At 36.9% G+C, this 71,492-nt stretch overlaps 4 protein-coding genes and 1 pseudogene across 5 annotated transcripts in view; all 5 read left to right on the top strand.

Annotated features, from left to right (window-relative positions):
* The first annotated feature begins 13,800 nt into the window (after nt 1–13,800).
* Nucleotides 13,801–18,526, top strand: LOC120134652 (potassium transporter 6-like). The gene is made up of 8 exons (XM_039151092.1): nt 13,801–14,042; nt 14,155–14,644; nt 14,733–14,786; nt 15,883–16,143; nt 16,225–16,277; nt 16,519–16,642; nt 16,735–16,989; nt 17,356–18,526. Exons 1-8 carry the CDS (start codon nt 14,004–14,006, stop codon nt 18,417–18,419), a joined length of 2,340 nt encoding a protein of 779 aa, XP_039007023.1. The 5' UTR covers nt 13,801–14,003; the 3' UTR covers nt 18,420–18,526.
* A 4,728-nt stretch (nt 18,527–23,254) lies between these two features.
* On the top strand, nt 23,255–52,566 carry LOC120134547 (AP-1 complex subunit gamma-2-like). 2 transcript variants are annotated; one of them, XM_039150977.1, is made up of 18 exons: nt 23,255–23,493; nt 24,711–25,013; nt 25,193–25,334; nt 26,175–26,348; nt 27,888–28,067; nt 43,410–43,564; nt 43,922–44,012; nt 44,449–44,612; nt 44,812–44,866; nt 46,710–46,832; nt 46,923–47,018; nt 48,960–49,087; nt 49,553–49,657; nt 49,767–50,023; nt 50,622–50,873; nt 50,954–51,129; nt 51,521–51,619; nt 52,403–52,566. In XM_039150977.1, the coding sequence occupies exons 1-18, from the start codon at nt 23,462–23,464 to the stop codon at nt 52,496–52,498; spliced, it is 2,628 nt and encodes an 875-aa protein (XP_039006908.1). In that variant the 5' UTR covers nt 23,255–23,461; the 3' UTR covers nt 52,499–52,566. The 2 variants fall into 2 exon arrangements, with proteins under 2 accessions (XP_039006908.1, XP_039006909.1); XM_039150978.1 differs by lacking the exons at nt 23,255–23,493; nt 24,711–25,013 and having other exon boundaries at nt 25,240–25,434.
* A 6,377-nt stretch (nt 52,567–58,943) lies between these two features.
* On the top strand, nt 58,944–66,165 carry LOC120134632 (annotated as a pseudogene).
* Nucleotides 66,166–66,756: 591 nt separating this feature from the next.
* On the top strand, nt 66,757–68,439 carry LOC120133990 (WAT1-related protein At5g40240-like). Its single transcript, XM_039150475.1, has 7 exons — nt 66,757–66,994; nt 67,087–67,152; nt 67,270–67,383; nt 67,474–67,690; nt 67,790–67,948; nt 68,018–68,169; nt 68,296–68,439. Exons 1-7 carry the CDS (start codon nt 66,822–66,824, stop codon nt 68,432–68,434), a joined length of 1,020 nt encoding a protein of 339 aa, XP_039006406.1. The 5' UTR covers nt 66,757–66,821; the 3' UTR covers nt 68,435–68,439.
* A 2,686-nt stretch (nt 68,440–71,125) lies between these two features.
* LOC120134281 (WAT1-related protein At1g70260-like) overlaps nt 71,126–71,492 on the top strand; it is a 2,133-nt gene continuing 1,766 nt past the window's right edge. Inside the window, exons 1-2 of the mRNA XM_039150734.1 lie at nt 71,126–71,364; nt 71,451–71,492. The exon at nt 71,451–71,492 is cut by the window's right edge and continues 21 nt beyond it. Coding sequence (XP_039006665.1) covers nt 71,162–71,364; nt 71,451–71,492 — 245 coding nt within the window. The 5' untranslated portion in view covers nt 71,126–71,161. The remainder of the gene's footprint in view (nt 71,365–71,450) is intronic.

The following is a 71,492-nucleotide window of genomic DNA, read 5'->3' as shown; positions in this document are numbered from 1 at the left end:
TGCTTCATGAAAGTCTCAGAAGAAATGTTTCATTTGTGGAACTCTTGCTATAGTCAGAACTATGACTTTGATGCCCCATTTTGTCTTGGATAAAACCAACTTTCTTTGCTTGGACTTGTGTAGAAATCCAATAAAGCTTTCATCTTTGAAAAGAGAATCTATCATATTTAAAAAGAGAATCTATCATCTTTGAAGAGAGAATCTATCATCTTTGAAAAGAATGTAGATGTAGATATGCCAAATTCAACAGGGAAACATATGTTCTCATTTGATTCTTGAAACACATCATAAGGATAATTTGTCCTAATTTCTTTCATGTCTCCACATCTAATCAGATCTCGAACAAGGCAACTTGGACCATATCATATCGAGATGCTTAACAACAACCTGTCGTTCAATCATAGTTGGCTCCACTAGTTTCTTGTTGTTAAAATTTCAGCTCTCCTTCTGTGGAAAGAAATCTTCATTATATCTCACTTCTAATCTTGGGGTTGAAGAAGACAGACTTCATCTTGTATCAATAAAGGAAAACCATATGATAACAACATTGGTTCAACACCATAATCACTGGTTCATAAAACATTTGACAACACATTCTTCATCTCCTATGGCTTATGCTTGGATTGTTGGTCAATGAAGCTTTTGTATGATGTCACAAGACCACTTGAGAACAAAATTCAATGAGGATTCAAGTGTGATGTTGGTATGACCAAAAAGTTGGTCAAATCCACAAGATATGCTAGTGTCAAATTGAATAGGAGATACTAACTGATCTTGATATCATTTCTGGGAAAAGCAAATGTGATACTGATCATGCTTTTTTTTCATAATGATCGTTGTAGGAAGTAGAAACACATCAACTGTATGAACCATGTACAGAAAGAGGTCTAGAGAATTCTTACTGCTGGGGATGAAACACACATGATAAAACCAAAATAGATGAAAACTCCGTTCAACCTGGCTGGCAATGATAACCCCAGTAACAGCGGGAATAACAGTAATGTAAGTGAGTCGAGTCTCCCTTTCCAATGTCATTGATTAAGAGAAAACTATTGTGAAAAACAGCTTCATAATCCCAATAGTAAAGAAATATTTCTAATCATCACCGACACACATAATACAAAATTCAAAGTTGAGATCTTGAGGAACTAAAACCTGGATCGAGTAATTTGCCTAGGGACCATCTTTATCTCTGTTGTAACTGCTTGATGAATGAAGCAATTATGTATAGTCAGCTCGACTGTCATTGTTTCACCATTTTCATTCTTCATACCTTTCTGTCTTATTGAAAATATTTGCTTAAAGTAATAATCTTGACACATGATGATGTGGGCCTTCAGCATGCCCCAACATGGGCTAATACAAGCGTGCAGAATGCATCAACATTCCTGATTCTGATTGAAATGGGCTTTCAGCATGCCCCAACATTTGCTTCTTGTTAATATGAGCCTTCAAAATACCCCACATGGATCTGTCTGAATGAACCTTTAAAATGCCCCAATATTTGCTGATACAGATGTTAAAAGTGTGATCAACATTATTTCTTGCTGAGATGAGCCTCCAAGAATGCCCAAATATTCATACTGACAGGGGCCTTCAGAATGCCCCAATATTCTATTTCTGGTTGAAATGAGATTTCAAGATGTTCTACATGGATCTGTCTGAATTGGGCCTTCAAAATACCCCCGACCTTCTAAACTATAAGGCTTACTCTCAACGTCTATTTGACTTGAATATCATGATCCCCACGAGGTCCAATTTTGATAAGGCACTGTGGTGGGTACTTGTGGCTTTATTCGTGCCCCAAATCTGTTTATCTTGAATACTCTCATTCTGGTGTCACTAAACAGTAGTATTATCAAGTAACTGGAATTCTCTTCATGTTGTCACAGAATTAAGAAGTAATCAATCATTCTGACAGAAATATCTGAGATATGTGTCTTTTCTGGAGGAGTCTAGTCGGACAGAGCGGTATAAATCGCTTGGTAATCCATTCCAGGCTGACACAGTGGCTTACCATCTTTCAGTGAAGGCTATCTCTAAAATATACTTTTAAGTGGGAAAGAAACCAATTTCGACGAACAGTAATCTGATGCAATAGCAAGACTACATATACAGTGGTACCGGCTCTTCAAAAATCCGCACCCATGCAACATGTTGATTCTGATAATTACTCATCTAATTATGAAGTGATCTTTCAGGATGATTTCACAGATATTGATAGTTCTTCTGATACCGAGGAAATCCTGAATTCTGACTCTGATGAGGAGAAAAAACTGTTATTCTTGACAAAAATGGAATACTCAGAGGTTGAGGCTTTAATAGCCATGAAGAGATATAGTCCGAATTAATCAATGGTAGAATTGACAGATTTTATATGTGCTGCTCAAATGTCTAAGGCTGCTGACGCACTTCTTCTGGTAGAAGATAGGAAGCCATTTATGCAATGATCCCAATTACAAGTAAAACTCGGGCTATGATTTTTTTTTTGAAAAAGAAGAAGCAGAAGAAGCTTGAAAAAAATCTTCTTAATGAAGACTATCATGCAGTTCATCTTTCAAATCCAATGATTGGTTTTGAGGTTCTTCCCGAAATAGATCAGATAACTCAAAGAACACTTCCAGAAGATGCTATTGGACCTCCTTATTTCTATTATGAGAAAGTGGCACTTGTTCCAGTTGGTGCTTGGACTGAAATGTCACAGTACTGATGTAGAGCCAGAATTTGTAGATTCGAAGTATTTTCATACTGCTGTACGAAAAATGGGCTATGTTCATAATCTACCAATTGAGAACAGATTTCCTCTTATTCTGCTTCCTCCATGTGCCATACATGATGCTTTTCCATTGACTAAACATGGTGGCCTACCTGGGCTTCAAGAACAAAGTTGAAATGTTTACAAACATGTACAAGAAGTGCCAAATTGATAGAAAGGATACGTAAGGCTCTTGAAGCTTTTGATGATGAGCCACCTTCGAGTGTCCAGAAGTATATTCTTTATGAGTGCCGAAAATAGAATCTGGTATGAGTTGGAAGGCATAAAGTTGTTCCACTTAAATCTGATGAGGTAGAAATGCTTCTAGGTTTCTCTAAAAACTATACACGAGGAGTAGAATCTGCTAGAGACATATTCCCCGGTAGTATCAATGTCCTGTCTCTTTTCTCTAGGATCAGTGATGCAGAGGTTGTCTTCTACTTTCTTGGCATACCTTTAAAAATAGATGCGTAAGAACTGAGTAGTGATCAGTTGTAGCAATTGATGAGTAGATTTGGCGGATTAGACCTTGTTGTCGATGGCATACCTTGTAACAACCTTACTGGAAGAAATAAACATCATCAGGCCTCAGCATGAGATAAACGATAATCTTTTTTTGATGAGCTGCTAATAATGTCATAGAAGAGTGTCACAAGTTCAATTCTCCAAACTTTCTGGCTTCTTGGACCACTTGCCTTAAAAAATGTGAAGTGCTTCATTATTCTGGCCTCGTTCATTCTTTTTCTACAATAGAGGTAGAATAAGCAACAATTGCTTCAAGGACCTTCCTCATTTGAGATTGTCCTGTTTGAAAATGTTTTTTCTCCTTTCTTTATTGAAGAATGAAAGAATTTTTAAAATATTGCCCCTCTCAGGTTCACAATAGAATCAAATCATAAACAATGAATTTAATGAATATCAAATAAATCAAATACACTTTTAAATCATTCAAAAACCATAGTCCTATGGCAAGTGTCAAAATTATTGACTGATTTAAGGTGTATGTTAACTCTGGTAAAGTAGGTTCTTTCAAGTTGGTTCAGTATGTTGCTTTGAGCTTCCACTAACTTGAAGAAATGGTTCTTATGCTCATCTTGTAGAGATACTTCTTGATTCCAGAATCTCAGGAACATCTTTGGGATGTGTGGTGCTTCATTAAGAGCTTAAGATCATCTCTTATGTCGTTGTTGCACCATTCAATATTCGAGCTGCCTTTTCAGGTTTTCAACTCGAATCCTCCTTTGGTTTCAAGATGTTATTTAAAAATTTACATCTTGAACCCCCCTTTATCATTTTTCATATCATACATTAAAGATTTTAAAAACCAATTTTTGTAAATAAAAATCAATCTTGAGAGGCGGAATGAATTCTGAAGATATTTTCTTTTAATTAGATGCCTTCAATCTTGCTTTGCTTGACTTGGATCTGCCTTACTGGGGATTTTTCCATCATTTGGATCTCTCTAGATTGCCAAATTTTGGGTTCATTTCCATTTTCTCATATCTCCAGTATTTCTTCCTCTTCTTGTTTGTACTTGATCAACCTTGTAACTTGAGGGTCCATGAGTCACCTATCTTGATTCAATTTCTCCCTTTTTTCCCTTTTCTTTTCTTTATCTTTTTTCTCATTTTTCTTTTTCATCTTTTTTTTCTTTTTACTTCTTCTTTCTTTGCTGGATGAGTATAAGACTTCAATTTATTTGAGCGTCTCCTTTTCCTTTTATCCTTTTTCTCTCAAGCATAATATCTCTTGACAGAATCCGAGTTTATTTGGTTTCTCAGAACTTTCCCATCCATTTTTGTCAAGATCAACGCTTCTTGGGAAAAAGCCCCTTTTTACAACATAGGTCCCTTCACAATTAGGCATTTTTTTTCACAGAAATCTTTATGTAAGGCAATACTAGATCATACTCTTAGAACTCTCTCGGATGTACTTTATGTTCGTGACCTTTCATCATCCATTTCTTATGCATTTGCTCATGGTAAATACTTCAATGGTTCTCATCAATAAGGTTTAATTGATCAAATTAAAATTGGATACATTCAGTCTTCTCCAATTTTTCCTCCTTTAGGATACAAAATAATGGGATCTCAACTTCAATTGGTAATACGCTTCCATCCCATAGACTAAACAATAAGGTGTTGCCCCAGTAGATGTTCGCACAGTAATTCGATATGCGTATAAGGCAAAAGGTAGCTTCTCGTGCCAACCCTTATAAGCTTTAGTGGTATTTGTAATGATCCTCTTAAGGTTCTTATTTGCTCATGCAACTGCCCCATTCATCTTTGGGCGATATGACACTGAGTTGGCATGCTTGATCTGTACGCAAAGTTTAGTCATCTCATACACTAACCTTTGTAAAAAGAGGTATCTCCAGGGGGAGGAATATTCAAGATTAACTTTACTTACATGAAAACAATATAATTAATGCATGATATATTTGTATCAATCAATCACTTTTTCCTTCTTCTTTGAGTATGCCCTAATCACTCAAAATCATCTTCAACAAGTTGGTCCATGATGCCCCATCTCGTCTCTTCTTGCAGTAAGATTCACGGATAATTGAAAGTTTGGTTCTTTTGAGGTTCTTTTGGTTTAGGATGGTTTTGTATTTGGAAAGACAAATGTGTGACTTTTGAAGTCATGTACATGGTGGAAGGTAGTATAATGAATCGATCAACTCTACCTGAAAAAGTAAACATCTAGAGTTGGTGTCTCAAAAACATATAGAGATATTTCTTCAGAGTCTCAGATGAATGTAGTGTCAGGATTTGGTTTTGATAAGGGTTAAGTAATTGGCGTTAAATGGGATATGGAAGATATAATTTTACCACTTGCCAAAGATCTGTAACTCTTGAAAATTTAAAAGAATATTTAATGTACTTGATACTCAATAATATCAAGATTAAAACTTGATTCTTGTTCATAACCATAAAAGCAACACAAATTTATTTATTGCACAAAAAGTGGAGAAAGGAACAAAAAACAAGTTCATACAAGATGCTGAAAATGAAAGGTACTACAGTGGTAGATAACACTTCCACTTATTTATGCATCATTACTTCTCTAATGTCGGGTGTGTAATAGGATCAGGGTCATTGTCTTCAATTGCCCCCTATTTCTTGATCATTTCTTGTGTCAAAACTCCTTTGTCAACAAGCATCTCTATTTCTTTTAACAGATGCCTACAATTGCCCGTGGAATGCCCAAATACTCCCAAGTGGAAATCACAAACACTACTTTGATAGCTGAGCAGAAGGGTTTGGTGACATTTTCATTGGTCTTGGTGTGATGTACTGACCTTTAACCAAATGAGGGTATAAGTCTGAAATGGAAGTTTGGAACACTTCCAAAGTTTTTCTTGATCGTGTGACTTTCTTTGGTCGATCCGAACAATTACTTCCTCTTTTTCTTTTGCAATTGCGGGAACTCTGGATACGACACTCATTTACATCATCCGCTTTCGCTTTTTGATCCGTCGGGCTCTTGGATGTGACTTTTGAGTTTTCTTCACTGATTACATTCTCAATTAAATCTCCACTTGTCACAAGATTCTCGAATTCCTTCGTAGGATTTACCTGCATTAACTCGAACAAAGGCGCTGGAAGGGAATCACGAAACATACGTGATATCTCTTTTTCTAACATAGGAGGTTGAACTTGTGCTGTCACTCCTCTCCATCTTAAGGCATATTCTTGAAATCTTTCATTAGCTTTCTTCTTTATTCTTCGAAGATTCATACGTGTTGGAGCTAGGCCTTTAACATACCGATATTATCCTAAAAATACATCAGCTAAATCAACCCATCTCTTGATCTATTCTTGTGTCAACTGATTGTACCAGACTACTGCTGGGCCAACAAGGCTATCATGGAAAGAGTGAATTAACAGATCATCATAACTTAAATATCCTTCCATTTTTCTGCAAAACATTCTCAAATGGATTAAGGGACAACTGGTGCCATCATATTTCTCAACATCAGGCATTTTGAAATCATGGGGAATAACCAAATCTGGAACCAAGCTGAGCTCTCGTGCTTTTAATTCTTTGTGGTGGGCACTAACATCTTTCATGTTTCTGATTGTTTTCTCCGCCCTCTTAACTCTCTCCTCATATTGTGAATAATTAATGAGGCTATTCTTTGGGTTTGAGTGGGATGCCCCAGGGTATGTTATCTTTCTTGACTCCTCAATCTGATAACACGATTTCTCTTTGGCAATTATCTCTTCTTTATCATTATATTCCCTGAATAATTCGATTTAATCCATCTGGTACTGAATCTGATGCTTCTTTCCTTATATCCTGAGGTAACTCTGTCAATTGTTCTGCCCCCTGATCTTGTAGTATTTCATAAGATTGCTCCATTGTTTTCATGATGATGGTACAGTAAAATGAATGAATGATCTTGGTTTTACTGTTACAGAAACCTTTCATGAATTATTTACATGTTTTTAATTAATGTATATAATAATACTTAAAATAACAAATGTAATGTAAATGTGAAAAATGCATAAATGCAAAAATAAGAATGCAAAATGTGCAATGCAAAGATGTAAACATAAAAGTATAAATGCAAAGATGTGAAATCCAAATGCATGTATGAAAAGGTGTTACTCAAGAGTGATCATCTTAGAACATATTTCATTGAACACAAAAGCTTCGGTACATAAAACAAAACTTTTACATGTAGGGGATAGCTTTCACTCCTAACTTCTCTATTTCCCTTAAAAGTCAAACTAACTTCCACTCATACTCAGGTGTGGAGTTATCCATCTGCTTTAATTCTCTCACGAAGCCAGCTATGTCCACCAGCTTATGAGCCACATTGTTTGCTTGAGCAGCAACTCCATTCATGATATTGTCTTTTTCCTTCATCCTTTGTGTCAACTCTCTAAGTTGTAAACAATGTTGTTCATTTTCTATTGTGAGAGAATCTTTATGTTCAAGAAGTTCTCGTACAAGATCCCCATAATCATCTAAACATTTCTTCAATGTCTTGTTTTTGGTTTTAGTGACTTTTAATTCAGTATCGATTTCAAGCTGATGAATCTGATATGATGCTTCCATGTTGGTCATAGAACTATTCAACATTTGATTTTTTGCTTGACATTTTCCCAATTCGATGACAGTTGTATTGCATCTTTTTTCTGCAACTCGTGAATTATGATAAAACTTCTTGGCTCGACTTTCATGTATGTTACAATTCTTTTTCATTTTGGTGACCCCTGTTATCCACTTTTCTGGGGTATTCCCTATACCAGCATTTTGAAAGGCTTGGCTGACCTTCTGGAAATCTTCCTGTATGTTTTCCATTTCGGTGCTCAATTTATCGTTTTGATCATTCAAATGACGTATTTGAGCTTCGAACCTCAGCAAATCTTCTTTTTTCTAGACGTCCTTACTGATGCTCTTACCTTTGAATACATTTGGTGTTAATCTGGCAGGATCTTCAGTTACCAAACTAGGTTGATCATTTATCATAAACTGCAAGATTCCCTGATCCAAAAGTCTTTGGACTTCGATGTTTGAAAGCTAGACAATTATCGATGGTATGTCCTTGAGCTCTGACATGATATTCACAATAAACGTTGATGTCATACCAATTCAGATACGGAGGTTGGAACGGTTTTATGCAGTATGGAACCACTTCTCGCGCTTCAAGTAGCTTCTCATATAACTCTTTATATGATATATGGATAACATCAAAATGAGAACCGCCTTTTGTCTTAGATTGAACCTGAGTTTTAGACGTCGGGAGCAGACCAAACTTCGATAATTTCAGATTACATGATTTCTTCTTATCTCTAGAAGCTTTTACAGTGGTCATCATTTCTTTGGTATCTCCAGACGATTTGTGAATACGAATGATGATTGTTTGTAATTTCTCAAACTGGTTAAGATCAGAAGTCCCTTGTGTATCTGACATTGCAGGGTTAGGTTCATTGAGCTCTCTCTCTTTCTGTGCAGGAATCTCTTTTCCTTTGTCCAAAGCAGATATTCTATCCATCATCCTGGTCATTTGCTCTCTTATTTCTCGTATCTCCTTTTGCTCTTCAATGGGCATACAATCTTTGGGTGTATAGCTCTTGTCTATCTTCGGAGTTCCCTCAGGATGTCTTTTCTTGGCCGCGTCATATTTTGTTTGATAATAAAACTTTTTGTCCATTTATGAAGTCTTTCCAATTTGATGAACAGTCTTTCAAGTAAACACCTTTTGGTTATGCCATGATCATGCAATGCAAACAAAAGAAAGCAATATAAATAAATTAGAGCAAAAATAAATAAATAAGAAAGTAAGAAAATAAGAAAAAAATTAAAATAGTTAGTACCAACAAATAGAAAAAATCTATCTATCAAGGTATAAATCCTAACCTCATGATTTCTAATTCCATGCTTGGTTTGAAAAATTAACATAACTGCATGATTTCTAGTTCGCATGCATGAAATCAAATAAATTAAATGCTAGAACTTATTTCTACTTTGTGTACACCTATGGACAGAGGTTCAGTACAGTCTTAGATCCTTTCTAGGGTCTATTATATGCAGGGTTTCAGTTCTAGGAGTAAAGGTACTCGAATTGTCCTTGTTGATGCCCCCTTGGGCTGTCAAACCTTCAATCCTAGTCCATTACAGACTTAAGCGGATCGAGTTCAATTCGAGGGGACACATTTCTCTATGCCTGACACGGAGAATAAATTCTCATGAAGACATAGAGCATATGAACCCCGAAAGTTACTTGCTAGGTCTAACACGGAGAATAAATTCTCACGAAGACGTCGCTTTCACTCCCACTTAAAAGGGATAAGCTTGATTAGAAAGCTTATGTTATACAATGCAGGTGTTGAGTGTGAGGAGAAATATTCAAACATCTGACAAACAAATAAAAAATGAAATTTAATACCTTTAAATAAAAAAACAATCATAAAGAAGAATATATAAAATATTATAAAATAATAAGTATAAAAATTTTAAAAGAAAAGAATTATAAATTAAATATATGAATTTTTAATTTCTAATTAATAGAGACAATTTATAATTCATTTAAAAGCTTGAGTAGTCCCCAGCGGAGTCGCCAAGCTGTCGTAACCGGTTTTCACCCGGGCACGAAATTTTTATTTGGCGGGAAAAGTGGTGTGAATGAATATTTTTTAAAATGTTTTGGGAGTCTCCATCGGCCTTTTGGGTCAGGTAGGTTGAATACCTAAAAATTATCTTTTAAAAGAGTTTTTAAGAAAATATCAGTTAAAAGATGAACTGATCTGCGTTTATAACCAAAAATTCATTCTTTTTATTAATAAAAAGGGATTCGTGGTCGGTTACGTTTGGGGAAGGATTATCACCCCCAAAACGCCCAAAATTGGTACTTTTTAATTATAAATTGTCTCTATTATTAGAATTTAAAAATTCAAATATATATTTAATTTATAATTCTTGTTATTTCAAATTTATTACTATAATTTTTAAGAAAATCTATTAATTTATATATATTTATAAATAAAATATTTATTTATTTAGAAATATCAGAAAATGACTTCTAGGTACCTTAAGACAGCTCTTTTCTTCGATATTAAAAACTAAATAAATGACTAAAACATTTTCTTTAAAAATAAAAATTCATTTTAATATAATAAGATATTTATTTATTTGAAAATATCAGAAAAGAGTTTCTAGGTGCCTTAAGACAGCTCTTTCCTTCGATATTAATAAATAAATAAATAACTAAAAATGTAATAATTTTTCTTAAAAACAAAAATAATAAAACTAAATTATAATTTATAATATTTAAACCAATATATGTATATATATTTATAATAAAATAATAATAATAATTTAAACATATTGAAAGCAAACAAGTAAAAATATAAATTGCAAATAAATAATAATAAAAGAAATTTAAATTTATAAAATTAAATTGTAAAGTATATTAAATAAAAATTATCGAACTATTTAGGGATTAAAATATAAAACATATAAATTAATGGCCTAATTCAATTTATAAAAAATAATAATTACTAATACTATAATTATCCCTTAATTATTAATCAGTGATTAAAAAATTAATTTAAATTATAAGGGACTAAGTTAGTTATTTACCCTAAATATATAAACCTATACTGGAAAGGACCAAAATAAAATACAATAAACTTACGAGACCAAATTAAAAAGTTCAGAAGTTAGTTTCAGTGACTAAAATAAATAATTACAAAACTAGGATGCTGACGGAAAGGGTTTGCCCATAAGCAAAACTACAGAAACACCCTCCCTCAAAATGGCGTCGTTTGGGAGAGGGTTTTTAAACCCATAAATGGCCGGCCCTAGGCCATCTTTCTTCATTTTTCTTTTTTCACTTCTCTCTCTAGGAGAGAGAAGTTTAATTTTTCTCTTCACTCTCTCTTCAATTCCCTCACCGGAGGGAAAAGAGTTCCGGCCGGCAGCCGCACTCCGGCACCGACCACCACCTCCGGCTACCGTTCACGGTGGCCGACAAATTACAAATATACTCCCCGATTATCCTAAAGCTAAATCTGGGGTTATTTTAGCCTAAAACGCTATAAAAACTCGTAGATCTAATATTCTTTACCTTCGACCTTTCAGTTCTAACGACGTATGGAGGCTCCGGCGAGGTAAGTCTCTAGGCTTTTCTCTTTCTTTTGAGTTTGTAGCTGTAGATTGCTTGTTGTTGGTGGTTTCTTGCTTTTTCTCTCTTTGCTCGTGTCGATATGTGTTCCTCTTCTTTCTTGTCGTCGATCTCTGTTACTCTCTTTCTTTTCTCTTTTTTTTTTCCTCTCTTTAGTAGGATTTGATGGCTTTTTATAACCACCACGGAGCCTTGCTCGTACCGGTCACAAGGGAAAAGTTTGGTGAGTCACCGAACTTCCAGTGGTGACTCACCGTTGGGGGCGATGTGTGCGGCTATGGCTGGGCCTTCTAGAGCCTTCGGTTGGCATTGTGGCAGCATGGAGCGTCGGCAACGGCTGGAGGTAGCATTTGGCATAGGCGGCGACGCGTGTTTGTCATAGGGTATCATAACCCTAGGGTTTTGTCTGGAAGTATCAGGACCGTTGGATCAGATTAGATCTAACGGTTGAGGATCTGTGACGGCTGGGGCTGGTAGAAACCCTAATATGGTTTTAGGGTTTAGTTGGGCTTCTGGATCTGGGTTGTAAACGATTGGGCCAGAATTGGGCCTCCTCTTGGGCTTCGGGATTAATAATAGAGAAAATAACCTCAGTGACAAAAAATGCCTTATAATATATGATTTTAACCAACTTTTTTTGGATTTGCCAAAATGACCAACTAAATCGCAATGCGATCTATAATTCGTTGTGATTTATTCCAAATTCGTTACGATAGTCGAAGTTCGTTGTGATAGTCGAAGTTCGCGTTGCGATTTATTCCAAATTCGTTGCGATAGTCCAAGTTCGCGTTGCGATTTATTCCAAATTCGTTGCAATAATCCAAATTCGCGTTGCGATTTATTCCAAGTTCGTTGCGATAGTCGAAGTTCGTGTTGCGATTTATTCCAAATTCGTTGCGATAGTCCAAAATCGCAACGACTGGTGGTATTGCATTTGTTTATTAAGAATTTTCTCTAAAAAGATAGTATTCGCGCGGACGTGTCGAAGACACGTATTACCACGACCATGACCACGACCACGACCACGACCACGACCACGACCACGACCACGACCACGACCATGACCCGACCCGAGACGGACGGCGGCGGCGGCGGCGCGCGAGAGTCCCCCTTGTTCTCTATCACTCAACAAGGAAGTGGGAAAGCCAAGCCTTAAATACCATTCCCAATAGTGTTTCCAATACTATGTGGTATTGAGCATTACCAACACTTGTTCCCAATACTATGTGGATTGAGCCTTAAATAGTGATATTATTTTTGAATGTTTTGCTTAAAATTGCAATAATCGCGATTGATTGTAGATTGACTTTTAATTATAACATATTTAATCGTATAATACTAATGCAATTGGTTGTTGATTCAGTTGTTTTAAAGTGCATGATTGTTAATTGTTTCCTGAATAATCACATAGTATTGGAAACAAGTGTTGGTAATTCTCAATCTCACATAGTATTGGAAACACTATTGGGAATGGTATTTAAGGCTTGGCTTTCCCAATTCCTTATTGAGTGATAGAGAACAAGGGGGACTCTCGCGTGCCGCCGCCGTCCGTCTCGTCTCGTCTTGGGTCGGGTCGGGTCGTGGTCGTGGTCGTGTTCGTGGTCGTGGTCGTGGTAATACGTGTCTTCAACACGTCCGCGTGAATACTATCTTTTTAGAGAAAATTCTTAAGAAACAAATGCAATACCACCAAATCGCAACGAATTTGAAATAAATCGCAATGCGAACTTCGACTATCGCAACGAATTTGGAATAAATCGCAACGCGAACTTCGACTATCGCAACGAATTTGGAAAATCGTAACACGAACTTGGACTATCGCAATGCGAATATGTAAATCGCAATGCGATAGTCCAAGTTCGCGTTGCGAATCTGGAAACTGATTTGCGATACCGGAGATCGCGTTGCGAATTATCGATCGCATTGCGATTTAGTTGATCATTTTGGCAAATCCAAAAAAAATTGGTTAAAATCGTATATTATAAGGCATTTTTTGTCACTGAGGTTATTTTCTCTTAATAATATGGGATCCATATTATAATTTGTAATGTGTATTTTATTTAATAATAATAATAATAATAAAATTAAAAAATTAGTGTCTACACAATGTATGATTCAAAATAATGAAATTTCAAGACGAGTACAAAAGTATTTTCTGAATTATTTAAATAGCAGTTACTTATCAATAAAACTGAAATCCATATAAAACTTTCCCCACCAACAACACAACAAACACAAACAAGCTTCTCTCTCTCTCTGTCTTCTTTCTCCAGAAGCCTCACAAGTCACACGCAAAAGAAGAATCATAGCACACCTAGTCCCTTATTTTTCATGTTTTTAACCACTACAGGTTTTTTATTTTTACTATAAAGTATTATACTTGTTATTCACTACTGGTTTTCTGTGTCTTGGAAGTTCTTCTTTGTTTTTGCTGTTTCCATTGGTTAATGCTCAACTGCTCTCTACATACATACAACTCTGTCACTAAAGAATAAAAAAAAGGAAAAAAAAAGCTTTGGTCTTGAATTTTGAATTTTTTATCTTTATCCCTTGTGTATGTTCTGGAGAAGGCTTATTTAGCAAATGGGAATTCGTTGAATCTCCTCGATCATGGATCTGGAAACTGGTGTTTACCAAAATTATGTTAAGGTAAGATGGATTTGTTTGACTAATTTGTATTACTTCTTTTGTACTGAAACCAAATTTCTGTTTTGGGTTTTGGATCTCAGGTTCTAATTGGAAGTTTTTTTTTTTCTTGCAGAAGGAATCATGGAGAACTGTATTGACTTTAGCATACCAAAGCCTTGGTGTAGTCTATGGGGATTTAAGCACTTCCCCTTTGTATGTTTACAAGAACACATTTGAGGAAGATATTCGACACTCGGAGACAAATGAGGAAATCTTTGGGGTTTTGTCTTTTGTTTTCTGGACTCTAACTTTGGTGCCTTTGCTCAAATATGTGTTCATTGTGCTTAGAGCTGATGATAATGGTGAAGGAGGGACTTTTGCCTTGTATTCATTGCTGTGTCGACACGCCCGTGTTAACTCTCTCCCCAATTGTCAATTGGCTGATGAAGAGCTGTTTGAGTACAAGAAGGAAAGTATTGGTTTGGCACCAAAATCGAGTTTCGGGTCAAGCGTGAAATCCACTTTAGAGAAGCACAGGGTGTTGCAAAGGTTCTTGCTTGTTCTTGCTTTGATTGGGACCTGTATGGTGATTGGTGATGGTATCCTCACACCAGCTATTTCTGGTAATTAGACTTCTCTTTCCCTGAATTGATTTATTTGTGCTAATTGTGCCATAAACTGAATTTCTTGATTGTCTGCGTTGTCGTGCAGTATTCTCAGCCGTGTCCGGTCTCGAGCTTTCGATGTCCAAAGAACATCACAAATGTAAGATACTTCCTCCCTTCACTTTGTTTGGCTGTACATAAACTGTAGCTTCTAAATATCCTTTTGGTGAGAGCCAGAGAAGACAAATCACTGTTGATAGTAAAAACTCGGCCTTTAGGAAAAGTTTTCGGGTACTTTTTTTTTTATATAAATGGGCTACGATGCAAATCCCTGTTGGTGTTGCTGTATTTTAGTAAAAATGAGAATTTTTTATCCTTTTGAATCTTTGATTACTTCAGTAATTCTCCAGTTTTAGGATGGTTGTTTAGGCTTTTTCTAAGTTTCTATTATTTGCCTTTTGGCCTTTTGTTCTTCAACAACCTAAATGATAAGGTGCATGATTTCAATGATTGTCTTCAGTCTTTAATCTCGGTCCCCCAAACCCAAAACATATGTATTGTGGAACCCATGGTTCTACCTTTCACCTCAAGTTGGTTAGACTTTCAATCAATATGCTAAACTGGGGCACAGTTGTATAGTCCGCCCAAACTAGTAGATTGAATATCTTAAGCGACATTTCTGCTTGTGTACTCTGCTTTCGTTTGAAACTTTCTGTTTAAATCAAAACTACTGCCCCACCTTGGGATAGAGTTGTTATGAGTGCATACTTTGGCACCTAGTTTCGTAAGAAGGCGTTACTTCATAAGTTATAGTTTCTATAAGAAATGATATACCTAATAATTTGAGTTTTCAAATTAGACAACTTATTTGAACCGTGTACGATGTGAACTCATGTGCTGCTGGGGACCCTGGTTTCACATTGACTCTAATGTTTAATAGTATACTTTTCTTTCTGCCCGAATTATAGTAATCGTGCTTCAGATAAGCTATTACTATGCCCCTCTGAACGCTAGCATGACTAATGCTCCTATGAAATGCTATAAATAAAGACTACATTGAAATGTTTTCGGAAGTTTCTTAGCAGAAGTTTCCACGAGTACTAACTGTATTTTTACTCTTACGTGCACGGCTTCTATTCAAGTTGTTCTTTATTTTATACATGAGTATTTGTACCACCTTATTCTCTTCGTATGTCATTCATAATTCCATATAGCATTGTACTGCCTCTTATGAAGGTTCAGCGATTTTTTGGCAGATGTAGAGGTTCCAGTCACCTGCATCATACTGATAGGCTTGTTTGCCCTTCAACATTATGGCACTCATAGGGTTGGATTTTTGTTTGCACCCGTGGTTCTATTATGGCTTCTTTGCATTAGTGCCATTGGGTTATATAATATCATTCACTGGAACCCTCATGTGTATCAAGCACTGTCTCCGTATTATATGTACAAATTTTTTCGGAAAACCCAGAGAGGTGGCTGGATGTCTCTGGGTGGAATTTTATTGTGTATAACAGGTGAGCGCGCGCATGTATAATTCTTTTCTATTTTAGAATAAAGAGATTTATTTTAAGTTGATTTACATTTCCAATTTTCAGGCTCAGAAGCAATGTTTGCTGATCTTGGACATTTTTCACAATTGTCCATAAAGGTATATATCCTTAATTCATGGTTAGGGATTTTTTCTTTTAAATAAGTGAGCATTTAGACCTATCGAATAGGCTATGTTTAGATGCATTGAGCAAGTTTTTCAAATTTATGAAATTAGGATTAGAGTTGGCAAGTCTAGTTTGCAAAAGAACTACTGAATTGCATGCTTGCTGATTATTATTCAGCTTTGAATTATGCTAATGAACTGCTTTTATCGAATGGGAATTACCCCGTTTACGCAGATTGCTTTCACCTCTTTGGTTTATCCATCCTTGATTCTTGCATACATGGGGCAAGCTGCCTATCTATCTCGGCATCATACTATAGACAGTGATTTCCAAATTGGATTTTATGTATCCGTACCAGGTAGGTACCTTGAATTGTTATTGAAATGATCTAATTCGGATAAGAATTTGATTTTTCAGCTAACTGCAACTATCCAAATGTTATTGCTTCAGAGAAGTTAAGATGGCCAGTTTTGGTTATAGCCATACTTGCTGCAGTAGTGGGAAGCCAAGCTATCATAACTGGAACGTTCTCGATAATCAAACAGTGCTCTTCCCTTGGATGCTTCCCGAAGGTCAAAATAGTTCACACATCGTCCAAAATCCATGGCCAGATCTACATTCCCGAGATTAACTGGCTTTTGATGGTGTTATGCCTGGCAGTTACTATTGGCTTTAGAGACACGAGGCGCTTGGGTAATGCATCAGGTATGACAATCCTCTCCATAAATGTGTTCAATTGGTTGTATAACTTGGGGCTTAGAGCATCTTGCGATCTCATTTTCATATTCTTGCCCGAACCATTTCTTTATATAAAGAAACTGGAAACCTATGGTGTCCTTTTCGACCCACCTAAAACTGTGCTCAACTTATAGATTGCTTTTTGTAGGTCCGAAAATTTGCCATGTACAATAGATGTATCAATTCATTAGGCCGATTTGCACCATCAATTATTTTTCTCTTATAGATTGGTTGTACAATAAATATCTGAATCTCAATACGAAACAGAAATCGGAGCCTCTTTTGGTCTGAGTTTGTACTAGTGGTTTTGACTCCATGTTTCTTGTGGGACAGGTTTGGCTGTTATAACTGTGATGCTGGTCACTACTTGCCTAATGTCTTTGGTAATTGTTCTATGCTGGCAAAAGAGTGTGTTCTTGGCAATAGCATTTGTTTTCTTTTTCGGCACGATTGAAGCACTCTACTTCACTGCTTCCCTCACCAAGTTCCTCGAAGGGGCCTGGGTTCCGGTTGCCCTCGCATTCATCTTCCTTATAATCATGTGTGTTTGGCACTACGGTACCCTGAAAAAATACGAGTTCGATGTTCAAAACAAGGTCTCTATTAACTGGCTACTTAGCTTGGGTCCCAGTCTAGGCATAGTACGGGTTCGTGGGATCGGACTTATACACACGGAGCTTGTATCTGGAATCCCTGCAATTTTCTCCCACTTTGTCACTAACCTTCCAGCCTTCCATCAGGTCTTAGTCTTTCTTTGCATCAAATCCGTCCCGGTTCCTCATGTTAAACCTGAGGAACGGTTTTTGGTTGGTCATATTGGACCCAGGGAATACAGGCTCTATAGGTGTATTGTACGATACGGTTATCGTGATGTTCACAAAGATGACATGGAGTTCGAGAATGATCTTGTCTGTAGTATAGCAGAGTTCATACGTTCGGGAAGCATTTCTCCTGCCCATGTTGACGAAGATCCATTGAAGGAAGAAGATAAAATGACGGTTATTGGAACATGTTCTAGCCACACAGAAGGGATTCAGATGAGTGAGGATGACGCAGACAACATAGAGACAGCTGGTCCATCAGAGTTGAAGGAGATACGGTCACCACCACATGTAATGAAACCGAGAAAAAGAGTAAGGTTCATCGTCCCGAAGAGCCCGGAGGTCAACACGGGTGCGAGGGAAGAGTTGCAGGAACTTATGGAAGCTAGGGAAGCGGGGATAGCATACATACTAGGGCACTCGTATGTTAAGGCCAAGCAAGGGTCTAGCCTGATTAAAAAAATTGTAATAAACTATGGGTATGAATTCTTGAGAAGAAACAGCCGACCACCAACGTATGCGCTAAGTGTACCCCATGCATCTACGTTGGAGGTGGGTATGATATATCATGTTTAATATCTTTTTCCTTTTTGTTTCTTCTTTTATGGGATAATTTTGGTCACAGACAAACCGGAAATGTATCATATACATCTTTACAGTTATGTGCAAATATTATATATACACATATATGTGGAGGGCTTCTCGTTCACGTTGGTACCACGTCAGTTTTTAGTAAACGATGAAAATTTCACCCTTTTGCCTCTTGCATACTCTGCATAGTATCTAATCATCAAAGACTCGAAAATAGGTAGATAAAAATATTTAAAAATGAAAAGTCGGAGTAACATAAAAGGAAAAAAACCATGCAATCAAGGTTATGGAGAAACTTGTCGTAGCTTCAAGTAAAACATTCAATGAGCTGGTTATGGAGAAAATTACTCAACATTAAAACTCTGGAATCTGCTCTTCTAGATGCTGTTTGGACTGTTGCTAATTCACCTACTGCGAAAATATGGCATGAGATTTGAGAGAAGAAGAAGAACAAGGTTGATTTGGTTTCCTTTTCACATTTTCACGTAGAGCTTGGATGGCTATCCGAGGCTCTTACGAACATGACAGATGTAGGATTTTATGTTGGCGAACTTATAAAATTTTAAAGGGACAAACTTATAAAACTTTAAGGATGAAAACATATTATCAATACAAAATATAAAAAAAAAGAGTCTAAAATATATGAAAATTTAAAATTTTTAGGAGATGACTACCATGCTTGCCTCCATTCGATCCATCCATACTTACGATGGATACACTGATTTCTAGAGGGCTTGAAATAGAGGGTGGCTGCCCTTACTACCCTCTGACTCATCTTTCTTGATTTAGCAATCAATTCAACAATCTCCCTCAATCCCAAATTCTATTACTTAGGTGACAGTTTTTAATTAATGGTAATAATATTTGGATGCAACACTTCTTCCAACTACTTCCTCTATATATTTAGGATAATTGTATGCTCATTTCCATAAAATAAACAAAAAGGTAAAAGAAAAATCATGAAGAATTTACAAGTATCTGCAATATTATTCATGATGCTTCTTCATTTTGCAGCAGGTAAAATCCACTAAGACTAATACTTGGCATACAAAGTAATAAATAAATAATGCTTTAATTCTTGTGTTTTTATTATATCGATCAAATATTAATTAACCCTATTATTTGTAAAAAATAAAAACAGGAGAAGAGGCGGTAGCAACAAGAAAGGTAGAACTTTGCAGTGAAGCAATACAAATGGAAGATTGCAGAAATGAAACTTGCACGAATTTGTGTAAGCAAAACATGGAGGTGAAGCAAGAGGAGCATGTTTCGGGGCTGGTTGCCTTTGCAATTACGCTCGTCCTTAGGGGGCGAAAACATTTTGGTATCCGAACATAGTTTTAAGGTGCAATTTGATACTTGAACTTGGTTTTAAAGTTCAACTTGGTATCTATTTTTCTTTGGGTGTTCAATATGTACCGGGACTTGAATTTTAGGTTCAAATTACTATATAAATTCGACTTCATGATTTAAATCGATTCAAATAAATCATTTATTATAAATATCAATTTGAACTAAAAAATAAAGTTCAAAACTTAAATGAATAAAAAGGTTTAAGCATCAAATTGAGCATTTAAGCTTGGTACTTGATTGAACAAAAAAAATACAAAAAGTTTATGTTTATAGTTTACTTTTTAAGTGTTTTCGTTGGTTTTAGGAATTTTATAGTCGAAATTTTTAGGGGTTGAATATTAAATCACAAACGATTTCGGTGTCAAACTTAATCTTTATATATAGATTCTAATTTTGTGTAATTATATATGAAACTTTAATTTAATTTAAGTTTTAAAAATTATTTATCGACGTAATAATCTATTATAAATAATTATATTTATCGATGATTTAAGGTTTAAGCATCGGGTTGTTTGGTTCCCTCTTCACATTCCTAAGCATTCGATTGTTGCTTGGATGATTATCTTGGATAGGATGCCCACAAAGGATAGGCTGGCTCGACTGGGACGGGCTACTGATGGTATTTGCAATTTGTGTGGAATTCATATTGAGACCAGAAATCATCTCTTTATGGAATGCCATTTCTCGTGCAGTTTGGAACCAAGTGCTGCAACTTTGCTGCCTGCGATCGAGACAGTTTGATTGGGACAATGCTATGTGCTAGGTAGTGGAGAAGCTTAAAGGTAAGTCCCTTCTTGTTCGTATTCTTTAGCTTGCTTGGGCGGGGTTCTTGTATTTTGTTTGGGAATAACATAATCATAGGCAGTTTAGGGGGAAAATTCGTTCGGCTGAGGATATTGTGGATTGTATTAAGGAAGTGGTGAGGATTCGTTTACAATTTTGATGTATAGATAGGTTAGATGGAGTGAATACTGCTTTGTGTGGCAGTTGGGGGATCCTTTTGAATTGATCCCTTTGTAGTTTGTTGTTGCAGCGGTGGATGTCTTTTTTGAATTAATACACAACTGATTTATCCAAAAAAATAAAATATATACAGTTACATTAAAACCAATATTTTATAAGTATTATTTGGCTTAAATCAATATTTCACGTGTATAATTATATTAATTAAACCGATATTCATATGTTACATTATACCCTCTATTATTCAAGTTACCCGTTTCTTTTTAATTTTTTATTGTTGACAACTTGTCTGTCATTACCAATGAAAACGACGAACTGTTAACTAAGCAAGATCTTATTATGATTTATGAATGGGAATGTGGATCATCACTGTATTAATGGAGGCTTTTACAATCATTTTAACACGAGGAAAGATGAGCAAGAACAGCTTGATTGACAAAACAAGCATCGAATTAAAGTTCTGTCGTTGTTGCTAAACTTTCTAGTTAAAAAAGCACGCAGTTTCTTTTATGCGTGTCTTATTACACTCTGTTCATTCACTTCTCTGCAAAAGACCCAGGTTCCAAATTCCAAACTGGGTTCTGGGTTTCATCTTCTCGGTGTGTAAAGCTTGATTTTTTTTTAATATCTAACAACTCTTTGTTGATAGCAACAATGGGGAAAAATGTGTTTATTCTGGGTGTTGCTCTTTTGCTTCTTCTTGGAGGTGTCTCTTCAGCTCCTACTGCTTTTTCACCTGCAAGTAAGCTTCAGTTAGTTTAAAGCTTAAATCCTAGCTTTGATGTATTTTTTGTTCTTTGTCAGCCTTTATGAAATGGTTATGGTTACTCAAAACTAATAACGAAACGGGTTTGGATCTCTGATACCGACTGTTAAAACCCATATTTCCATTTTTTTTTATTTGGAGAATGATATCTGATATGCTAATCTCCATGGGGATCATGTGTTTATAGCAATCACTAGCAGGCCAATGATGGCATTGGAGAGTGGATACACTGTGGAGAATGTGCTTGCTGGTTCCCCTGAAGGGTACGGTTCGGACATGTTGATGGGAAGCCTCGAGAGGCAAGGATGAACCATCCGAAAGGGGTAGCAGTAGACGACAGAGGGAACTGCTGATGTACGAAGGATTTTTTTAGTGACCTTTAGTGTTAGACGTCCTCATAATAGAAAGGATGGATAAGACTGTCTTACAACATAATCAATTTTGACAAATCACGTGAGTATGTCAGTAACTGTCTTAAAATAAATAATTGATCGAAGACATACCCTAAGACTATGATCAACATTGGGATCTTCTGAAGACCTTTTATTCCGAAGGCTTTGGTCACTAGATGAGTTACTTGTGGAGGAGATCTTAAAGGAAGTACAAATATTAATATCAGAACCAGAACCGGCAACAACTGAAGCACTTGATGCCTTGGCCAGAACATGAGAGCTTTGTGATACCAGACGATGATGAGCCTCCGTCAATTGATACTGGAACCTCCACCCCTAGGAAAACGTACCCTTTCATGTCTAAAGACAAAAAAGATCTAGCAGTTGCAAAAAAAAGCCAGGTTGGTTCTATCTAATATGCAGGAGCATCATTGCTATTTATCATCCACCCCACATACGTATTACGAGCAGAACCACGAGAAAACAAAGGAGATCAGCTTTGGGGGCAGTTCAAGAATAAATTAGGTAGTATGAATCTTTAGTCATCAGTCCTGTTTATTATGAGACATCTACAATCATCACAACAACATTCGCTTCCGAACAAATTTGGATTAAATAGTGACTATTAAACACAGAACTGAGATTTTTTTGTGTTCACTCTGGCTAACCTAATATTTTGTAAGGTCGCAATGAGGTCTTTTGTAGCGAGCTTTACATTGATGATTCAACCATTTTCATCAGGTTTTAGCAAGTCAATATACAGTTGGATTAAATATGTAATTTACACGTAATTGATTGTCTAGTAGAATCAAATATTAGATTTCTTAAATAAAATTAAAAATTTGAATTTTGATATTGTAAATGAAAGAAATTAAAATACGATGGTCATCTCATAATGGACTACGTCGTACCTGAGTTCATTTTGACCCATATTTTTAACTAACGGTTTTTTATTTACGAAGATATCTTTTTTTTCTAAAAATAAAATGCTAACATTAAAATAGTCTAAAAAATATAAAGATCTATATAATTGCTTTATCAAATGTTAAAAACATTTTTTATATTCCGTATGAAATGAATATTGACAGTTTTAATATATATATATATATATATAACGTACATCAAAACATTTTCCCGACCTGTCCGATCCATGGGTCATATATTTATGCAGATGCGACCGGTGGCAATTAAATAACTCAGCGCTCCCGTTTTTTCGTTTTACAGTTCCTTTTTTTTTTATTTTTAAATTTAGTTTTACAAAGACAAAAAGAAGCAGGCAAGCATTTTTATTGTCACCGGGAAGAAAGAATAAAATAAAAGGAAAACAGCGACTTGCATTTTCTCTGCTGCTCAGATCCACATCTCTGCCTGCTTTGTCTTTCTTAGATCTTCGAATTCCAACTTTTGGGTATTCAAGCTGCGGATCCTAAGATTTGAATAGAAATTCGGTTCAATTCCGTGCAGCCGTCATTTGTTGATTGATTAGTTGCAGCTTTTAATTTGATTGGATCTGATTGCAGCTCCTTCCGGAAGTTTCAACCCTGGACGAAACCATGAATCCTTTCTCGTCTGGTACTCGTCTACGGTGAGCACCAATCGCTACTTCTACCAAAATTTTCTTTTAGTTCCCCCTTTTCCTTTTAAATTTGAAAAATCAGATCAAGAACACGACGGTTTTTATTTTCAATGTATTGGTTTTTGTATTGAAACAGCTGGGCTTTTGTGCTATTTGTTTGATTCCTCGATTTTGGGGAGTTAGGTTGTAGTTAGTGCTGCTTAAAAGCTGATTGCGTCTGAATTTAGAGTCTAATGGATTTTTTTTGTTTTTTCGGTTTCATAATTTGATCCTTCAACCTAGCTTTTCCTTTTCTTTTTTGATTTGCTCTGAACTAGTTGTAACTAAGGGTGAATATTTAGAAATGTCTGAAGTCATAGTATACTCATTTAGTAATGTGTTTGAGAATAGCTTGATTTATTGTTTTCATGAATATTGATGATATTAAATGATGCACCAAATGACCTTGGTGCTTGAAGTGCAATTTTCTAGAGAGGAAACTGGAATCTCCACCAGCCAACAGTACAAACCGCGCTTTCTCTACTTGTTGCATTATAATATGTTAGTTACACAGCATATTTTGGAATATAGATATGACACTGAACCTTTAAAAATCAGTAACTAGTGGAAATTTATAATTTAAATAGTTAAGGTAGTCATTTATGTAACTATCTTCCAATCTGGGTACCACAAGTACAATCAGAAATCAGAACAGCCTGGTAGGTGATTTGAAGTTATTGTGGTTATATGTTCAAATTGATTTGTAGTGCTATCACATATTTAGGAAACAATTTGAAAATCGGATTCTCTTTTTACTTTTCCTATTGGAGAATGCTAGGTGATTCTAGAAGCTGATTGTATCCATATTTTTTGGGTGTGAAGATCACAATCTCCCTGTCTTTATCCATTAAATGATTTATGGCTTGAGAGTCTTCCTATGTGGAATGATCTGTATTGTTTTGCTTTTAAGGAAGAAACTGGTAAGTAGGAATATATGATCTCCTTCATTTTGCATCTGAGTATTTCTTGTTCCATAAATTTTTGAAGAACTTTATATGTATGTTGCAAAAAGGGATCTGTTAGTTATATGTAATTTTTTAGGGAAAAAGAAAAAGGGACCATGGATTTGGCATCCTATTTTTTTTACATTTTCTGCTCCCGTATATATTAATGAATCTAGATGATTGACTTGACTGTAGATTATTTTCTTATTAATTGAAGCTGTCATACTTACTGCTCCAATGCAGGGACATGATACGGGCTATACGTTCTTGCAAAACTGCTGCAGAAGAACGTGCTGTTGTGAGGAAAGAGTGTGCTGCTATTCGTGCAGCAATTAGTGAAAATGATCAAGATTATAGGCACCGTAACCTGGCAAAGCTCATGTTCATTCACATGCTTGGGTATCCCACGCATTTTGGCCAAATGGAATGCCTGAAGTTGATTGCATCTTCTGGATTTCCTGAGAAGAGGATTGGATATCTTGGTCTTATGTTGCTTCTTGATGAAAGACAAGAAGTTCTGATGTTGGTAACAAATTCATTGAAGCAGTATCCTACATGTAGATTTTCTCAAGATTAATTTGTTCCCATTTCCTTGTCCCTTTTACCATTTCTTTTCTCAACGAATAAATTTGTCCCTGATAGGCTGGTATTATGAAAGATAAAAATAAGAAAATTGAGAGATATGGTTTATTATTTTTTCCCCAAAAACCTTAACGTATATGCAGAGATCTCAATCATTCAAACCAGTATATTATAGGGCTTGCTCTTTGTGCACTTGGAAATATTTGTTCAGCTGAAATGGCTCGTGATCTCGCTCCAGAAGTAGAAAGATTGCTGCAGTTTCGAGATCCAAATATCCGGAAGAAAGTAAGTGTGTGATACTCTTTATTCAAGGGCCTGTTGGCCACAGATTTTGATTTCAATGAGATTAAGTAAAGGAGGAAATGGAAGGTTGATTTCAGGATTTGTGAATTTCATATGCTTAAACATTGCTATCCCTCTTAAAAGATATCTTCTTCATCCTCCTTTCTTCTACAGGAGTTAGAAAGTTTTGGTTTCTTTTTCTTTTTGTTTCCAATAATGCCTTTGTATTTTTTTTTAAATACAAAGGTTAGAAAATCCATGTGAATCCATGACCACTTTCCAAATGACTGAGACCTCAAACTGTATAATGTAATTATGTTCCTACTTCATGAATAGTGTGATAATTGTTCAATGATATTCGTTGAACAAAAAAAAATTGTTCAATGATATTCTGTGATCTTCATAAGGAACATCGCTTTAATGAAGTCTGGATATTTCTCTGCCCATTTATCTTAACCAGAAGAATTTGTAGCATATACATATTCAATAGAAAATGCCAATTAATGATAACTCTTGAGTCTGCCTTGATGACTCCAAGAAATTCTGTCGGTTTGCTTGTTTGATGATTTGTGAGAAAGGCATCTGTTGAATGTTTCCAGCCATTCTCTGAAGACATTTGTTTTATCTATTTAATTGGTCCATATACAATTACTCATTTTCCTATTGGAGGATCAGTTTGATCATACAGACATTTTGCTTTTCTTTTCTTTCTGCCCCTGCCAACTTCTCTTTGTTTATGAATTCTTATCATGTGCATTATCTGATAACTTTTAGGTTCTGTCTTTTCTTGAGCAATCTGACTGCAATCTTTGACTTCTCTCGACTCTTATATGGTTTTCGTAGGCAGCATTGTGCTCCATAAGGATCATAAAAAAAGTTCCGGATCTTGCTGAAAACTTTATAAATACTTCTGCTTCGCTACTTAGAGAAAAGCATCATGGAGTCCTAATAACAGGAGTTCAACTTTGTACGGATCTATGTAAAGTCAGTTCAGAAGCCCTTGAATATTTTAGAGAGGTAATTTGGTTTCAAATTTGTAAGAATATAGCTATAGTATCAAAAGACAATGACCTTATTTAGCATATGGATTGTTTTATAACCCTGTGAAAAGATGAAGAAGCTATAATGCATAATTTTTCATTTTGGAAATAGTTAATCTCTTTTCTTTTTGATAGGAATAGGATGCCTCGTTAAAAACCTCCCTCTTAGTAGTCCTCTACCCTAAGGCAAGAACCAACTAGCGGAAGGAGGAAAAGAGTACATCAGTTTATTGAAGATAAAGCAATTACATAATACTTAAAAACACTCCTTCAAAATACATAAGAAATAAAACGCTCCTGTAACACCTTCCCTCTAAGACAAACGCACAAACCAAAACAACGAGTACAATCACCCAATCCCTTCCTTTGCTAGTTTGTCAGCCTCACAATTACAACACCTAGGAATCCACCTGACAATAACCTGTTTTGTAGAAACAGTAGAGACAATTTCCTTAACAAAATTTGATAAAAAAACAGGAACTGAAACTTGATCTTTGATCCAGTCCACTGCTAGCTTTGAATCACTTTTGATAATGAGCCTACCCTTCGAAACCCATTCTGAGGAAACAAAAATGTCAATGCCTTTTTTATAGCCTTCAGTTCTGCCAGAATTGTAGTAGCAGGACCGACATTCTCTGAAAATGAAATAAGTGTAACCCGATTCCAGTCCTTGAGAATACCCCCTATTCCAGCCAACATCCCAACACTACTAATAGCCCCATCCACATTCATCTTAAAAAAATCCATTGGAGGACTCCAGCATAAGACAATATTGTGCACATCCTTAGAAGCAGTAAAATTGTCAGCCAAAGAGGGATCACCAATTTTCCTTTTTCAAAAATGATTTCCTTATCTTCCAAATTGAACAAAAGACTACCCCTAGAATAAACTTCCATATATCAGAATTTGCATCAAATCCGCCCACGAACTGAGCAGTTTGGGAGGATCAGGCGGAAGAGCTAACCGAATACCCCAATACCCTATAAGTTTAGTCCAAAGTTCCCATGAAACATGACAAAAAATAAATAGATACTGAACTGATTCATTCCAATGATTACATAAAGGGCATAGAATGTTATCCCCTATATGAACCTCCCTTTTCAACAATTCCACTCTCATAGCAACCTTTTGATGGGACAATTGCGTTAGGAAAGTCTCCACTCTAGGAGGAACTAAACCCAACCATACACATTTATTCCATTGAAAAGTATCAACATGAAAAGAAGAAATAGTTAATTTCTTCTTTTGTTTGTTTGGAACATCTCCACTTTACCATAAATCCTTTGTTTGGTTTTGGCTGGTGAGTACTGACCATCAAAAGGATTCAAGAAAGGGATCAGGTTTACTGATGTTTTATAACTTATTATGTCCTTTAGGGTCATGGAAAAATAGGACCCTTTTTAGTATCGTTTAAGGATTGAAATAAATCATATTTGCCGACTTTAATGTAAGAAACTGGAAAAAATGGATAATGCATTAACTATCTAAATAATAGATTCTTTTGTCATAACTGCAGAAGTGTACCGAAAGTTTGGTAAAAACTCTGAGGGATATGGCAAACAGTCCCTATGCACCTGAGTATGACGTTGCTGGCATTACAGATCCTTTCCTTCATATAAGATTGCTTAAGCTTCTGCGGATATTGGGCCATGGAGATGATGATGCTAGTGACTGTATGAATGACATACTTGCCCAGGTATGTTGTGATCTATCTCCTTCGTAATATGTTCAAAGTTCTGAAAGAAGTATCTAAGCATAATGCATATCCCTATATTGTCTCTCTCACCAGTGCATAACTGCATCGAGGTTTTCATTTTCATTTCTTTATGATAGTAGAGAGGTTGTTGGTTTCAATCTTTTTCTTTTGAGATGAATTTTATGTGCATGCTCATTGTCTGTGGAACACCAAACTTTCTTATTAGAGTTTCTGAAAAACATTTGTAAATTGATGGTAAGGAAACTTCGGATCCAGTTCAAATAATGAATCATGTATAAGATTTTTTCTTCCGGTCTTACAATAGTAAAGCAACGTTAGAAGTGGAGGATATGAATATGGGTTTTTCAAAATTATCAAATGACCAAAGGGATAGACTTGAGGTGCTCTTTTCGGAACAGGAAGTATGGGATGCAATCTCGAGTTCAAATAGCAATAAGGCGCTTGGTCCTAATGGACTATCGATGGGTTTCTTCAAGAAGTGTTGGCCTAGTCTTAAGGACTCGGTCATGAGATTCTTTAATGATTTTTATCAAAAGAAGAAGTGGGATCATGGAGTAAATCACGCCTTCATTACCCTTATTCCGAAGAAGTTAAACCCGGAGTGTTTGGAGGATTATAGACCGATCAGTCTCGTTGGAAGTCTATACAAAATTCTGTCTAAAGTATTGTCCAAGAGACTCATATCTTGTGTCAATGATGTTGTAAGTTCTTCTCAGTTTGCTTTCATCCCTGGTAGACAGTTGATGGATTGTGCCTTTATTGCTAACGAATGTATTGATTATTGGAGGAAAAAAGGTCTAAAGGGTGTTGTTCTTAAAGCAGACTTCCGCAGAGCATATGACACAATTGAATGGCCTATTCTTTTGAGAATCATGAATGAGATGGGGTTTGGCAAGAGATGGTGTTCGTGGATCTCGTCTTGTATAACTTCCGCGTCTATCTCTGTCCTTCTAAATGGTTCCCCCACAAAGGAAATTCCGATGTCAAAAGGATTAAGACAAGGGTGTAGTCTATCACCATTGTTGTTCAATTTAGTTGGTGAGTTACTTCATTTGACGTTGACGAAAGCTGTGGATATGTGCCTATTCTATGGCTTCTCTATTGAAGGGGCTAAAAATCCTTGCCAGTTGTCACATCTTCAGTTCGCAGACGATCTTATCATCTTCTGTCGCGCTTCCCTCAGACAAATTAGAAATGTGAAAAAAGTTTTGAGAATTTTCAGCTTGATGGCTGGTCTTAATTTAAATATTTCGAAAAGTCATCTGTACGGAATAAATATGGAAGAAGACGTTCTGAAGGAGTGGGCTTCATCCATAGGGTGTTCAGTGGGTTCTTTCCCTAAGGAATATTTAGGGATACCTCTTGGAGCAAAGAAGAACTCTCTTATCCTTTGAGATCCTATTATCCAAAGGTTCCACAAAAAATTGGCAGGGTGGAAAGCTAATTCATTATCCTTGGCTGGCAGATTAGTGCTCCTGAAGTCGGTATGGTCTTCTCTTCCGATTTTCTTCCTATATATTTTCAAGTTGCCTAGCAAAGTTAGCCAGAAACTGAATTCCATGATGGCTAAATTCCTGAGGGGTGATGGGTCAGAGAAGAGTCGTATACATTGGGTGAATTGGCAAACGGTTTGTAGCCCAATTGAATATGGAGGATTGGGGGTTTTGGATTTAAATCTAACTAATCGGGCTTTGTTGGGAAAATGGATATGGAAGTTTGCAAACGAAAAAGATTCCTTGTGGAAAAATTTGATCTGTAGCAAACACAATGAAGACAGACTGGCTATGTCAGTTAGTAGGGTGTATTCTCCCCATGACTCTTGGATATGGAAAGGAATTGTAAGCAGCTTCTTAAAGAATGATACGACTGGAGAAACTTTGAGATCTCATTCAAGGCTTCAAGTGGGGAATGGTAGGTCAATATCCTTTTGGAATGATGTTTGGGTAAACAATTCCCCATTGAAAATTTAATTTCTTAGAATTTTTGCATTGTCTTTAAATAAAACAGGGAAGGTGGTCGACTTTGGAAGTTATGATTGTAATGGATGATCTTGGAATATTCGAACTAGAAGAAATTTGTGACTGGGAATTGGAACAATGGTCGACTTTGCATTGTCTTTTAGAGGAGGAAGGATTTGAGGATGTCGTTAAATCATCCTTAGATAATTTGAGGGAGAGTAAGAAGAGAAGGGGTATCTTCAGTTTTTTACAAGAAACAAAGAAATCAATCAGAAACTGGTCAGACATAAAGTTCTATGGGATTTCTGACTCTATTTCAGAGTTGGAATTGAAAATCAATGATATTGAATTTAAGGCACAAAGCGGGGTTCTTTCTCAACAGGAGTGGGATCAGTTGATGCAGTTCAAATCGAATCTTTGGAGGCTGTATAGGATTGAAGAAAGCATATGGTTTCAGAAATCAAGGGCTAGATGGATTAAGGATGGGGACAAAAATACAAGTTTTTTTCATTTGTCTGCTCTAAACATAAGTAAAAGAAATGAAATCACAATTTTGAACTTTAATGGCTATGTGGTCTCAGATCCGAAAATGATCAAGTTGCATATTGCGGAGTATTTTAAGAAAGCCTACAATTTAAAGTCAACAATGGAAGTAGAAGATTTATCTCTGGATTTTGCAAAGCTGACAGAGGACCAATCTAAGAAACTAGAGGAGCAGTTCTTAGAACAGGAAGTATGGCAAGCGATAGCCTCATCGGACAGTTCTAAAGCACCAGGTCCGGATGGATTCACCATGGGTTTTTACAAGAAATGTTGGCCTAGTTTAAAGGAGCATGTATTGAAGTTTTTTTAGGATTTTTACTTGGGCAGGAAATGGGAACATGGGGTTAATCATGCGTTTATCACGCTTATTCCGAAGAAGATTAATCCGAACAGTGTGGAGGATTTTAGACCTATTAGCCTTGTAGGCAGTCTATACAAGATCCTCTCTAAAGTTTTATCTAAGAGATTGAGTTGCTATGTTGGGGATATAATTAGTTAGTCCCAGTTTGCTTTTGTACCGGGGAGACAACTGTTGGATTGTGCTTTTATTACGAATGAAGGAATCGACTATTGGAGAAAAAAAGGGTTGCAAGGGGTTGTTCTAAAGGTTGATTTTCGTAGAGCTTACGATTCTGTGGAATGGCCAATTTTATTCAGAGCAATGACAGAGATGGGTTTTGGGAATAGATGGTCCTCATGGATTTCTCAGTGCCTTTCAACAGCCTCCATCTCGGTTATCGTTAATGGGTCTCCCTCGGAAGAGTTTCCCATGGCCAAAGGTTTAAGACAAGGCTGTAGTCTCTCTCCACTCCTGTTTAACATTGTAGGTGAGATGCTCCACTTGATGCTTTCTAAAGCAGTCGACAGGGGTTTGTTCTAAGGTTTTGTTATCGGGAAATCGGAAAATTCTGCTAGGTTGTCTCATTTGCAGTTCGCCGATGACCTAATCATTTTTTGTCAAGCCTCTCTAACTCAGATCAAGAATGTTAAAAGGGTGTTGAGGATTTTTAGTATTATGGCAGGTTTGCATCTAAATTTAGCGAAGAGTAAGCTGTTTGGAATTAATATGGAGCATAAGGTATTAACAGATTGGGCAGTACAAGTGGGTTGTTCAGTTGGTTCTTTTCCAACAGACTATTTGGGTCTTCCCCTGGTGCTTGGAAAAATTCAGAGGCTTTATGGGATCCTGTTTTTAAGAACTTCAGTTCCAAACTTGTTGGGTGGAAAGCTTCCTGTTTGTCTTTGGCTGGAAGGACAGTATTATTGAAGTCGGTATTAACTTCCTTACCAATTTTTTTCTTATCGCTGTTTAAAATGCCTTGCAAAATTGGTAAGAAGTTAAATTCCTTATTAGCTAATTTTTTATGGGGCGATAAGGAGGAAAAGAGGAAGATTCACTGGGTGAATTGGAGTACGGTTTGTATGCCATTGAACTGTGGTGGTCTAGGTGTACTATATTTGAACCGCACTAATCGGGCTTTACTGGGTAAGTGGGTGTGGAAATTTGCCAATGATAAAAATTCCATATGGAAAGGTGTGTTGTGTAGCAAACATAAGGTTAGTTGCAATACAATGTCTATTAGGGAGGTTACTTCTCCTCAATCTTCTTGGATTTGGAGAGGTATTGCAAATAATTTTTCGAAGAATGATTCGGAAGGTGATTGTCTTAGATCAAATGCGAAGTTGCAAGTGGGAAATGGAAAATCTATTTCCTTTTGGAATGATGTATGGGCAGATGATGTTCCACTAAAAATTTTGTTTCCTAAAATTTTCGTGCTTTCACCTATTAAAGGGGGAAGGTTTTAGATTTTGGTAGTTTGGAACCGAGTGGTTGGGTGTGGAATGTTGAAACAAGAAGGAACTTGTGCGATTGGGAATTGAATCAGTGGATGGAATTGATGTCTAAGCTGAAGGATATTCAACTGTCAGAGTTGGTGGAAGATTTCCTATCTTGGTCTGCAAGTGGGGATAGACTGTTTTCGGATAAATCTTGCATAAATACTTTTGGTAATGTGTTTGGGGGCAGTGTGTCGTGGTGTAAAGGGGTTTGGCTGGGATTAGTTCCACCTAGAGTGGAAGCTTTCCTGTGGCAGCTTGCTCATCAGAAAGTAGCAGTTAAAATTGAGTTGGTTAAGAGAGGATTATCTCTAGGGGATGATATCATGTGTCTTTTTTGTACGAACAAGAAGAATCAGTGCAACATTTATTCATTTCTTGTCACGTTGTTTGGGAATTATGGAACAAAATAGTTAGTTTCTGGGACTTATCTTTCGTTATACCCAAAGACCCTCCTCTTCTTTGTTCCTGGGGTGAGTTGAGGGAGAACTCGATGATTTGGAAGTTCATTCCGGGAGTCATTTTCTGGTCGATTTGGAAAGTTAAGAATGCAATGGTTTTTGAAGGATCTTCTCTTGACAGGCTATCTTTGTTCTTCATTGTCAGATTCAGGCTTTCTAAATGGTTCTTAGCCAAGTTCCCTAAGATATCAATACAGGAGGATGTAGAAAACAGACTGTAGAAAACAGACAAGTCTGTTATTTTTATTATTGTGTACATTCAGTAGAACATATTACATATTTATATACAAATTATGCCTCTAAACTAGGAAACTCTAAGAAAGGAAACTAATCCTAGGAGATGTAATCCCTTGAAATAAGGGATTGAAAAAACAGAAAATAATTACATAATCTCATAACTTGAGGGATTGACAACTCATTTCTATAATTCCTACACTCCCCCTCAAACTGGTGTATATATGTTGTATATACTCAGTTTGAATGACATCTCATCAAAAGTCACTCGTGGAAGGGCTTTGGTGAAGATATCTGCCAGTTGTTTCTTCGTCGGAATGTACTGCAATTTTGCAACTCCATTGTTGACCTTCTCGTAAATAAAATGTCTGTCTATCTCAATGTGTTTCGTTCTATCATGCTGCACTGGATTTTTTGCTATACTCATAGCTGATTGACTGTCACTAAAAATCTCAAAATTCATCTAAGTCCAGTTCTGTGAGCAGTCTTTTAATCCACATTCCTTCACATATTCCGAGAGCCATTGCTCTAAACTCTGACTCAGCACTACTTCGAGAGACAACAGCTTGTTTCTTACTTCTCCAAGTCACCAAATTACCCCAAACGTAGGTACAGTAGCCACTAACTGACCTTCTATCAGTTAATTCACCTCCCCAGCTTGCATCTGTATAAACCTTCACTGTTCTGTCTTGATTTTTTCTAAATATAAGTCCAGCTCCTGGGGTAAATTTCAAGAACCTTAAAATTCTGTTAACAGCTTCCAAATGTTCTTCTCGAGGATCACTCATATGTTGGCTGACAATGCTCACTGAGTATGCAATATCAGGCCTGGTCAGTGACAAGTAGATTAACTTCCCAACTAACCTTTGGTAGGATTCCTTGTTTACTGGATTTCCAGTCTTCTCCTTGCAAAATTTCAAGCCTGGCTCCATTGGAGTTTCAACTGGTTTGCAGTCGAGCATCCCAGTTTCTGCAAGAAGATCCAAAACATACTTACACTGGTTTATGACCAGCCCTTCCTCGGACCTTGCAACTTCCATACCCAGGAAATACCTCATACTCCCTAAATCCTTGGTTTCAAACTCCTTTGCAAGATTCATCTTTAGCTTTTCTATTTCTTCTATATCACTGCCAGTTATAATCATATCATCTACATAGACAATTAGGAGGGTTATCTTACCACTCGGTGTAATTTTTCTGAATAATGTGTGATCTGCTTGGCTTTGTTTGAAACCATTCTGTGTCATAGCCTTAGCAAATCGATCAAACCAAGCCCTGGGAGACTGTTTTAAGCCATATAAGGATTTATTGAGCTTGCACACAGTTTTCTTAGTGACTTTTCCTTCTAATCCGGGGGGGACCTCCATGTATACCTCTTCTTCAAGGTTCCCTTTCAGAAAAGCATTCTTTATGTCCAGCTGATGCAATTTCCAGTCCATGTTAACAGCTACTGATAACAATATTCTGATGGTATTCAATTTTGCAACCGGTGCAAAAGTCTCCTGGTAGTCGATGCCATAGGACTGAGAAAAACCTTTAGCAACCAGCCTTGCCTTGTATCTTTCCACACTCCCATCCGAATGATATTTGACTGTGAATATCCACCTGCATCCAACAGCTCTCTTCCCTTTTGGCAAATCTGTCAAACTCCATGTTTTATTCTTTTGCAATGCTTTTATCTCTTCTTCCACAGCCTTTTTCCACTCAGGAGATTGAAATGCTTCTGTCACATTTCTTGGGATTTTCACAGTGTTAATACTGGCAGTGAAGGCCCTGAAATTATACTGTAATTTCCCATATGCAACATACTTATTTATGAGATGAGCAGTGCATTTTCTTACCCCATTCCTAATAGCAATAGGAAAGTCATCAAGATCAACAGTAGTAGCCTCTTGGTAACCATCATTACCTTTTGTTTCAGCTGCAACAGGATCTGAATCTGGTTCTTGGCAAATGCTAGGCTGACTGATTTCTTCAGCAACATCTTTCCTTCTTGAGTAAACACTGAGTTGTTTCAGTTGGGGAGTTATGGTTTCAGGGTCATTGTTAGGTGCATTTTTGGTAGTGGTGGAAGGTGTTTTGCACGGACTAGAGTGCTGAGATAAGGAGGAAGGTAATTCATCAGAGTTATTTAGGTTATTCCCATCACCCTCCCTAGGAACTGGGACAGTGCTAGCCGGCTTTGGAGAGACAGTAATAGGTAAGGAAAGGATAGGTTGTAAAGAAATATCGGTTTGAACAGGTTGAAATTCCTTGTAACTAATAGGCTGTAAAGAAATATCGGTTTGAACAGGCTGAAATTCCTTGTAACTCTCCCCCTGAATTTCTGTTCCTGAAAAATAAGGTTGGTTTTCAAAAAATGTAACATCAAAGGAGACATAGGTCTTTTTGGTGGAAGGTGAGTAACACTTGTAACCCTTCTGGCTCGAAGAATAGCCCAAGAACACACACTTTATGGACCTAGGATCTAATTTCCCTCTGTTGTGGATATGAACAAAGGCTGTACACCCAAACACCCGAGGAGAAAGACTTGAGTTTAAATGTTTAAAATGGGGATACAGCTGAAATAGAACCTTAGTAGGAATTTTGAAATCTAAGGTTTTACTTGGCATTCTATTGATGAGGTAAGTGGCTGTAAGAAGAGCTTCCCCACAAAGATACTTAGGAGCATTAGCAGCAAACATAAGAGACCTAGTAACCTCTAGAAGATGTCTATTTTTCCTTTCTGCTACCCCGTTTTGTTGAGGTGTGTTGACACAAGAAGTAAGGTGAACAATGCCTTTTTCCTTAAAGAAATACCCAAGGGTTTTATTCAAATACTCACTCCCATTGTCACTCCTTAGAATTTTGATTTTTGTGTCAAATTGGGTTTCAACTTTTTGATAAAAACTTTTAAAGAGAGACTCAACCTCAGATTTTTCTCTCATTAAGAAAACCCATGTTGTCCTAGAGTAATCATCTATAAAAGACACAAACCACTTATACCCAGAAATACTTTTGACAGGAGAAGGGCCCCAAATGTCACTATGGATGATGGAAAAAGATGTTGGTTCAAATTTGGCCGGAATATATGGTTTTCTGGTGTGTTTGGCCATTTGACAAATTTCACAGGAAAACAAAGACGGATCTTTATTAATGAATAAGTTCGGTAACATTTTGGAAAGATAGAAAAAATTAGGATGACCTAATCTAGAGTGCCATAACATAATTTTATTGGTATTGAGATCAGAAGATAAAATTGGTTTCCTAAGAGCACTAGATAAGGCATGATTATGAGATGCTTTACCTCCAAGGGTGTACAATCCTTTGCCCAGCCTAGCACTGCCAATCACCCTCTTCGAGCCATGTGTCTGAAAAATGCAACCACCAGTACCAAACACAACATTACAACCAAAATCTTTAATTAATTTGCTGACTGACAACATATTGCATGCAAGTCTAGGAACATAGAGGACATTATGAAGTAGTAGATTTTTGTTTAATGTAACAGAACCACTCCCTTTGACTGTAGTGAGAGAACCATCTGCTATTTTGATAGAAGCTGGTAAGCTGCTTTCACTATATTCCTCCAAGATATTAATATTTCCTGTCATATGATCTGATGCACCCGAGTCTATTATCCATTGTACCGAGGAAGCATATGGATTATTTCCATCAATAGTAGTATAAGTCACATTTGTAGGCTTGGCTGTCATACTGCTCAAAATCTGCTGCAGTTCCTCTATCTGTTTCTTGCTAAAACTGCTTGAGGAATCATCTTGAGAGGCAATATGAGGCTCCTTTTGAAACCTGGACCGTGTGTGCTGCCAATCGACTGGTTTTCCGTGCAGCTTCCAACATTGATCTATCATATGGCCTGGCTTCTTACAATGTTCACACCAAAGGCGATTTTTCCTCTGTTGCTTTGAAAATTTGAAAACTGAAATCTGAAAATCAGATTGAGAGGGGCTGGTCTGGGAAGTGATTTCGGATGCTGAGGGATCCGGATTAGCCATGAAAAAAATAAAGTTGAATAGGAATTGATTTAAAGAGAAGCGGAAATCGGATTGATCGCTCTAACCTGATACCATGTAGAAAACAGACTGTAGAAAACAGACAAGTCTGTTATTTTTATTCTTGTGTACATTCAGTAGAACATATTACATATTTATATACAAATTATGCCTCTAAACTAGGAAACTCTAAGAAAGGAAACTAATCCTAGGAGATGTAATCCCTTGAAATAAGGGATTGAAAAAACAGAAAATAATTACATAATCTCATAACTTAAGGGATTGACAACTCATTTCTATAATTCCTACAGAGGATGTGCTGATTGGTAATCCATGTCTTGTAGATGGGTTTTCTCTATCAAAACCCAAAGATAGTCATGTCATACGTTGGATTCCCCCCCAGTAGATTTTCTTAAGATGAATGTTGACGGAGTTGTTAGGCGAGATGGCTTGGGTGGTGGGATTAGAGGTATTTTAAGAGATTGAAATTGCTGCACCCTTTTGACTTTTTTAGAGAATGTTGGTCAAGGAACTCCTCCACTTGTTGAGTTAAAGGCTATTAAAAGAGGCATTGAAATATTTTTGTCATCACGTTGGGAATCTGTTGGTAGGTTGATTGTTGAGAGTGATTGTAAGTCTGCAGTGGAATGGATTCAGGCCCCGGGTTTGGCTCCTGTTTTCTTATCGTCTATAGTTTATCAGATTTCGACTCTCATCACTGGTAAGGTACATTCAGTGAGGTTGATTCCAAGAGCGTGCAATGGGGAGGCTGACAATCTAGCTAAGAGTAAGATAGGTTGATTGCTAGGAGTCAATTGTGGTTCTTTGGTCTACTGTGAAGGCTTTTATGGCAGAGGGTGTTTTTAAGTTTTATGTTCTGTGAAGGCTTTTATGGCGGGAGATGTTTTTAAGTTTTATGTACTGTTATTGGTGTAATGGTTGCATCTTATGTAACTTTTCATTATTAATAAAATTCAAGGCACTCTTTTCCTCCTTCCGCTGATTAAGGAACTTATTATCAAGCTCCTTAATCAAGAAGGGGGTTTTTAACGAGGCATTCCATTCCTATAAAAAAAGATAAAATTGAATACCATACAATTATCCGACGAAGTTGATGATTTCCTATCTTGGTCTGGGAAGGGTGATGAGATGTTTTCGGTGAGATCCTGCAGAAAGACTATTGATAAGGATCATCTTGAAAACCCTATTTGGAAAAATCATGTATGGTTGGGGTTGGCTCCTCCTAGAGTTGAAACATTTCTTTGGCAAGTAACTCATCAAAAATTGGTTGTGAAATCAGAGTTGAAGAAAAGAGGAGTTCCCTTATCTAATAGGGATCTTTGTCCGTTATGTAATCAGCATGAGGAGTCTGCCCAACATTTGTTTATTTTCTGTTCAGTTACTACTAAGATTTGGAATAAGTTTTTCAGCTTTTGGGATATCTGTTCAGCTATGCCTTCTGATCTTCCATCCTTCATTAGTTCTTGGCCTGATTTGATGGCAAATTTTGTGATTTGGAAACTTATCCCGAGTGTGGTTCTTTGGTCTATTTGGAAACATCGAAATTTAATTGTTTTCGAGAAAAAAGTTCTTGACAAGTCTTCTCTCTTCTTCATTGTAAGATTTAGATTAACTAAGTGGTTTCTTGCCAAGTTTCAACAAGTTTCGATCTTAGTTTGCTTGTTAATGGCGGATCCTACTTTAGCAGATGGTGTTAAGTACTCAAAGGTAAAGAGTAGAGCAGTACGAAAATGGCTTCCTCCTGCGGATTTCTACAAATTTAATGTTGATGGTGTTGTCACAAAGGATGGGTTGGCTAGTGGCATTGGGGGAATTCTTACAGATTCAAATGGTTCCACTTTAACGTCGTTTTCAGAAAGTATTGGATCTGGTCCTCCTCCATTGGCAAAATTGAAGGCAATTAGGAAAGCAACTGAAATTTTCTTTTCCTCGGTTTGGTCTAATAAAGGAAGATTGATTATGGAAACTGACTGCAAAACAACTGTTGATTGGATACACTCGCCTTCTTTTGCACCTGTGTATTTTAGTAATCTAATTAAGAATATTGAGCTTTTTGTATTGTCTAGGGCGTTGATAGTTAATTTAATTCCTAGGGGTTGTAATTAGGAGACTGATAAGTTAGCTAAAGAAGGGGTTGGTTGACTAAGTAGTTTTATTGAGGATGTTATTTGGCATTTTCAGGGGATAGTCTTATCTATTGTAATTCGAAGGCATTTTATTTTATGAATTTCATATCAATAAAATGATGTACTCTTTTCCTCCTTCCGCTAGTTGTTCCTTACCTCTCGGAAAGGATCAATTATGAATGGGGTTTTTAATGAGACCTCCAACTTTTATCAACAAAAAAAAACTTGTAAAGAAAAAGAAGAAAAATGATTGCTTTATCGAGGAATGGTATTTCTCTTAAACATTATGGTTTAAGTTAGTACTGCATGATGAAAAATAAAAGTTTTGTGCTTGTTTTTTTTTTTTGATAGGAATGAAAGGCCTCGTTAAAAACCCCCTTCTTAATTTAAAGACCTTGAAGAAAGGTCGTTAATCATAGGAAGGAGGAAAAGAGTGCCTTGGAACTTTTATTAATATTGAAAGTTACATAAAAGTTAAAAATAACACTAAATTGCTTGACATAAGACTTAAACACTCCTCCCAACATAAAAACCTACACACTTAGTCAAGAAAACCACAAATAGACCCTTACAATCAACCTATCCCTTTCTTTGCTAAGCTATCTGCCTCTCCATTACACTCCCTTGGAATCAACCTTACTGAATGAACCTTTTCACAGATAAGACTCGAAATCTGATAAACAATAGGCGAGAAAAAAATAGGTGCTAGAGCCGGGGATTGAATCCATTCCACTGCAGACGAGCAATCACTTTCAACGATCAACCTACCAACTGAAGCCCACCGAGAAGACAGAAAAATATCCATGCCTCTTTTTATAGCTTTTAATTCAGCAAGTGGGGGGATTGCTTGACCAATACTCTCTGAGAAAATCAAAAGAGTGCAACCATTCCAATCTCTTAATAAACCTCCGATACCTCCACCCGAATCGTTCTGCCTAACAGCTCCATCGACATTCATCTTTAGGAAGTCTACTGGGGGGGTAACCACCGAAAGACAATACGATCTTTAACATTACAAGATGAAACACCATCTGCAAGAGATGGATTACCAATCAGCACATCCTCTTGTATATTAATCCCCAGAAATTTGGCATGGAACCATTTAGCAAGCCTGAATCTAACAATGAAGAACAGTGACACTCTGTCTAAAAGAATTCCTTCGAACACCATTGCGTTCCTATGTTTCCATATAGACCAAAAGATGACTCCCGGAATAAACTTCCAAATCGTAGATTTTGCCCTCAACTCACCCCATGAACAAAGAAGAGAAGGAGGATCTTGTGGTAGAACCATAGCAATATCCCAGAAACTAGCTACTTTATTCCATAGTTCCCAAACAACATTACAAGTGATGAATAGATGCTGCACAGATTCCTCTTGTTTCTTACAAAATGGACACAGAATATCATCCCCTAGGGGTAGACCTCTCTTAACCAACTCAACTTTGACTGCTACTTTCTGGTGAGCAAGCTGCCAAAGGAAAGCTTCCACCCGAGGTGGTGCAAAGCCCAGCCAAACCCCTTTCGTCCACACAGCAGTACCCCCAGACATATTACCAAGAGTATTTCTACAAGATTTAATTGAGAACAATCCATCTCCACTAGTGGTCCACGATAAAAAATCATCCACAAGTTCTGAAAGTTGAATATCCTTCACCTTAGACATCAACTCCAACCATTGGACCAATTCCCAATCACACAAATTTCTCCTAGGCTGGACATTCTACACCCAACCACTCGATTCGAAGCTGCCAAACTCCTCAACTTTCCCCTCTTTATTAGGAGAGAGCACAAAAATTTTTGGGAAAAGGAATTTCAGAGAACACTCATCTGCTCAAAAGTCATTCCAAAAAGAAATGGACTTGCCATTTCCTACTTTCAATTTCGAATTTGACCTGAGACAATCTCCTACCGAATCATTCTTCAAATAGTTATTAGCTATTCCTCTCAAAATCCAATATGATTGAGGATGAGATACCTCCCTAATAGACATTGAATTGCGGCTGACCTTATGTTTGCTGCACAACACGCCTTTCCAAAGGGAATTTTTGTCATTGGCAAATTTCCACACCCACTTGCCTAGTAGAGCCCGATTAGTGAGGTTCAAATCAAGAACACCTAATCCACCACAATTTAATGGTCTGCAGACCGAACTCCAGTTCACCCAGTGGATTCTCCTCTTTTCCTCTTTATCACCCCATAGGAAATTGGCCATTAACGAGTTTAACTTCTTACCAATTTTGCATGGCATTTTAAACAAAGATAAGAAAAAAATTGGTAAGGAGGATAACACCGACTTCAATAAAATTGTCCTACCGGCCAATGACAGACATGAAGCTTTCCACCCAGCAAGCTTGGCACTAAAGTTCCTAAAAACTGGATCCCATAGAGCCTCTGAATTCTTCTTGGCACCCAGGAGAAGACCCAAATATTATGTTGGAAAGGAACCTACTGAGCAACCCACTTGTGATGCCCAGTCTGTTAATTCATCTTCCTCCATGTTAATTCCAAAAAGCTTACTCTTAACCAAATTTAAATGTAGACCTGCCATGATACTAAATATCCTCAACACTCTTTTAACGTTCTTGAGCTGAGTAATCGAAGCTTGGCAAAAAATGATTAAGTCGTCAGCGAACTGAAGATGAGAGAACTTAGTAGTATTATCAGTTTTCCCTATTACAAACCCTTGGAACAGACCCTTGTCTACTGCTTTAGAAAGCATCAAATGAAGCAACTCGCCCACAATGTTAAACAATAATGGAGAGAGACTACAACCTTATCGTAAACCTTTGGCCATAGGAAACTCGTCCGAAGGAGACCCATTCACAAGAATTGAAATCGAAGCTGTTGAAAGACATTGAGAAATCCACGAAGACCATCTGTTACCAAAACCCATCTCTGTCATCGCTCTAAATAAAATAGACCATTCCACAGAATCAATTCCCTCATTCCCAGTGAAGGCACAATCCAACAGCTGTCTCCCCGGTATAAAGGCGAACTGAGATTGACTAATAATATCTCCTACACAGCAGCTCAGTCTCATAGATAACACTTTAGAGAGAATCTTGTAAAGACTACCCACAAGACTAATTGGTCTAAAGTCCTCCACACTATCCGAATTAAGTTTCTTTGGAATGAGCGTAATAAACGCATGATTAACCCCATGTTCCCTAACCCTGCCCAAATAAAAATCCTGAAAAAATCTCAAAACATGCTCCTTCAAAGTCGGCCAGCATTTCTTGAAGAAGCCCATGGTGAAGCCATCCGGACCTGGAGCTTTAGAGCTGTCCGAATAGGCTATCGCTTGCCAAATTTCCTGTTCAGAGAATTGATCCTCAAGTTTTGTAGATTGGCTTTCTGTAAGCTTAGCGAAATCCAGAGATAAAACGTCCACTTCCATAGTAGACTTGTAGCTGTAGGCATTCTTAAAGTAGTTCGCTATATGTGACTTTATCAAATGCGAATCTGAAACAACAGAGCCATTGATCTTCAACTTCACATGAGAAAAACCTTGATGACATTGCTTGAGCATGTTAATTGAAAAGAGAGTACTATTTGTAGAGCTGCTTCAGAAGCTGAATTCTGGAAAAGAATATAGAAGCTAAACATGTTGCAGAAAACTCATATCATGGTCTTCACAACATTTCATTTCTTACCCTTTGTTTGCATTGGAGTAAGGGAAGGGAACGGATCTTCCTTTCCTTGATCTGGATTTTTTTTGAAGTGTAAAGGGAGTAGAGTAACCCTTTCTTTCCCTTAAAACATCCAATTTCTGGTTACCCAATTTGTGGGGAAATCTAAGGAAAGGAAAGTGAATGTTCTTAAAGAAGTAAAATATCCTTTCTGTTCTATTCATATTTTATATAAACATTTTATGGAAGGGTTATAATTGCAAAAACACGTTGTAATGGATCTTTTTCTTTCCTTTCCGCTCCTTAACCAAACAAAGATGGTTAATATCCCTTTCCTTTCCTTTACTAATTTTAACTATCCAAACTAGATATACATATATCTTTCACTTTCCTTAACCTTCCTCTTCCTCTTCCTCTCCTTTCTTTTCTTTTCTTTTCCTTACTATTTATCCAAACTTAGTAATAAGGTTAAGGGTTTTTTTTCTCATTTTTCTTTGTGGTCACAACTTTTGTTCTTAGGTGGCAACAAAAATCGAGTCAAACAAAAATGCTGGAAATGCCATTCTTTATGAATGTGTTGGAACCATTATGAGCATTGAAGATAATGGTGGCTTACGTGTGCTTGCTATCAATATCTTGGGAAGATTCTTGTCGAATCGCGACAACAATATCAGGTATTTCTTTTGAATCTTGTTTTGATTTTTCATATCCCTTTCTGTACTCTTTCGTTGTTGCTATACTATATTATCAGGGGCGGAGGCAGGGGGCATGCACCCCCACCCCTAAATATCAGCTTTAGTCCCTTGTAAAGTTAAAGCATGGTAAATTTTCCCTTCCCCCCTAAAATGATAAAAATTCTATATAGTTCCCTTAAAAGTTATATAAATATAAGTTAAAACAATGATGAAATTATATTTTAGTCATTCAGAATTTTATAATTTAATGTTGCCCCTGCGCCCCTGACAAAAAAAAGAAAATGTTTTTTCTTACGCCCCTGTATATTATGAAAATGAACCTTGCATGCTTCTCAGATATGTTGCGTTAAATATGCTTATGAGGGCTATGGCCGTAGATGCTCCAGCAGTGCAGAGACATAGGGCAACAATTTTGGAATGTGTAAAGGTAGGGCCTGAGGATATTAAGTTTCATGTTTCTTGATGACAATAGGTTTCTGATTTAGTTCTTGGTCAAAAAGTACTCAGGGAGTTTGCATTTGCTTTTCTTTTGTCTACCCAGTTTATCCGGTTCTGTTATTTATTTGTTACTTTCTGGTGAACCCCATATGTAACGGAGTATGACTCTCCTTACTTGCTAAAGCGGAGAGGATTAGTTTTCCCTTTAGATGTCACTTGATTTCTATCTCCTCTTGAGGATAAATCTCTTGTAGTCAAAAGGAATTGTGACTGTTATTATTATGATTTGATATTTGGACATAGTAGGGATTCAATTTTGGAGATATAGAGATTTCCACCATCGTCCATTGGGCTTGAATTGGGGTAGTTTGGAGTAGGAATTAAGTGGAGATCCTAAGTTTCTTATTTGAAATTTTGTGTTCCAGGATTCAGATGCTTCAATTCGAAAGAAGGCACTTGACCTTGTATACTTGCTGGTGAGTGAAAGCAATGTGAAGCCTTTAACAAAAGAGTTAATTGAATATTTGGAAGCAAGCGATCAAGAATTTAAGGGAGTTCTTACTGCCAAGATTTGCTCCCTTGTTGAAAAGTAGGTTCTGCTATTTGTTAGTCTTTGTTTTTTGTGTTGTAATTTATGCTGTAATATTTATAGTTTTCTTCTATATACTTTATGTGCTTGGCTCTGTATTTTCATGTATCTTTTAGTTGGTGGAGGGATGCTGAAATATTTATTCGGAAATAGTTTGGATCATTGCCTAGTTGATTAACAATCATTTTTATTGCCTCAGGTTTGCCCCAGAGAAAATTTGGTACATCGATCAGATGCTTAAGGTTCTTTCTGAGGTATTTTTTCCTCATTGCTTTGTTTTATAATTGGAGTAAAGATATTTATTTTTACCGTCTTCTCTCTTCTTTTAATTGCCCTATTGCTGTCTCTGTTCAAGTTGGCATTGCAGAATATTACATTTTCTTAAATGTTGTTATCGCATTTTTGTTTCACTGACGGGCTTATTTTTTCAATCCTTGATCTGATCCAGTATTTTGTACGTGTCCATTAAGTGGGGTAAACCATGTCTTCATATTTACTCATTTGATTACTGGACATCTTTATTAAACATCTGATCTTGTGGTGTATAAATCCCTTTCAAATGAAAGTGAAATATTTTGGAAAGTGATAGCAAATGTGCAGTGGATTGGATTTTAAAACTGCAAACTGCCCCTACTCTTTTCAGTCAATTGGTGGAGGAAATTAGAGTTCTTGCTACTGCCAAGGGCGTCGTTCTTAGATGGGTTTCTAGGAGTTGCAATATGGAGGCCGACAGGTTAGCTAAGCAGGGGATCGGTTGAGTGTTGAAGGCTTAATGTTGAACTTCAGGAACTAGCTGATGTTGGGTTAGGCGGTTGGGTTTTTGTTTCCCATCGCTATTTGTATTAATGTCATGTTTTATTTTCGAGGGTTAGAGTGTTATGTCTATCCTGTGTTATTCAGGGTCAGAATGTTAGGTGTATCTTATGTAATCCTGGTTTATTAATATACTGAGGTGCTCTTTTCCTCCCTCAATTAGTTGCCATCCTGAGTCAACTATGAGGGAGGTTCCTAACGAGACCTCCTATTCCTATCCAAAAAAAAATGAAAGTGAAATACACCATCATTTTTATGTGGTATTTTCCAAAATAATTGGATAAATTAATACCTTTTCTGGTGAAATTTGACCCAGTATACTGTCAAATGCGTAAATCTATCTTCTTGTTTTTTCAAGTTAAATCTAGCTAGTGGTCCTGGCTCAGCTGTGACTTCTGCTGCTTGTTGCCTTTGACTGAATGAACTACCAATGGCTGAAAATGAGATATTCCATCCCACATCAGAATTAAGTAAATATCATCAATGGAAACTTTACGGGTCTTTACATTACCCAAGAAATTGAATTTAAGCTTGACTATTGAGAATTGCTGGTTTAGGCCAGAAAAATTGATGGGCCATTGCAATTTAAGTGAGCACATCTTGTAAAGTGGTATTGGTTCTGGTATGATCTTTGTCCTTTTTTTTGTTTATGATTGTGAAGTGTGATCCCAATGAGGATATCGAGACTTCAATACAAAAGGTTTCTGATGCCTTTCTAAGTCAGTTAGGATTTATGAATGTGATTGATGAAATTCATATGAAACTTCAAGCCACTACTACTAGTAACTTGTTAAGGACTTGTGATCTGTATCCAGAAAATTAGCCAGGTCAATGGTTTTAGGATCTGTAATTGGTTGCTGGCTAAAATTTTACTCAATTTGCATGTTAAGGAAGCAATTGGGTAGAGGAGGCATTATGCTGGAAGTGTGGAAACCCAGGTGTATGACCAGTAGTGGTTTATCTAACCTGCACTGTATTCTATTTTTGCTATAATTCAATGTTTTTGCATTTTATTGATGAAGCTTAAGTGTCACTAAAAGAAGAAAAGAAAGATTGGGCCATTGGCCTATGTTCGAGTAATAGAATGCTTATTCTTTTAACCTTGTTTGGTGCGAGAATCTCATCTGTTGGATTCTTGCTCTCATTTCTGCTTGACTAATTCCTAGGTAGGCAAGAAAAGGGGTGTGAGGATGAACCTTTCTCATTTTTGGGTACTTGCATTTTTGTTATTTATCTTTCTTGCTCGAGAAACACTTCTATCAACCTTTCTTTTTTGCTTTGTAGGCTGGAAATTTTGTAAAAGATGAAGTCTGGCATGCCCTTATTGTTGTCATAAGTAATGCTTCTGACCTCCATGGATATTCAGTCAGAGCATTGTACAGAACATTTCAAACATCAGCAGAACAGGTGTTCTTTGATTTATTTTGGATTTTATATGTCTGGATTTGTTTTCTTATCTGCCTAATCATTCAAATGCAAAATGAAATTTTTCCTTAGGAATCACTTGTTCGAGTTGCTGTTTGGTGTATTGGTGAATATGGCGACATGTTGGTAAATAATGTTGGGATGCTTGATATTGAAGAACCAATAACTGTAAGTTCATCCTTATCCATAGACTAGTTTGCATGCACTTGCAGTAATCATGTTGCATTTCTTCATCTTCAGAAAAAAAGATGGAAAACAGCCAATAGTTGGCCGTGATATATGAAGTGGAGTTTGTTTAGCGAAATCTTCTAGTTGATGAAAGTTGATTAGGATCCCTGTTAGCTTCAGTAAAGACTCCTTTAAGCTTAAGACTTAAAGACTTATGACATGGTTGCTGTTAAATTGAATTTAAGTAATGAAGTTGTTAACAGAACCAGTGACTATTGTTTGTTTAATTTGTAGTACGAAACATGTAAAACATCATTTGTTTCACCATATTCTAGATTTTTCTTGTGGAAGTTTCATTTTTATTTTAAAGTGGTATAACTGAGTTACTTGTAACAATGAAATACATTTCGGCTACGTAGGGATAATTCTATTCTAAAGCCAGAATTAATCAAAATAATCCTGAGCAAGCATGGTATTGATTTTGGGTTATGGGTAATCTGATTTTGCAGATTTAGAACTAGGCAAGTAACCATTCCCCTTTTAACAAGGCATTGCAAAGTACCTTCTATTTTTATCCAAACCATCTTGTTTAAGGATTTTTATATTATTTCTGATTGACATTTGCTTGCAGTAAAGTGTAATAATGGTGTCATCCAATGGACTTCTTTGTTACTTGAATCTTTTCCGTGGAATCACATATGTGCAATTGGATTTTTAGAATAATGAAATTCTTTACCTGCTGAATGCTTTAGCTCATCAGAAAGTGGCAGTGAGAGAGGAGTTGGTGAAAAGAGGTTTGCAGCTAGGGGATGAAATTCTATGTCCGTTTTGTAAAAAACAGGTGGAATCAGTTCAGCATTTATTTATTTCGTGTGATGTTGTTTGGGAACTTTGGAACAAGATAGCAAGCTATTGGGATATAGCCTTAGTCCTTCCAAAGGATCCACCTTCTTTGCTATGTTCTTGGGGTGAGTTGAGGGGGAAATCGTTGATTTGGAAATTTATCCCGGGAGTAGTATTTTGGTCGATTTGGAAAGCTAGGAATGCAATGGTGTTCGAAGGTTCCCCCTTGGATAGGATGTCTCTGTTTTTTATTGCTAGATTCAGGTTATCTAAATGGTTTCTAGCCAAGTATCCTAAGTGTCCTATTCAGGAGGATGTGTTGATTGGTGATCCATCTCTTGCAGATGGTATTAAAGCTCTCAACATTTACAATTTTCAGGTTTCTCGTTGGATTCCACCCCCTATGAATTTTTTGAAGATGAATGTCGATGGAGCTGTTAGACTTGATGGCTCAAATGGAGGTATAGGAGGTATTTTGAGAGACTGGAATAGCAACTCCCTTCTGACTTTTTCAGAAAATGTAGGTCAGGGTCCCCCGCCGGTTGCTGAGTTAAAGGCTATTAAGAGAGGCATTGAAATCTATATGTCTTCTTGTTGGGTTAAGGTTGGAAGGTTGATTGTGGAAAGTGACTGTAAGTCGGCTGTGGAATGGGTCCATACCCCAGCTTTGGCCCCTGTTTTTATCCTCCCATTAGTTAAAGAGATTTCATCTTTTATCTCGGACAGGGTGCACTCAATTAGACTGATTCCAAGGGTGTGTAATGGGGAGGCTGATAGTTTAGCAAAGATGGGAATTGGTTGATGTTTAGTCGTTTCCAGTGCGTTGTATCGTTTGAGTTTAGGTTTTTGGTTCTGTTGAGTAGCTTAGTCTGTTGTGTTTTTTCAGTATGGTGTTTATGTTAAATCTTATGTAATTTCGGAGGAGTAATAAAGTTTCTAAGGCACTCTTTTCCTCCTTCTTTGATCAAGAAGGAGGTTTTTAAGGAGGCCCGTCATTCTTATAAAAAAAAAATGCTTTAGCTGAAAGTCCTCCATGTCAAGATCCTGTTCATAAATTGAATTCTTTTTGTATCTCTGTACATTCTTCCTACACTGCAGGTAACAGAGTCCGATGCCGTGGATGCTGTAGAAGTTGCTATTAAGCATCATGCTTCCGATCTCACTACTAAAGCAATGGTTTTGATTGCGTTGTTAAAGCTCTCTTCTCGTTTCCCTTCTTGTTCTGAGTATGTTAATGCTTTGCCATGTACATTTGATCATTTATCGTGCTCATTCCCCATGGTTAGGCACGTTTCCACTAGCTTAGTTCAGTTAGGGGTTTAAAAGTAAGTCTCTTATAAAAATAAATAAAGTAATATTGTCGTCAATTACTTATTCAATTGTATTATTATTATTTTTATTTCTTAATATGAATATAAATCATAGATATCAATATAATCTGAAGGACTTAAATTTTTACATCAGTATTTATTTATTTATATATTTTTACATAAAATGAATTAGATTTGTGCATTTGTGTTATATCTTTACTTCTAAAAAAAGTTATTCCTCAAGTTGAAATTTATTTCTTTGCCAATTATTTTAATCATCCTTATTTTATTTTGAAATTTCTGTGCAAACTAATTGAAGAATGTTTGTTATTTGTTAAATGGCATGAAAATAAATAAATTTTGATTGGTTGGTATCTCCAGGAGGATCAAGGATATAATTCTCCAGAATAAACGAAGCTTTGTGCTTGAGTTGCAACAGCGATCTATTGAATTTAATTGTATTCTTCAGAAGCATCAGAACATTAGGTATGATTAAAATTTTGCTTTTTGTTCTATATTTTACCTCATATCTTTTGAGAAGACTTTGAGCAACATAGCATTGTGAAGTATAAAGATGATGGATGAATTGGTACAGATCTGCGCTTGTTGAAAGGATGCCAGTTTTGGATGAGGCTACTTTCAGTGGAAGGAGAGCTGGCTCATTGCCTACATCTGTTTCAATTTCCACTGGGGCTGCACGTAATCTTCCAAATGGAATTGCTAAACCAGCTGCAGCTCCTGTTGCAGACTTACTTGACCTAAGTTCAGATGATGCTCCAGCACCTAGCTCGTCTGGTGGTGATTTTCTTCAGGATCTTCTTGGTGTTGATTTATCCCCAGTTTCTGCACCAAGTAAGTTGGGATGCACCGATGGTACATATTTGAGAAACATTTGAGTGAAATTTATTTTTTCAAGCAAGTGCTCATATTTTAAATTACCTAATTCTTCAAGCTTAGGATTTTCCAGTGTTAGTGTCTGAAATTAGCATTTTCAGGGTAAAAAGTCTGTTCAAGAAACAAGTATTCAGTCTCTCTCTTTTTTATTTAACTTATACTTGCTGAGAATCCATAATCTATATCTGATAATCATAGTGTGCAGTTCAGGAAAACACCTGGAACTTTTTGACTCAAAAAAAAACTCTTTGGATTATGCTATAAAAGAACATAAATCACATTTAAACTTGATTTCTATATAATTTTGAATTCTAAGTTTGTTTTGCATATATAATGGGTGTGTAACGATGTTAAAAGAAATTGACGCTGCATAACTTCTTAACTTTTCATTTTGAGTGTGTAACAACGTTAAAAAGAAAATAAATAGTGAGTGTGAAACAATGTTAAAAGAAAATAAATAATCTCCTATATTTTGTTCACAGTTAAAAGTGAAATATTTTCAGTATTGTTTCTTCCCTTTTTGATTAAAGAAGGCTGATTTTATCCGACATTTTAGGTACGAGTCAGCCTCCAAAAGGTGGTACGGATGTTCTGCTGGATCTTTTGTCAATTGGAACATCACCCCCTGAACAAAGCAACTCATCTGCATCTGACATATTATGCTCCATTCAAGACAACAATGCACCGCTTGCCAGTTTAAACGACCTCACGTCACTTTCCCCACTTTCTGCAAATGCCACCTCTCCCGCAAGTCCTGCTCCAGTGATGGATTTATTGGATGGGTTTGGCCCCAATCTTCAAAAGAACGGTAAGTTTTAAAGTTCTCGATTCCATGCATTGTAGCCCTTGTAGTTGCCGTAGTAGTTATAGTTTTCTTTCTGTTGGCAGAGGAAAATGGACCAGATTATCCTTCTTTAGTTGCATATGAGAGCAGCTCTTTAAGGATGACCTTCAACTTCTCAAAGCAACCAGGAAACCCACAAACAACTTTGATCCAGGCTACTTTTACAAATCTGTCACCTAATGTTTATAATGATTTTCTTTTCCAGGCGGCAGTTCCTAAGGTAACTCAAGATGGTCATTTATGAGCTTGCTATACTTGTATTATAGAAATTTATTTTCTGTTTCAGTGCCATACGTCAGAGGTGGATTTTGCATTCTCAGTTCTGTCTGTTGCTTGATTTATCATAGATTTATGTGGCAATCTAAGAACTTCACGTTCGAAACTTAAAGCCTGTCCTCACCACCAGTTCTCAATATGCCTAAAAAAATACTTCTTTTATTTAGCCTTTGTAGGGTTCCTAAAATCTAGGCTTCATTAGTTTCACAAATCTAACAGCGATAGGTTGCTTAAAATAATCATTGAATATAGTAAATCTTATTATGTAGATCTTTGCATACATGCCCTTTAAAAACAAGTTATGCTGATACACTTGCTGCTTTTGAACTCTGCAGTTTCTTCAGCTGCATTTGGATCCGGCTTGCAGCAATACCTTGCCTGCAAATAGGTCCATCTCTCAAAGTATGAAACTCACCAATAGCCAACATGGGAAGGTATGCACCTGAGTTTTATTAAATTATGTTTATATATATCGTTTAGTCAGATAAAACTGATGTGAAATTGTTAGTGGTGCTCTCTGTCCTAAATGGCTTATTGTGGCAGCCAGCCTCCACTTCAGCTTTTTTTCTTCATCATATAAAAACATTTTTTTGAACTTCTGATTATAGGTATTTAAGAACTTGTAGTATCAAGTGTTACTTTGAATAAGCATGTTTTTGCACTACAATTTTTCAATGGCTTGGAGTTGCACACTATAGTCAGGAGTTGACAAGTATCTGCATTTTCCCCCTCTTATGGAGAAAGGCCACATGACAATTTTTGGCTCTAGATGTTAGGTTTTACTTTTGCGCCTAAGAAGATAAAATCCAGAACCTAGGCGAGAATTGAACTAAAATTTTATTGTGTCTGGAGTCTCGTGGTAGCAAAATTGTTCTTCCCTCGAGTCTCTTAACCACACCCAGTTTTCCATTTCTTTTGGGGGAGCAGAGGAGCATAGTTTAGTGTTGGGACTAATTCAAAAGGCGAGAGAAAGAAAGCAAAAGAAAAGAAAAAAAATTAATACCTCATAAGGACAGGGTCACTAATACTTAATAAAAGCTGATAAAACTATGGTCTTCCTGGTCAATGACACCGGTAACCGTTAGCGTCTAATATGTCCCCTACTAACTTTGTTCGGAAATATGCCACTAAGCACACTATTTTCTTAGATACTACCGATCTTTCAACTTTTAAGAGTATTTTACAGATAGTTACTCTTTTTTCTATTTAACTTTCAGAAATCATTGGTCATGCGCACAAGGATAGCTTACAAGATAAATGACAACGATGTTTTGGAAGAGGGACAAGTCAACAATTTCCCTGGCGGTTTGTGAGGCCGATCGACCCAGGGTGATGCTGAAGATATTCATGTACCACCTTCTTTCCTTTTTCATTTCTCTACGTGAGAAACTTCATCCTCAACTTGTAGGGATAGACTGATAGTGAAAACAATCTTTTTTTGTTTGTTTAAAAATAGTTGTATCCATGGGGGGAACGTAAGATTTTGCTGGGGGTTTGTGTTGTGTTGATTTTATGTATATTATTATCATACTGCTATTATTAGCAACCCTTCTATGGAATTGTGGGAATTGAATTTTTGCTTTAGGCACAAGAGAGAATTTTGTTAGCTTGCCTCTCGTTAACTGTGTATGTATTGATAATAGGTGTTAAATATTGTGTATTTTTTTCTTCTTCAAATTTTAATATTTAAAAATACTTTTATTATTTAATTTCAAAAATGTTGAAATGTGTCATCTTCATTGGACACTATGACCACATCAGCCTTTCGCAGCGCAAGGATGAAGTGATGACGAATTTTTTAAATCAAATTGATAGTAATTTTTTTATATATTATTATCTAATAATGTATACTTTAAAATACAATTCACTATTTAATCTTTTAATTCATTATATTCCCCTCCACATAACATAGAAACTCGTCACTTAAACTTCCTCAGGAAAACACGTTTTCACAAATGAATAATTATAAATTTTTCAACAAAACTATATTTCTTGATGAACAAAATAAATTAAATATTTAAAGTAGAAAAATTGCATGGGCTATAAGTTAAAATATATAATATTTCTTTAAAATTTATTTATTTAGTCGATTTTATTCTAAATTTTAGCTAAATTTATTTATTAACATTTTAAAAAGAGTTAAATCATTTTCTAACAATAATGTTGATTAAAACATTGAAATATTAACGATTTTAACGTAACAGCTCATGATAATTCATGTGTATTTTATATTGCTATGGAACTATTTTGTATTATATGTCATATTAATAAATAATTTAAAATTATTAATAATACATTTTTTATTAATTTGATACATGAACTATTATGCAAGATGTTATATAACACAATTAGTGATTTAATAACTTAATTAATATTTTTGATAAATAATAATGATTCAATTCAATTTAAAAAAAAAGTATTGTTGAATTTTGAAAAATGAACTAATAAAATATATAGATATTAATAATTAAATTTATTATTATAAATATATAATATATAAAAACAATTGGTCCAATAATAAAATTTTACGTTTGTTTGTAACGTTGTAAAATAAAGTTGTATTCGCTATGTGTCACGGACTAAACTTTTGGGTCTATGGACATTGGAACAAAGGTTCACAGAAGGGGTTCTATTGCGCAGACTTTGGGCTTGTTGGGCATGGCGAGTTGGCCTGGTTCTTGGAGAATGCTTACGAGTCCGTAAAGGCTCGAGTTCGTGAAGGATCAAGTCCAAGGCGTCCGAGAGAAGCGATGAGGGTGTTACATGTTCGATGGGGGCAATTTTGTCGAGGCTCGTGGATTCGGACCGAGACATATGTGCGCAGATTTCTGTAGAATAATACAGAGTGTTGGGCTTGCCCAGAACCATCAGACCTGGCTCGTTCCTTGGAAGATTCCAGAAAGAATAATATTATCCAATAATTAAGGATTTAATTATGGATAATGTTTTATTTAAATTCAAATACCTTAGAGATAGAGTTCTGGTTAAGGTAGGATTCAATGTAAGCTGTCGATGTACTTTGATCTAGACCGTTGGATCTTGAGGGCCTCAACTATAAATAGAGAGCTCCTCCCCTCATTTGTAATCATTCACTTCATTCATTCTCTTCAGAGTAATAAAACTTAGGCATTTACTCTTACTCTCTCTGAGTTCATTCTTTCTAGCTTTCTTGCTTGCTAGCTTTCTAGCCTTGTCGGCTTGTTCTCCTTTGTGCTTAATCCTTTGTGGCTTGTGTTACCGATCGTGAGGGCTGAGATAGCCTCGAAAGTGTTCTTTTCCAAGTTCTTTCAAAGTGCCAAAGTGATTCAAGTTTTGGTGACTTAGAAAGTTCCCACGGTGCTCGTGCTTCAGAGATCCACTTCAACCCAGGTGGCTTGGATTAGCCCCGATTAAGTGTTGTTTCTGCATTGTTGTTTAACCCTTAAGGGTTTGTTCGTCGCTTAGTGAGCTAGAGACTCACAAGGACGTGGATAAGGCTGACCTAGGCGCCATTTCGACCTGGAAATCATCTAAGTGCCGCACGAATCGACTAGCAGAAGTCTAGCCCCGTGACAGGTGGTATCAGAGCGTGTTGCATAGCCGAAGAACGTAGCCCCGCTACTAGAAGTGATAGAGCGAATCGTTGGAGGCATACAACGATCGTTTTGTACGTGGTTAGTGGAAGCGAGTCAAAGCAAGTCGGAGTGTAGGTGTTGTGGATTCAACAATGATCCGAGCTTGTATTGTGACAAGAAGCATTTTAGCGAGTTGATGAAAGCCGTTGTGGATTCAACGAGTGTTCCAAACAGGTTGTGGAAATGAAACGAGATGTTACAACAAAAAGGAGTTGTTCCCACAGAGAATGGCGCGGAGAGACGTGGTGTTAGGATTGAGCCAGAGAAACAAAGTGTGGGAGTTACCCCAGGATCGTTGGAGGTGAGGATCAAGAACCTTGAGAGTTTCGTAGAAGAAGCCAAGGAGGTCCAAGGAGTTGTGGAGTCCCGTCTTGAATAGTTAGAATCCATGAGGGATGGGTTTAAGGATGTGGCGCAACAGAGTCTCCACGGTTAGACGTTGATAGAGATGAGTAATGTGTTTAGGGTCGAGTCGATGACCTTGAGGGAAGAGATGAATGGGCTCAAGAGTGAGATACTCATGTGCAAAACAACAATGAGTGATGGTGGTGCGTGCAATACCTTCGTCGAAGGACTTAGACCAGGGGTGATGCTTGCCAGTGAGCAAGGTGATACCCAGAGTTGTTCGGAAGCCGGAGCTGTAGCCGAGTCAAGGTGCGATCTTGCAAGAGCCAAGCCAACCAAAGATGAGTCATCCAGACCCATGCCCGAAGATAGTGGTGAAAATGGGGGAGACCATGACAAGGGACAATGGATAGATGGCAGAGAAAACTCTTCGAGTAGCCAAGAAGTGGCATCGACTGATCGTGGTCGGATAAAGCCATCGAGGAATCATGGCAAGGCCAAGTCCGTGTCAAAGAAGAAGGTGAGTAGCAAGCCTCTTAAATGCTACTTCTGTGATGGTCCTCACATGATAAGAGGATGTCCCGAGAAGAATCGTCTTGCCGCCATTGTCAGAGGAGAAGACAAGTCAGAAGGGGAAGTAGCCAAAGATGGTGCGATTGCGGGAGTCAAAGCAGTCAAGCCAAGAGCAAGGCTCGGTGCGAATGCTAGTGGTGCAGGAAAGCCGAGGGTAAACAAGCGAGATCCACTGAAGTGTTTCCTATGTCAAGGAGCACATAAGGCCAAAAGTTTCCCAAATGCAGAAAAGCTCAGTGCCAATGCAAGTGGCGAAACTGGGAAGCCGAGGGTAAAGAAGCGATAGCCATTGAAGTGTTTCCAGTGCGAAGGAAAACACAAGGTGCGAGAGCCAAGGGCCAAGCAAAAAACCGAGGCTAAAGAAACAAGAGCAACTGGAGTGTTTCTGGTGCAAAGGTCCACACATAGTGCGTGAATGCCCAAATCGAATCAAGCAGTCCAAGGGAAAGGACAAGGCCGAGAGTAGCGAGCCTGTCAAGCTTGGTTCAATGGTGTTTACTTTTGTCAAGGTTAGTCAGAATCAGAAGCAGAACAGGTTGCCCAAACCCAATGTTGCCAAGGAGCTTGCCAAGGATGCCGAGGAGGTAAATGTTGTTGTGGAAGCTGGAGTTGGCAAAGAACCAAAAAGGTCCGAGACATTTCAAGAGTAATCGAGCTCAATGCATGCCGAGAGTGAGGCATGGTCTAAGTTGATGAATCTTAGACATGAGGGGACGTTGAAAGAGTATGCGAGAGAGTTCGAGGAACTCATGCTACAAGTCCCAGAGTTGACTGGAGAATATGTATTCTTCACCTTCACATATGGATTGAAGCCATGGGCAAAGACGACGATGGAGAGAAGGGGAATCAAGGAGTTGTCTAAAGCCTTGATAGTTGCCGAGTCCATCATAGAACTTGGAGTCAAGAAGACGTCCAAGCCAAAGTTGAAAGCCGAGGGTAATGGCAAAAGTATTCGAGATGAGGGTCAGTCCAACAATGATAAGGAGCAAGGCTCTTCGAGTGATGCTTGCTCGAGTGAAGTTTGTTCGAATGGTGAGCATTTGAACACTGATCGTTCAAGTGGTGAACACATGTCTAGAAAATACATGTACGATGTTGGCACAAGTAAAGCGAACAAGTGCCTTACGCCAAGGGCAAGAAAGGAGCAAACGAATGGTCACCGAAGTAAGGGGCCACAAGAGTTGCAAGCTTGCCTGGATAAAGCCGAGTGGTCCGAGAAGATGGAGAAGCCCAGGATTGAGTTACCCAAGGACATGGGTCAAGACAAGGTCAGTGAGGCTACGAGACTTGGCTCAATGAACTTGAGTTCTGCCAAGGCAAGTAGAGGCCGAAAGCAGAATGGGTTGATGTGTGTGAACATCAACGTTGCCGAACTATCGGGAGTTGCCTTAGTAGATACGGGGGCAACTGATTTATTCATGTCAAAGAAGGATGCCGACAATCTTGGTTTAAAAGCCGAACCATCGAAGGGGGCGAGCAAGACTGTCAATTCCGAAGAGGTTCCAAGTGAGAGAAATATTGTTTTGGGGACTACCATTGAAGAGATAACCGAGAAGAGGTTGATGGAGTCCAAGCTTTCCAGAGACATGATGAGCGAGAGCTTGCCACCCATGTAAGAGGGTGAAAGTCGCACCGGACTTCAAGGGAGGAAGTGCCGATGCGAGTAGAAACACCAGACTTCCGGATAGAAGTGTTGGTGTGTGGAGTGCGAGACTTCGTGGAGTAATAAGGGCTGACACATAGAGTAAATATGCTGAGGGAAATCGAGGGACATCTCAAATACATTCCAAGTGTTGAGTTTGATTCACCATCGTTGATGAGCATAGGTCGAGGACCTAACCATCTTTTTGCGGAGTTATCAAAGGTTGGAAGGGATATTTGAGACTTTCAGAGTTCTTAGGGATAAGCGAGTGTTGCCGACGAATCTGAGTTGTCGTGTTGTATGTTGCCGGAGTATCCAATTCTTTACCGCTGGATTAAAAATATCCTTATTTGGGGTGAATGCAAAAGGGTATGATGGATTTCCTACGTTCGAGATGAATGCCACGGTGTGCTAGATGGTAATAAGACATGATGGTGTTAACCAAGGCGAGGAAGCCAAGGTGTTTTGATAAAGCGTCCAAGGTGATCAAGACCAAGTGTTCTCACCTAGCGACGAGGGCGTCGCTAGATCAAGTGGGGGAGATTGTCACGGACTAAACTTTTGGGTCCATGAATATTGGCGTAAAGGTTCACAGAAGGGGTTCTATTGCGCAGACTTTGGGCTTGTTGGGCATGGCGAGTTGGCCTGGTTCTTGGAGAATGCTTACGAGTCCGTAAAGGCTCGAGTTCGTGAAGGATCAAGTCCAAGGCGTCCGAGAGAAGTGACGAGGGTGTTACATGTTCGATGGGGGCAATTTTGTCGAGGCTCGTGGATTCGGACCGAGACATGTGTGCGCAGATTTCTGTAGAAGAATAATACAGAGTGTTGGGCTTGCCCAGAATCATCAGACCTGGCCCGTTCCTTGGAAGATTCCAGAAAGAATAATATTATCCAATAATTAAGGATTTAATTATGAATAATGTTTTATTTGAATTCAAATACCTTAGAGATAGAGTTCTGATTAAGGTAGGATTCAATGTAAGCTATCGATGTACTTTGATCTAGACCGTTGGATCTTGAGGGCCTCAACTATAAATAGAGAGCTCCTCCCCTCATTTGTAACCATTAACTTCATTCTTTCTCTTCAGAGTAATAAAACTCAGGCATTTACTCTTACTCTCTCTGAGTTCATTCTTTCTAGCTTTCTTGCTTGCTAGCTTTCTAGCCTTGTCGGCTTGTTCTCCTTTGTGTTTAAGCCTTTGTGGCTTGTGTTACCGATCGTGAGGGCTGAGATAGCATCGAGAGTGTTCTTTTCTGAGTTCTTTCAAAGTGCCAAAGTGATTTAAGTTTTGGTGATTTAGAAAGTTCCCACAGTGCTCGTGCTTCAGAGATCCGCTTCAACCCAGGTGGCTTGGATTAGCCCCGATTAAATATTGTTTCTGCATTATTGTTTCTGCATTATTGTTTAACCCTTGAGGGTTTGTTCGTCACTTAGTGAACCAGAGACTCATAAGGACGTGGATAAGGCTGACTTAGGCGCCATTTCAACCTGAAAATCATCTAAGTACCATACGAATCGACTGCAGAAGTCTAGTCCTATGACACTATGCTATAAAATATTAAAAACCCTAAACTTCCAAAACTGATGAAAAAAAAAGCTAAAATAAGGAGCAAAGAATTCCTTGCATTCTATGTTATGCACTCTCTCTTCTACTGTCCGCCGTTACACTTGTTTTCTTCAGCCAGCTTTCTTCCTCCTCTCTAAGCCACCCTCCACTCATCTCCGCCGCTTCTCCGCCTTGACCATGGCTGCTTCCCATCCCAAAGACGAAGCCTATCTCAACCAAGTCATCGAGAAGCGCATCAAAATATTTCAATACCTTCAGGCTCAGCAGCAATCTCAAGATCACGTTACCTGATGGGTCAGTTAAGGAAGGGAAAAAATGGGTTTCGTCTCCTATGGATATTGCTCGAGAAATTTCCAAGAGCTTGGCTGCCAATGCCTTAGATTTCTTCGGTCAATTGGGTTTTGTGGGATATGAATAGGCCTTTGGAAGGTGACTGTGAGCTTAAGATTTTCAATTTTGATACCGATGAAGGCCGTGATACTTTTTGGCACTCTAGCGCTCACATCCTAGGTGAGGTAAATTGGGAATTTTTTTATCCTCTACTAAAATTTACTTTATTTTGAATTTATGAAAGCTGAGAAATTGATCTAGTTGGATAATATTGCTGAACTTTCAAATCAGTAATTTAGCAATTTATATGCTAAGAATTAGTAAAAAAATAAACAGTTCATTAATTTATATACTACAGTTTAGCAAAATTTAATTGCCCAATTGCATTTGTTCACCAATAACTGGATTAATTTTTCAGTTTTGGTGATGCAGGAATACCAAATCCTGATAAATTAAAGTAGATGGATTGATTTCTGAGTTTCTTTTAGTTTTCAAATTCATTGGCTAATTTGACTCGGTGGTTATGCAGTCTCTTGAGAGCGTTTATGGTTGCAAACTATGCATTGGGCCTTGCACCACAAGAGGAGAGGTAAGTTCATTACTTGGGCTTTGGTTATATTGAAGTTGCTTCACTGTAGATATTTGTCTCTTAAATGATCATAGTTGTATGTACCATTTCTAGAATTCCCAATTTATTTCAATCAGGTTGCATGAGCAAACACGTTTTTGTTGTAGGGATAAAGTATTATGCATTGTGATAATTGAAAATACCGTGTTTAGCTTGTATTTTTCTTCTAGATTTACAATTTTCACTTAAGGCATTTTAATAATGTTATGGTTTAATTACTGTTTAATGTTTCATTCTTTTCATCTTGATCCCTAAGTTGGTTTGCCAAGGTCTTTTGGTGTGAATTTGCCTTCTTATAAAGATGGTATGTGGTTTCACAGGGTTTCTATTACGATGCATTTTATGGTGATTTGGGCTTGAATGAGGACCACTTTAAGCAAATTGAAGCAGGGGCATCGAAAGCTGTTGCGGTATTGTTAATATTATTAAAAGACCAACTTCATACTTTCAAACTTTTGATTTTTTTTCTATGATCACCTCCCACCATTATCCATGCTCATTTGGTGTTTATACTGTATTTTTCTAATCCATGTCCAGCGACCTCATGTTAATTAGCATTGTAATTCTATTCAATTAATCAACTCATACCCTTGTTGATTTTTTTATGCATTTGTGAAGGAAAAAATTGGGAGTCTTGAAATCATATTATGAAATGTTAAACAGTGGTTAATTTTTTTTATGTTCTTTACGCTTCTATTACATGGGAGTTACGCTAATGGTAAAGCTGTTACTTCATCGTAGATTCTTGTTTCCTTTTGGTTTCTTAATGCAGGAAAAACAGCCTTTTGAACGAATTGAAGTGACAAGGGAACAAGCCCTTGAGTTGTTTTCTGAAAATAATTTTAAGGCAAGTTGAGTGATGGTATTTTGAATTTTCATATTAATTGACATGATTCCTCTCTACCTATAAGCTTTCCCATTGCACTAATTTCTGCAGTGCTAATTTTTGTAATCAGGTTGAGATCATCAACGATTTGCCTGCAGACAAAACTATCACAGTATACAGATGTGGTCCCTTGGTTGATTTTTGTCGTGGACCTCATATTCCCAATACTTCCTTCGTGAAGGCATTTGCATGCTTAAAGGTGACATGTCACATTGATCCATGAAAGATATGTTTTGGAGATGCGTGGATTCCTTGTAAATACAATTTCCTGGTTTACTCATTAATTGTGATCTTCAGGCTTCATCAGCTTACTGGAGGGGAAACAAAGATCGTGAGAGTTTACAAAGAGTTTATGGTATATCATATCCTGACCAGAAACGTTTGAAGGTGAGATAATTTTTCTCCTTTGTTTCTATAATTGCTGTCAGATATATTATTGTACCCTTTATATTTTTTTTCTTTCAATTTTAGTTATTTGTTTTTTTTATTTTAATTATTTGTGATTGTTGAAGCAACTATATATGAGTATGATGCATAAGGGAATATATTCATTTCGTGTATTATAATGAAAAGGATATCCAAATGGGGCATATTAGAAGAAATTACTTTAAGCTCTTATTTTCTACATACATAGACAAAGGCCTGTTTAGGCAATTCATAACTATAAGAAAAGGAGTTTTCTTGTTCCATAGTACATTAATTGTTCTACCATCACAATTTTGATTTTAATGAAAGTTAATGTTTTCCATTGGAATATATCCAACGGATAGAAGAAGCAAAGAAATATGACCATAGATTGTTGGGTACAAAGCAGGAGCTATTCTTTTGTCACCCCCTCAGGTACACAATATACTTTAATATGATCTGTGGTACTGTGTTCAAGAATGTTTGTGATATTGATATTTGGGATTTTGGGTAACTTTCAGCCCAGGAAGCTGGTTCTTTCTTCCTCATGGCACTCAAATTTACAACAAATTAATGGGATTTATACGAAATGAATATCGGAAAAGGGATTACGAAGAGGTTACAAGGCTTCTCTCTGTTTCTCTATTCTAGAGCTTTATTTATAACTTGTGTAATTCCAATAACAAGTCACTGAAGTTGCTTAATTTAACAAGTCACTGAAGTTGCTTAATTTTGGCAGGTTAAGTCACCAAACATGTACAATATGAATCTTTGGGAAACATCTGGCCATGCTGCAAATTATAAGGAGAATATGTTTTTATTTGAGGTGAGATGTTGTGTAACAACAGAAAAACAGAACTTGTTTCTGTTGTTTAGTTGTACAGGTGAATCTTAATATTTACATGAACTAACTTGAATTTTAACGTAAGTTGTTTAAAAAATATATTTTATGCATTTAATCTTCCTGTGATGTTCTCACTCTTTTTTTTTTGTGTGCGTGTGTGTTGGGGGGTTATATTTGGTTTCTGCTACAGATTGAAAAGCAAGAGTTTGGACTGAAACCTATGAACTGCCCAGGCCACTGTTTAATGTTTCAGCACAGAGTTTGTTCCTATCAAGGTCAGTTCAAATACATCTGTGTTTCTCCTATTTCTTTTCATCATGTTTCTAGAAAAACATTGATACTGCTTAGAGTACTAGGCAGGGTGTTAACATTAGTACAAGGCTGCAGCATCCTTTCTTTCTTAGAAGTTCCGTCATTGTTTGCATCATAACTTAACTATTTCTTGAGGAGAGCTTAAAGAAGCTTCTCTGGGCTATACTTCTTTGTTCACTACATCATTTTGATGCTTTAAACATGGACTTCTGTCTTTTGGTGCTTACTTTGTAGGTTTCCTCCATATGCGGATGTTGATTCAACATTTCTTTTCTCCCTTCTCTTTCATACTATGGAACGAGTTATAGTATTAGTGAACAAATTAGTGCTAATTATAAATATTTTCAAATGGTCTTGGCTTGAATACATGTTCATATGATTTGCTCGCATCTCTTGGCTCTGCCTTAGTTCTTTTTGAGCCTCAAGATTTAACTTTTCTTTTGAAAGAGATATTTGAGATCATTTGGCTGTCATGTTAATTGTGATCGAGGTGATTTATCTTCTCATTTCTGGCTTCTTCGCAACATTCTTATCATTATCAATAATTCATGCAGAACTACCTCTTTGCCTGGCTGATTTTGGTGTCTTGCATCGTAATGAGGCTAGTGGGGCACTGACTGGGTTAACACGTGTCAGGAGGTTTCAGCAGGTACCTGTTGTTAGATGTGAACTTTCAAGATTGTGATCCTTGCTAGCTCTATGTACCTTTCTGTTGGCTTGACACCAAAGACCAATTTTGGTGTATCATGATTGATTCCCAAGTGAAAACTTGCTTGGTGGTTTTTGGACTTAATTTAAAACAATTATACATTTTGATTTGCATAGTTGTGCTATTTAAAATTCTCTCCAGAAACCTCGTGAACATCTTTTGGGTGAAAGGAGGTATGGTGGATGTTCTTTTATTGACCTCCTTTTTTTGACATTACTTGTATTTTTACAGGATGACGCCCGCATTTTCTGCAGGGAATCCCAGGTGAGGTTGGCTTTAAATTGTAACTTATAATCTGAATTATTTTTATTCCCTGTTTCTTTTATAATGTTTGTGTTAACCTTTATTTCTTTATTTTTCCCAGATAAAAGAAGAAGTTAAAGGTGTCCTGGAGTTCATTGATCATGCTTACACTGTTTTTGGATTTACTTATGACCTGAAACTTTCTACGGTATGAGAAGCTCCATTCACTTAAATTTTTAGGAATTGAAAGTATTTTTCTTCGATAACTAAGTGCATTTTGCAGGGAGTATAGATGATGATTTATTTTCTGTCTATAATTTTCAAATGCTATTCATATAAAAACACAGTTTCTTGAAATTTTATTTATTTATTTTCTTCTACAATTGTTTGTTAAAATGGTTTTGGATGATCTAATATATCTACTTCTGTCAGGATTATATTCTTGTTATATATTAGAAGACTTAAAGACTAGTTATTTAAGTGTGTAATCATTTTTGGATTGAATTCTAGATGCAATTTTTATTTTGTATTACAAATATTTGAACTGTAGAGGCCAGAGAAATACCTTGGTGATTTGGAAACTTGGGACAGAGCTGAAACTGCTCTTACAGAAGCCTTGAATCAATCTGGGAAGCCATGGCAGGTCAGCTTTCTATTGAACCCCTTAAGTCAACTTGGGGTTCTTCACTATAGAGGTTGTTTTGGAATTAATTGTGTGGGTAATAAATGAGAAAATTTTGCTTCTGCTATGATCCGGCCTATATATTGTTACTTGGAATGTGGTATGACTTGCAATATAAATGCACGTAGAACTTTCTCAATTTTTTAGCCTCAGTAAGTTATTGCCTAGTCAAAATATTAGTTCAAGCTTATGATTCAATAGGATCTGATATTTTGAGGTGCGAATGTTGTGTGCCGGAAAAAGTGGTGAGTATACCAAGTGGGTTTGATTTGTTGCTCAAGATCTCTTTTCTTGTATTTGGGACCTTTTGTTTAGCCAATCGTGAGTCATAAATTTATACTGATTAAATAGTGGAATTCTCTCTTGATAAGAGAATAGAAAGCAGTTGGCTTGCCTGTTTTGATCTATTTGTTGTGCTTTATTTTCTCTATTTTATACTGAGGACTAGTCAATGATGCTGTCCATTTTACTTGGCTTCTTTCTATATGTTTATATCTAACTGTAATGTTGGTACAGATAAATGAAGGAGATGGGGCTTTTTATGGTCCGAAGATAGATATTAGTGTATCTGATGCACTGAATAGGAAATTTCAGTGTGCAACATTACAGGTTGGTGTTCTTCAATTGTGCTTCATTTTTCTTCTGCCTCTATTATCTAATAATCTATTTTTTCTGTCTTATGAAAATTGCCGGTGCCCTTTATTTCAGTTGGACTTCCAGCTCCCCGAGCGCTTCAAGTTGGAGTACTCAGCCGAAGATGAAGCCAAGAGGGAGAAACCTGTTATGATACACAGAGCTATCCTGGGGTCTGTTGAGCGTATGTTTTCTATATTATTGGAACACTACAAGGGTAAATGGCCCTTCTGGCTTAGTCCCCGTCAAGCAATTGTTTGCCCTGTGTCAGATAAGTCCCAGAACTATGCGATAGAGGTAATTTGATCTCGGAGTATGCTCCTTTTCGCTCAATTGTCAACCTTATGGAATTTATGGTGCATCTATGTATAGTCATTGCATATGCTATCTGATATTATCTATTTCCCCTGCATTCTGCCTTACCCCTTGTTGGACAAGAAATTATTTCTCAATTGGCCGCAGCGTAATAAATCCTTTATCTCCCTCATTTAACAATTTTAAAACATTCATAAATTGTTAATATTGTGTCCTGCATGTTCTCTTAATATTTTTTTGTGACTATTTATTTCTCGACTCACGAGACATATGTATGCTATTTTGTAGTTCCTATGATCTTGCCAAAATAGACATTTTTTATGTTGTTCTGGATGAGTTTTGAGAACAGAGCAACGTTTATGTGGGTGGAAACTATTGAAAATGGGACTCTGCATTTTTTTCTTACATCTTATGAAGTGTATGGCACTGTAGGATCCATTTAGTTTATTGTCGATGAGTTGATTGCTTGGTATGCATCAGTCTTTTTGAAGGGAGAAAATACTCAAATGTTATCCCTTATTTGATTTTCTTAGGTTCGGGATCGGATTCATGAGGCTGGTTATTATGTAGATGTTGATATGACAGATCGAACAATCCAAAAGAAGGTGCAACTCCTGACATCTTCAATTACATCAAATTCCATTTTTCTTGCAGTCAAGTTATGAACTCTTTCTATGTACAGTTATGCATTGAGGAACACACTGCCCTGCTGATTATTTTATTACACTATGCTTCAGATTTTTTGCCTATCAATCTCCAACCAGCTTGCTCTGCTGTTTCCAAGTCAAGGTTTATATCATTATTTTTGAAGTAATCAATTTTTTCCACTTGTTTCTCGTGTCACTACGCAGGTACGAGAAGCTCAACTGGCACAGTACAACCATATATTGGTTGTAGGAGAAGTGGAAGTGAACAATAAGCAGGTTTGTCCAACCTATGTTTTCTGAATAGATTTAATGTGCCTTTTTGAATAAATTTGTATACCTTTGCAAATGCGTGCCTCGTCGTGTGTGTGTATCTTTGCTGCTGATTATGATTCTTAAGTAAAAAAGAGAGCTAGCTGATTCCATGATATTTACGTTAATTGGGTGCAGGTGTGTGTACGGGCGAGGGATAAGGCAGAACACAAAACAATGAGCATGGATGCACTTCTCCAACACTTGCAGGCTGAAGCTGTTGCCTTCCATTAAGGATTTTACTTCTTTTTTTATTCTGACTTCCGAGTTCGTAATGAAATTGTTTGTGATTCCTTGATGTTTGAAGGGAAATTACTCCCATCTTCCTTCTTCCTTCACTGCATGCCCAGTTGTGGGATTTTATTTTTTTATGAAATTGTTGTTTGTCCAAACTATTTGAAATATTTTTAGAGCTTTATAGTAAAAGAAAAAAAGTTTTTTTTTGGTTATTTCTCATTAGTTGTTGGGGTGGAGAAATAAAGACTCCAGGAATGCTTTTGGGTATATGCAAAAGTGACACTGCAATTCATTTATGAACACAAATCTTTAGGTAAATCAATGAAAGCAATGGTAGCGTGATAAATGCGCTAAAGGACAGGGAACTAAAGTCTAAAACTTGCAAACTACGCTAAAGATATCAATAAACTTGTAATATCCCGTTGATTCATAATCCAGTTTCTTTACCAGTAACACCAATTTATCTTTTAAATTACTCAACGCGTTCCCTCTTTTTCTTGTCATCGTGAAAAAAGGAGCCACATGGACCAGTAAGCATTGATGAGTACTATAAATTATTCATAATTTTCACCGGAAAGGTGGTCATGAGTGATAGAGACATTCTCTAGGGTCAATTCAGATGGAAAACATAGTTTCCATGCCGAAGTGAATTTCACTTCATATATGTTTGTTTAACAGGGAGAAAGGGGATAAAGATTTTGCAAAAGAAAAGAAATGGGGAATCTGTTGCCATTTGTGGGAATGATAATGGTGATTTTAGTTCAAGTTAGCAGCATGGTGATAACCAAAGCAGCAATGTCTAGTGGGGTTAACAAATATGTTCTTATTGTTTACTCTAATGTTCTCTCCAGCCTAGTTCTCCTTCCTTGCTCCTTTGTATTCCACAGGTCCCTTTACAAAATTTAGCTCAACATCTTTATTTCAATTCGTTCTTTTTCTGTGTTCTCACATATGGTTTCTGAATTATGTGATTTTACAGATCTGTGCGTCTTCCATGGACCTCCTCCAACCTGTACAGATTGATCTTTTTACTTTCCTTGCTTGGGTTTGTACCTTATTTCTTCTCCTGCAATTTCAAGATTACACTATTTTCTTTAGTGGATCATTATTCAAAAGAAGAAGAAGAAAACCAATATTTTTTTTCACATCTTTATCAATGCAGATGCATCGGCCAGCTATGCGGATACGCAGGTATTGACTACAGTTCTCCTGCAATGGCAACGGCCATGCTCAACCTCATTCCAGCTTTCACCTTCATACTAGCCATCATTTTCAGGTTTTGCTAGTCTGCTTCATTTTAGAGTTGCCTTATCACCTTATTAATCTGTAAAACCATACTCGAAATCCTTGCTTCTTTGTCATTCAGGATGGAAAAGTTCGAATGGAGAAGCACAAGCAGCCAAGCCAAGGTCTTGGGAACTATAATCTCCATAACAGGGGCATTCGTAGTGACATTCTACAAGGGACCAACAATTCTCAGACTGTCTCATCAGCTTCTTTCATCTCCACAATTACAATGGATCCTTGGGGGGATTCTTCTTGCAATTGAAGCTTTTATGACTTCTGCATGGTATATTGTACAGGTTGCTATATTGTACCCTTCTTATACATTATCCTAACTATGATATTATAGAGATATAAATACAGTATGTACTGACTTTCATCCTTTGTGAATTCTGCAGGCAATGGTTCTGAAAAAGTTCCCGGCAGTATTAACTGTCATGTTTTATCTTTGCTTCTTCAATGCGATTCTTTCAACGATATATTCGTTGATGCTAGTTAGGGACCCTAGTGCTTGGAAAATAAGACCTGGTATAGGACTGGTCGCAATTTTATACTCGGTAAGCACACTATAGTTGCTACTTGAAGTCACTGACCAAAAGATTCATAACATGGTGTTGTTTATGCAGGCGATAGTGGCGACTACGTTTCGTATCAGCTTGTTTTCGTGGTGCCTGTGGAAAGCAGGACCTCTTTACGTTTCCATGTTCAAGCCGTTGGCCATTGTCGTTGCAGCCGCTATTGGCATTGTCTTCTTGGGAGAAGACCTTTCTCTGGGAAGGTATTTGAACAAATTGAAGCATCACTATAGACATTAGTTGAAGAAATATGTGCTTATAATAGTACTCCAACATATTATGGTGAGTAGAAAGTAATTGATGGTTAATTGTGGTTGGTTCCATTGTAGGGTAATTGGTGCAGTGATTATTGTGAGTGGATTTTATGGAGTGCTGTGGGGAAAAGCTAAAGAAGAGAGTTTGGGATCAGCAAGCCCTAAAGTCCCTTTCCTGCAAAAGAGAACAGATGATAAAAGTTCTGCTGTATAAAGAAAGGCAAATGTGATTGTAAATCCAACCAGGCAATCCTACTATACGGTTCCTTAAAGATTTTTTTGAGCCTATGTTCGTGTTTGTTTATTTATCTCTTAAGACGTTCATATTTAGTCTGTGTTAATTTCTATATTTTTGAAGTTATTCATGTTCAATTCGTTTAATATTCACGAACATGCTCCTATGATCGACAACCAACACTCTTTTTACCCTTTTACTTGCAAGAAAAAGAAAATGGTGAAATAACGTCACTAGTCCTTAAGCTCCTTAGACTTTACAATATAAACTCCAAAATTCATCATGTGTTCAATTTAATCTCTATCCTCACCAATATTTAAAATGTAAAAAATAAATAAAAAGAAAATGAGAACTGGGTAAATGAACTTGTAAGTTAGTCGATAAACAAGCTAATAAACGAGCTTTCAAACAAGCTTATCGTGTTCGTTCATTTATTAAAAAACATAAAAAAAATTGTTCATACTAATCTATTTAGCTTAATAATTGAACTATTTACAAACAATCCAATTAACATTCTATTCATTTACACTCCTAATAGAATATAAGGTAAATCACAAAAAGAAGAATTAAACTCATTTTCCAACTTAGTTTCCCATATTAGTCCGACAAATCCCCATCTAAGAGAAGTTAATCCTCACCACAAAAAAATCTTTAAAAAATGCTCCCTTATTAAATTTCTAAAGTTAAATTCTGAAAAAGAAGAAATGGGAAAGTAGTACATATGACAGCAGGCTAGGACTAGGACTAGTCGTTGATCGTCCTGAAGGTATTTGTTTCCAGGAAAAGTGTGTTGGATCTACCTGTATGGAAGTATCTTTGCCATTCGATATTTTATTTTTTTCAGGGCTTTGTATGTATGTAGATGCAGCTTTTTTGTCCGGAATGGTGTATTGGCTTTACCTGTAATGAAATATCTTTGCCTTCTGATATTTTGGTTTTTGTTAAGCTGGAAGAAGCAACCGTAATATGTAGAAGCAGGTGCCTGCATACTGTTTTTGTTGCCAATGTAGTTCCTACTTACCATGATCTGTTGGCCTGGTTTAAAGCACAAGTTTCTCTAACTGATAACTAAAGTGATGCTTAAAACCTCATATAGTTAGTTGACTTCATAAATTTGTTCAAATACCTTCCCAGATAAAGATCTTGGGGAAACAAAATAGGAACTACAAAGGAATGAATATTAAGCAAAAAATGCTGTTGGTTTTTTCTTTTTAAACGCTTCTGATCAGTCTTTGGTCTGTCGGTTTACATAACACTCATGTCGATGTGTATGAGTTCGGCTTCATGGGCATTGTGTATTGGTCCATAAGCCCACTATCTGAAAAAGCCATGGACTTAGCCCAATAACATGAACAGAGAGCAGCCTAGAGGTGGGGTTTGAATTGTACAAGGTGCCTGTTTTTTTTTTTTTTTTGTAGCCATGTAGTTTCTACTTACCACAATATTCTGGCCTGGTTAAAGCACATGTTTCTTCAACTGATGCTTAAAACCTGATGTTCTTAACTTAATTTGTTCAAACACCTTCCCTGAGAAAGATTTTGGGGAAACAAATTAGGAATTGCAAAGGAAATGAATGTTGAGTACAGAATGCTGTTGGTCTTACTAATTTGTTCACACGGTATTATACTAATAATTTTTTATTTGGGTAAAGTATGCAAATGGTCCCTCGACTATAGGACGTTATTTTGTTGAGTCCTCTAACTATTAAAGTTACAAAATGATCCCCGGCTATATAATGATATTTTGTTGAGTCCCCTTACTATTAAAAGTTACAAAACGATCACTCAACCATCCATATGTTCAAATCTCATCTATTTTCGTTTAAAAAAATTGACGGAATCTGAACTGGAGTCTGTTGATTAGGATATTATAAAATTATATTTTAATGATGTTTACAGGCACTGATGTTGCTTTCAAGCACTGGCTCAACGACATAATGTTTCAAGCATTAGCTCATGACATATGTAAACAGAGAGTTTATCAACAAAATGCAACTCAAACGGTTATGAAATCATATTTTATCATATCTCAATCAACAAATTAATGTACAACTCAAACAGTCATTGATTTTTTAACAGAAAAGGACTAGTTTTGAACATATGAATAGTCGAATGACCATTTTATAACTTTTAATAGCCGAATGACTCAACAAAATAACATCTTATACTCAAGAATCATTTTATAAATTTTAAGAGTACTCAACAACCATCTACGTACTTTACCCTTTTTATTTGAAAGAATTTAAACAAATTTCTGAAACTGAAACTGAAAGGAATGTTTTTTTGTTTAAATTAATCAAAAGAGTGGACCATTAGTGCTTATTATCATGCTTTAGAGGTAGGGCCTTGATCAATGTCCACCACAAACTCCATTCCAATCAACCCCATAAAATCAAATACCATTTTGATTATGGCTATTAAACCTCAATATATGAATAATACGTCTACATCTTCCCCTCTACTTGGAGCTAGAGTCAGTCACCCGAATCGCTTTTTCACTCCCCAAGTACCTTCACCCACATGTGAAAGGCTAATCTAACTAGCTGTCTTCTCACAAAACAAACCTTAATTTCTCTATTTTTTTTATAAATGCCCCCACATTACACGCCAGCACGCGGCCAAAGAGAGAGGGCAGTGGCTAAACCAGGGATTCTCTTCTTCTTTTGCTGCCGCTCTTCGTTGCCATTCATCGGCAGAACCGAGGGGGATGGTCATAATGACGAGAGAAAGAGCTGGTGAAATGGCACCGTTTACGGCGATGGTGATAATGGAAGCTTATACCATAGCACTCACTATTTTGGCCAAAACAACCATAACAGCAGGAATGAGTCCGTTTGTGTTTGTGGTTTACACCAATGCTGTGGGCTCTCTCTTGCTGCTCCCTTTTTCCTTTCTTTTTCATCGGGAAAGGTGCCTTCAAATGCTGCAATCTCCTCTATCTTTCTCCTTTTCTGAACTCTTCCATTTCTTTATCTTTGTTTCTTTGTTATTTGCAGGACAGACTGGTCGCTCTTGACCTTTCCACTCCTCGTGCGTAT

This window comes from Hibiscus syriacus, unplaced genomic scaffold (assembly GCF_006381635.1).
Source record: "Hibiscus syriacus cultivar Baekdansim isolate YM2019G1 unplaced genomic scaffold, ASM638163v2 tig00110597_pilon, whole genome shotgun sequence".
Classification (NCBI taxonomy): Eukaryota; Viridiplantae; Streptophyta; class Magnoliopsida; order Malvales; family Malvaceae; genus Hibiscus; species Hibiscus syriacus.
The sequence above is the reverse complement of the archived record's forward strand: the minus strand, read 5'-3'. Positions and strand labels throughout refer to the sequence as shown.

Excerpts from the sequence above, each read along its gene's own strand:
- LOC120134652 (XM_039151092.1), top strand. The coding sequence starts at position 14,004 with ATGGATCTGGAAACTGGTGTTTACCAAAATTATGTTAAG. Across the intron at positions 14,645-14,732 it reads CCTCACACCAGCTATTTCTG|TATTCTCAGCCGTGTCCGGT; the intron begins GTAATTAGACTT and ends GTTGTCGTGCAG. Across the intron at positions 16,643-16,734 it reads ATTTTATGTATCCGTACCAG|AGAAGTTAAGATGGCCAGTT; the intron begins GTAGGTACCTTG and ends TTATTGCTTCAG.
- LOC120134547 (XM_039150977.1), top strand. The coding sequence starts at position 23,462 with ATGAATCCTTTCTCGTCTGGTACTCGTCTACG. Across the intron at positions 23,494-24,710 it reads TCGTCTGGTACTCGTCTACG|GGACATGATACGGGCTATAC; the intron begins GTGAGCACCAAT and ends GCTCCAATGCAG. Across the intron at positions 46,833-46,922 it reads TTCAAACATCAGCAGAACAG|GAATCACTTGTTCGAGTTGC; the intron begins GTGTTCTTTGAT and ends ATTTTTCCTTAG.
- LOC120133990 (XM_039150475.1), top strand. The coding sequence starts at position 66,822 with ATGGGGAATCTGTTGCCATTTGTGGGAATGATAATGGTGATTTTAGTT. Across the intron at positions 67,153-67,269 it reads TTTTTACTTTCCTTGCTTGG|ATGCATCGGCCAGCTATGCG; the intron begins GTTTGTACCTTA and ends TTATCAATGCAG. Across the intron at positions 67,384-67,473 it reads ATACTAGCCATCATTTTCAG|GATGGAAAAGTTCGAATGGA; the intron begins GTTTTGCTAGTC and ends TTTGTCATTCAG.